Below are 68,666 nucleotides of genomic sequence, written 5' to 3'. Positions count from 1 at the left end.
TAGATCCTTCCAACTTCCTCTCCAGAAAACTCCCCAACCTGTCCCTTTCTCTGAATGCTACTGGGTGAAAATATGGTGGAAGAATTCATCAAACAACTCACTTAAAATATACACGTTCCCGGGGGTGCCTGCGTGGCTCAGTCGGCTGAGCATCTGACTTCAGCTCAGGTCATGATCTTGCAGTTTGTGGGTTCCAGCCCCGCATCACGCTCTGTGCTGACAGCTCAGAGCCCGGAGCCTGTTTCAGATTCTGTGTCTCCCTCTCTCTCTCTGTCCCCTCCCACACTCATGCTCTGTCTCTCTCTCAAAAATAAATAAACATTAAAACAATGTTTTTAATAAATAAAGAAAAGACAAGAAATATATAAATGTCCGAGGGCACCTGAGTGGCTCAGTCTGTTAAGCGTCTGACCCTTGGTTTCAGCTCAGGTCATCATCTTGCAGGTTCATGGGTTTGAGCCCTAGGTTCATGGCTGTCGGGCTCTGTGCTGACAGCTCATGAGGGCCACAGGGTTTGAATATCCCTCTAAAGGATGCTGGGTGAGAGGTCAGCTGTCCCCAGCATCAGAAAATGAGGCAGAATAGGGACAGAAACCCCCTGTCTTCATCTGCTGGATCCAGAGCTTGGGGGCCACGGCCAAGGGTGACCCCACCACCTTTCCCATCCTGACCCATCTCGGGATCCAGTGGCAAAACCCACCGTCAGGAAAGATCAGCCGCATTTCAACCTCGGTGTGCATTTGTCAACGTGCTCCCTCACCTGGGAGAGCAAGGTGAACGTGACATTTCGCGCAAGGTGGCCTCACGCCTCATTTCAGCCTCACCGAGTAAGGGGGCACAATGCCATTGTGGAGGGACCATTCTCCAGTGTTGCAGATAAAACTGAGGCCCCAAGACGTTAACCCGCTTGCCCAGGATGACATCTAGCAAGCGGCAGAGTATGATTTTGTTGAGGTCTTTGGGGGGGGGGGGGGGGGGCCGGAGCTGAGGGCCAAGAAAGAATTCTTGAGATATCTTTGGTGCAAAAAAAAAAAAAAGGTGATTTTATTAAAGCACGGGGACAGGCACCCGGGGGCAGGGAGAGATGCACGGGCCTTGGGCAAAGTGACTGCATATAGACTGCGGAGTTGGGGGAGGTACAGTCAAGAGGAAGTTTCTTAAAGGGATTTCCATATGCTAAAGAAGGTTCACAGATTACCAGAGGCCCAACTAAGGTCAAGTTTTTCCCTCTGGCAAAGCATTGTCATTAAAACCACAGGGAGTTCCTGGAGATTAGGCTATTGATACGATTATCTTTTTTCTTGTAATTTACTAGGAACTTATTTGTAAACTGACAGAGACTCCTGCCCCCAGGACTGTGACCTCTACCATTTACCCACTGGTCATCTTTCCCTTTCCTTTGTGTTTGGGCACCAGGAGTGCCTGAGGACTGTCACACACATGCCACCTCAGGGGAGGGGGTAGTTTGTGGGGTGTCAGCCTGCCTTATGCTCCCTTAAGAGTTTGAAGCCAGGTTTGCCTGTCCGAGTCCCCTCAACCGCGTGGTGGTGAACGGGGGCTTCAAACCCTCCGTTCTGACCTCAGTCTGTACTCTCTCATTAAGTCCTCCTTTCTAGCTCAGGCAAAATTTCTTACTCAGGCAAAAGACCCTGCCGGCAAAGCTTCCCACGTGGGAACCGAAACTACCCACCCCGAGGGGTGCCTGGGTGGCTCCGTCGGTTAGGACTCTGGGTTTCAGCTCAGGTCATGATCTCACGGTTCGTGAGTTCGAGCCTCTACATCGGGCTGATGGCACAGAGCCTGCTTGGGATTCTCTCTCCCTCTCTCAAAATAAATAAACTTAAAAAAAAAAACCAAAAACAACTACCCACCCCAAGCATAAGGACTAGCCTGAGCCAGCAAGACCCTCCCCACGACTGACTCCCAGACAGTGATCGATTTGACCTTCCTTCCTTCCGGATGCCCCACCGCGGCCTGCAGGTCCCCAACCTGCCCTCCCCCTTAATAAAACCAATCCCAGTCCTACAAAGCGAGAAGTTAGAGACAGACCATATCCACAGGGAGGGTGAATCTTAGAATCTTGGGTAACAAAGGTCAGTGCCAGGTCAGGGCCCCTTATGCCCCTCCCCCACAAGCACCGACACTCGATTGTGTTCAGGGAGTGACGGGGAAGAAAGATACTTCCAGGCGCCTTCACCCTTCCCACGGGGAGCTCCCCGGGGAAACTTGCGAGACCAGGGGGAGGGTGGTAAGCCTCCCAAGACCCGCACCTGGGCCTTTTCAATCCCCTCCATGCAGGCCTGTCATTTTCCACCCGGAGGAGGCATCTCAGAGAAGAAGGGATTCCGGTTGGCTCAGAGATCAGCCCCAGGTCAGAGCGGAAGAGGCAGGGAAGTGTCTCCTCCCGAGAGGGGCTCACCCTCTGGGGTGCTGCCAGAGGACCCCGGGCAGCACCCTCTTGCGATGAAACTACACTGGCCATCTTCTCCCACGGGGGGAATTAGGAGCTCCCAGCCTCTCTCCCTAACAGTCCGGGACCAAGCAATTAGCGAAAGCTGAGAAGTTATCAAAAGAAAAAGTCAATTCTCCCGGCGCCTGGGCGGCTCAGTGGGTTAAGCGTCCTGACTCTTGGTTTCGGCTCAGGGCATGATCTCCTGGTTTGTGAGTTTGAGCCCCACATCGGGCTGACAGCACAGAGCCTGCTTGGGATTCTTTCTCTCTCCCTCTCTCTCTACCCCTCCCCCTCTCGCTTGCTCTCTCTCACTCTCTCTCTCTCTCTCTCCAAATAAATAAACAAATCTCAGAGAACCGAGGACCAGGTAGGAGGAAACAACATGGACCCACCCCAGTGAAGGGGAGAAAGGCACCCCCTGGGCCCCGGAGCAGACACCAGAGCAAAGCCTGTGGGCAGGCCCCACTGTAAGGGTTTGGGGTTGGGCGGGGAGGTGTAATAATCTCGCCGTTTATGTTACATTTATGGTAACAAAATGCCTTATACCAGGGGGCTTAAAACAGAAATGTGTTCTCACACGGTTCTGGAGGCCAGAAGTCTGAGATCGAAGTGTCACCAGGCCCGGTTTCTCTGGAAGCTCCGAGGGAGAACCTGTTCCAGGCCTCTCTGCTGGATCCTGGGGAACGTGGGCCATCCTTGGCGTCCGGTGGCTTGTAGATACATCGCTCCTGGTCCTGCCTCTGTCTTCACATGCCTTCCCCTCTGGGTCTCTGGGTCTCAGACTCCCCTTCTTTTCTCTTACAAGGAACCAGCCATTGGATTTGGGGCTCTAAATCCAAGGGGACTTCATCCCGAGATCCACAGTTCCGTCTACCAGGACAGTCCATGCAAGGTCACGTCCACAGCTATCAGGGGCCAAGACACAGAATATCTTGGGTGGGGGACACTATTCAACCCACTACAGAAGGGTAACTGGCTCGGGGCGCCCAGCGGCTCAATCGGTTGGGCGTCCGACTTCAGCTCAGGTCACGATCTCACGGTTCGTGGGGTCAACCCCCGCGTGGGACTTTGTGCTGACAGCTAGGAACCTGGAGCCTGCTTCGGATTCTGGGTCTCCCTCTCTCTCTCTGCCCCTCTCCCACTCAGTCTCTGCGTCTCTCAAAAACAAATAAACATTAAAAAAAAAAAAAAACGGGGGGCACCTGGGTGGCTCAGTCAGTTAAGCATCCGACTTCGGCTCAGGGCATGATCTCGTGGTCCGTGAGTTCGAGCCCCACGTTGGGCTCTGTGCTGCCAGCTCAGAGACTGGAGCCTGCCTCGGATTCTGTGTCTCCTTCTCTCTCTGCCCCTCCCCCACCCACGCTCTGTCTCTGAAAAATGAATAAACCTCAAACAAAAAAAATGTTTTAGTTAAAACAAAAAAGGATTACTGGCTCATCCTGAAAAAAAAAGGCTCGGGAAAGTCACCTAATTCCCAGTAAGGGCAGCTCAAGGTGAATGGCAGCCGAGTCTTTCTTCTGGCAAGTGTTGAGGGTTGATGTCACCGCGATGTCAATGTCCGGGAGGGACAAACGACCCCTGGGGCCAGCCTAAGGGCTCCCCATGCTGTGTTCACATAAGAAAGCTCAGAGCACCTCAGAGAGCACAGGGGGCTAGGAAAAGACACTGGATTTCTCCTTGGGTGTGAGTGCTCTGCCATAAAGAAGGTGACAGTGGATTAGGGCCTCTCCTTGAGCCCACATTTAGTGCTCTAGCCCCCACCGTGGCGATGAGAAGCAATGTTAAACATTCCGAAGCAAAATATACACATTCTCGTTCTGTACTTTCTAGGATCTCTAGAGCTGGGCGACAAAAACAGGCCCTTGGTTTAAAACGAGTTTATATATTGGCTTCAAACGTTACTGTCCAGCTTTTCTGTTCGGGTTTTCTTCTTAGGCCAAGGGCAACAAGAGTGAAATGAGTCACCCTGCCCGGCCGCTGGCGCATTAACTATGTTCTCAGGCAAGACCGCTTTCGAAAGAGTGATACCTGTTAAGGTTTTCACTTTCCCCCAAATTGAGTTATCGGTGCCTTTCGAGGAGGGGATGAAAGCTGGGCACAATCTGGGAACTCGGGGATTTAAACAGGAAGGTCAGAAAGCGGCCACGAGCCACAGGCTAACGACGGATGCCCCGGCACCGACCCGGGGGAGACGGTGCAGAGGGAGACAGAACCACACAAGCGGAGGCTTCGCGGAGGGGAGGGCCGAGCGGAGGTTGCCAGCGCATGGGCACCTCCTGTGTCTGGTCCCCTCCCCTTCCACCCTGGCCCCCAGCGTTAGCCACACGGAAGGAGGCACCGACCTCCGGGCACGCAGAAGCCCACGGCAAGAGCGAGATGTCCGGCCCAGGGCATCAAAGGGCAGGCGCCCCATGTCTGCACCCGCAGATTTCTTTCCTGCAAGACTGCAAACCGGCACAGTCATCCCTACGGACCCCCTGGCTGGAAAGAGACCAGGGCCAACCACACTTGTTCGTTTTGGACGTGGTGCGGGATTTGAGGGCAGGGGGCCTTGGCTGAAACTTTGCCCCAACCTTGGGAATTAATCTGAAGCTACCTCCTAAGGGCCGGTGGTATTAGGTAACCAGGGACATGGAAACAGAGGCGGACCTGGGCCAGAGGGGCCTCCACTGGCGTCCAATCAGAGTCCGTCCTGGCTCACAGAAGCCCTCCACGCCTTGCCTTCGCGTTCACACCACGTTTTCAGATGAGGCAGTTTGGTCTCAGAGAGCCCCGTGACCTGCTTCCAGGTCCCCGGGCCGGACCAGAGCCCAGGTTTCTCATGGGCCCATAAGACTAAGCAACGATCCCAGGAGGAAAGAAGGGACATGGGGAGGGAGCACCTGGCCCACGCTCCGGCATCTGGAGCTTTGCCTGGCCTTGTGCTAGGTAGGACCTGCACCCCACCTCTATCCTCTCCTAAGCCCTGGCGGGCTATGCAGGCACATGCCGCCTTACTCCAGCTGAGCAGACCTCATTTGTGTCTGACATTCGCCAAGCTCCCTAAAGCTCTGGGACGGCAGAGCTCTGCGACCTTTCCTCCCTAACGTATGGCAGCTGCGGGGCACTTGGGTGGCTCAGTTGGTTGAGTGGCCGACTGACTCTTGCTTTTGGCTCAGGTCATGATGTCACAGTTCATGAGATCAAGCCCCTCGTTGGGCTCTGCGCTGATAATGTGGAGCCCGCTTGGGATTCTCTCTCTCCCTCTCTCTCTGCACCACCACCCCCCAAAAATAAATAAATGAAAGAAAGAAAGAAAGAAAGAAAGAAAGAAAGAAAGAAAGAAAGAAGAAAGAAAGAGAAAGAAAGAAAGAAAGAAAGAAAGAAAGAAAGAAAGAAAAAAGAAGGAGGGAAGGAAGGAAGGAAGGGGGAGAGAGGAAGGAAGGAAGGAAGGAAGGAAGGAAGGAAGGAAGGAAGGAAGGAAGAGAGAGGAAGGAAGGAAGGAAGGAAGGAAGGAAGGAAGGAAGGGGGAAGAAAGGAAGGAAGGAAGGAAGGAAGGAAGGAAGGAAGGAAGGAAGAATGTATGGCAGCTGCTTCGTATTTGCTGAATTCATCCCAATAAGTGAACATGCCTTAAACATATTTTCGTAAAGTTGGATTTTCCACTGACCTGGTTGCACTCTCTCTCCTGTTCCTCCTTATAACAAAAAATATACATTTAATAGCTAACGCCCCCAAGCTGCAGGTGCCGGGGAGGCTCCATGACACCAAATATCTACTGAGCAAACCGATCCTGACGTGTAACAGGTCAGGTCTACGGTCTGCCCCAAGAAGGAACTGGGTGATACCCGGTGATGGATACGCGCCGTTGGGCGTTTGTCCGGACCCACGGATTCTGCAGCGCCGAGAGAGCCCTAATGTCAACTGTGGGCTTCGGGCAGTGATGATGTGTCAGCGCAGGCTCATCGACTGTAACAAATGCACCCTCTGGTGGGGATGTCGATAGTGAGGAAGGTGGGGGAGGGGGGCAAGGGATATAAAAGAACTCTCTAGTACTTTCCACTCTAGTTTGCTGTCAACCTAAAATTGCTCTAAAAGTTTAAGTCTATCAAACTATGTTTTTTTAATTTCAAAGTAAAACTTAATGAATTTATGACATCGGCAAGTCTTCGCACAGTCTGACCCCCACGCTAGAGAGGGGAAGGACCCCACAATTACACCACCCAACCTGCATTTGAGATCCCGGAGTGCTGATTCTCCGGAAGCAAAGTCCAAGGGGCTCCAGGAGAGATTCTGGCCGCTGGATACTTGTGGCCAAGGCACCGGGGAGGGGACGAGGGCACAGGGCGGAGTCGTAGGACCCAGGCGAGCCTTGCAGAATTCGGCAGCCTGACTTCCACACCGCAATCGTGCCAGCCAAGGGGGTAGCATTTACGTCAAAATCCAGGCCACAGCTTTAGGCGGGCCCCGCCGGGAAAGAGTTTCTGGAAAGCTGCTGCTGTCAGGATGGAAGTAAGCCCACCAGCAAACACCGGTGCAGAAAGCCAGGGTGTGCTCCCGCCCTCAGAAGCTATGGCCCAGCAGGACCACAAGGGAGGGACACCCACTGCATTCATTTCTAGGGCCGCTGTATCAAATCGCCACGAACACAGTGGCTTCAAAGGACACGAATCTATCCTCTTAGAGCTCTGGTGGTCAGAGGTCCAAAATGGGTCTCACTGGGCTAACATCAAGGTGTGCGCCGGGCTGTGGTTCCTTCCAGAGGCTCTGCAGAGAGGGTCTGTTTCCTTGCCTTTTCCAGCTTCTAGAGCTGTTTCTGTTTCGTGGCTCACGACCCCCTTCTTGAATGTTTAGGATGAGCAGTGCAGAATCTTACCCCTCTCCCCTTCTCCCCCCCTTCTCTCCCCCTCCCTCACCTCTGTTTCTAACACCCTTCTACTTTCTTGTCTCTGAGCCTCCTGCCTCCCTCTTACAAGGACCCTGGGATTACACGGGGCCCATCCGCATCCCCTAGGACAGTCTTCTGATCTCAAGATCCTTAACTTCATCCCAGCTGCGGGATCTCTTTTGCAGCGTGGACTGACGTCTTCACGGATTCTGGGGCTTCAGCCCATGGACGTCTTTGGATGGCCGTTATTCTGTGTGCCACAGCCACCAAACCCTTAAGTGACAGATCATATGGAGAGGATTTTACTCAACGAGATTAACTTGGCCCCTTCTCAGCAAGGCAGCCCCTTTCAACACCAAAATGCATTCAGCCTCGGCCAATTTTTGCCACCTCGTAGAGCAGAGGTGTTAGTGCAAAGGGGAAGGGACCACTTTGCCACACAGGGGACATTTGGCAATGTCTGGACGTATTTTGGGATGTCACACTTTGGGGGAGGGGGTGGCGGTGCTGCTGGCACCCAGTGGGTGGAGGCCAGGGATGTCCCACGTCCTGTACTGAATGACCCCAGAACACAGAACGATCCAGCCCAGATGTCAAAGGGGCCAGGGCTGAGAAACCGTGTTCTAGAAGTCCAGAAAAGGACACGTCCGAGAGCAGGTCTCTGGGCCACAAGAGGGAAAAGGTGCTTCACACTGCTCTGGGTGAGTGGGATGGGAGACATGTGAACTCAGATCCGCCAGTAGGCTGAAGACACGGGGACAAGGACAGCCCGGGCCGGCTCCCAGCACTCCCTGACCCGGAAGGCACACTGCCATTTCTGTGACTGGCACCTCACGAGCGCCCCGGGGCCCTGAGGCCCCCCCCAGGCTGCAAAGACCCTGCTGCGCCCTCTCATTTTCCTCCCGACACCTGTCACTGCTGCTTTACATGCCCGGGGCAGACACGGGAAGGTACTTTGTTACCTTGAAATCTTTTTAATCTCGTTTTTTTTTTTTTTCTTTGCCGGAAATGAAATCTCCTCTGCAGCACCCCCCCCCCACCACACACACACCCACCCCCGCCACCCCCGAGGTCATTTGTCATCCTTCGCCCACCCACCCCCACCCCCCACCGGCGACACTGGCAAAGAGCGCAATGAGAGCTTTCTTCAGCAGCCTTTGCCATTTTTCCTATTTTCAAGACCGAGTGTTAATACTTGCAGGCTTGACTGGGTTTAAATTGGCTTTACTGTGGATAGCTTGCAGTTTCCAATAACACAGAGAGACAAGTGGTAAAAAAAAAAAAAAGGAATCTGCACAGAAGCACATAATTTGGGAGACGAAGCGAAGACTGAGTCAGCAAACGGCGAGCCCGCAGAACCCCTGCACCTGCTCAGCGCCTCAGCCCCAAGCTTCATTTCAGAGGCACCTGGGAAGGTGACCCAATTGACTCCTTCCTAAATTGCTTCGGAAGCCTTCCTGACCCACTCTCCTCGCGTGGTGATTAGTATCAATCCCCAGCTCTACCGGACCTTCCATAAAACCAGGCCCAGACTCCCCACATCCTGGTAAGGCAATGTTTCCACAAGCTTCTCTGAGGGGCTAAGTAACTAAATTCCCTTGGACTGGATCAAAGAAGAGAAATGTCATATGCTCCGGACTCAACGTCTAGTAGTCCAACAGCTGAGTGGACACCCGGGCAAAGGTTGCGTCTAGAAGCAACCGGTCGGGCCTAGCGGAGACAAGCCTGTGCTGAGCTAGGGGTACACCCAACCTCCTGCCCTCCTAGGCAAACCCCCTCGGCGCTCAGTTCCGAGCCATAAGATGGGAATGCTGATCCCTCTCTCCGAACTTCTGTGCCGGGTTCTGGGGAGGCTCACGTGGGAATGGACCCGAAAGGGCTCTGCAGAGTCAGGTGTAGATGTGACGTCTCGTTCCACAGAGAAGGCACCGGAGGGGGCCTCGGGGCCTGCACCCCCCCCCCCCCGAATGCTAAGGAGAAAATGCAGTCCAAACCTGAACGTGACAAGTCCTAGCTGCAATTCTGTGACTTGCTCTTGCCTCGGTATACAATTCCATCCGGCCGTTTTGCATCTTTGGGGATAAAAGGAGTTAAGATTTGCTCCTTGGAAGGCACGTGGGTTTTAGCCAGGATAAAGCACGATGCTGACGTAAGCAGGAATGTCCCTCACAGCCGAGTCAGAACCAAAGTCCTGCTACCCTACCCTGCGGGTGTAGGCCTTCATGATGGCCTCTGGTAGATCGTTCTACACAAATACTCATCTGTCTTTTTTGTTAGCTATAAAGGTGCCCACGCTATAAAGGTGCCCACGCTATAAAGGGAGCGATGCCTCACTGTCCCTTCATCACCAATATCTGCACGAGGCAGAGCCGATGTCCAAATTTTCCCCAGGCTACTTTTTTTTTTTTTTTTTTAACATTTATTTACTTTTGAGACAGAGAGAGACAGAGCATGAATGGGGGAGGGGCAGAGAGAGAGGGAGACACAGAATCAGAAGCAGGCTCCAGGCTCTGAGCCATCAGCCCAGAGCCCGACGCGGGGCTCGAACTCACGGACCTCGAGATCGTGACCTGAGCCGAAGTCGGACGCTTAACCGACTGAGCCACCCAGGCGCCCCTCCCCAGGCTACTTTTGGTTTGGGTCAGGAATCAATGCATGTTGACAGGTCTGGGTTTAGACGGGCCAAAGGAAAGAAAACGGGGCCGCCTGAGGGGCTCAGTCAGTTAAGCGTCTGACTCTTGATTTCGGCTCAGGTCACGATCTCACGGTTCACGGGATCCAGCCCCACGCTGGGCTCTGCACTGAGCATGTAGCCTGCTTGGGGTTCTGTCTCTCCCTCTCTCTCTGCCCCTGCACCCCCCGAAAAAAAATCTATAAACATTTACAAAGAAAAGAAAACTAACCCGAAGATATGAACAAAGGCTGGAGAGGCCCAATATCTTGAAATCAAGTCACCTGTGTGTTCATAGATAAATACTTAATGGCCCAGCATGAATTCCATCAATAAATGCGGTGTTCATCCACCCCTCACTGTGCTCTAGGGAATAGATCTTTCCTTGGTGTCCTGAATTCCATTTTCCATAAATATGCTAACAAAAAAGACAGATGAGTATTTGTGTAGAACGATCTACCAGAGGCCATCATGAAAGTATCTCAAATATCTAAGTTCATCTCTTTTTTTTTTTTTTTTTTCATTTTTTATTTTTGAGAGAGAGAGAAAGCACAAACAGGGGAGAGGAGGCAGAAGGAGAGAGAGACAGTCTTGAGCAGGGTCCATGCGCAGCACAGAGCCCAACCAGGGCTCAATCCCATGACTCTGGGATCAGGACCTGAGCTGAAATCAAGTGTCAGACCCTCAACCGAGTGAGCCACGCAGGTGCCCCCTAAGTTCATCTCTTTTGTACGCGGCTATCCAACCGTCCCATCACCGCTTGTGCGAAAGGCTATCTTTTCCCACTTGAATTGTCTTGGTACCTTTGTCAATTGCCCGTAAACGTAAGGATTTCTGGACTCGCGATTATCTCCCATTGATCTATCCTTAATCCAGCACTGTATTGTCTAGATGATAGTTTCTTCACAGTAAGTCTGAAATAAAAAGCAAGAGCACTTTCAAATTTGTTCTTCTTTTTTAAAATCGTTTTGCCAATGGCTCTTTGTATTCCCCCACAAATCTTAAAGTCAACTTGTTGATTTCCTCAAAAAAAAAAAAAAAAATACCCAGCTGGGATTTTAAGAGTGATTGCATTGAATTTACAGATCGATGTGGCAACAACTGCCTTCTTGACAATACTGTTTTCCAACCCATGAATATGGAAATTTGCTCCGTTTATTTATATATATCTATATTTTGAATTTTTTTTTAACGTTTATTTATTTTTGAGACAGAGAGAGACAGAGCATGAATGGGGGAGGGTCAGAGAGAGGGAGACACAGAATCTGAAACAGGCTCCAGGCTCTGAATTGTCAGCACAGAGCCCGACGCGGGGCTCGAACCCACGGACCGCGAGATCATGACCTGAGCCGAAGTCGGACGCTTAACCGACTGAGCCACCCAGGCGCCCCTATATTTTTAATTTCTCTCAACAATGCTTTGTAGTTTTCAGCAAATAAGAATTCTACTTTTTGTCACATTCATTACTAAGAATTTTATTCCTTCCGATGCTGTGGTGAATGAAATTGTATTAGCTTCACTTGTAGATTGCCCAGTATTACCATACAGAAGTACAATTGGTTTCTGTATAGTGATCTTGTATCCTGACCTTGCTAAATTCATTAGTTCTAGTAGCTAGTAGGTTTATGCGTGTCTGCGTGTGTTCTTGGGATTATTTACATATAAGATTATGTTACCTGGGGCGTCTGGGTGGCTCAGTCGGTAAAGCGTCTGACTTTGGCTCAGGTCACGATCTCACGGCTCGTGAGTTCCAGACCCACGTTGGGCTCTGTGCTGACCGCTCAGAGCCTGGAGCCTGCTTCCGATTGTGTCCCTCTCTCGCTCTGCCCCTCCCCCACTCGTGCTCTAAGAATAAATGAAACATTAAAAAAAAAATTTAAGATTATGTTACCTGTGATTGACAGTTTTCTCTGATAATCTGGATGTCTTTTTTTTTTTTGGGGGGGGGGGCCTAATTGCACAAATGGCAAAAATGTACATTTTACCCTGATCCTGATTTAGAAAAAGAATGTTAAGCATGATGTTAGCTGTGGGTTTTTGCATAGATGCCTCTATTAGGCTGAAGAAACTCTCTTTTCCTACTTTAATGAAAGCTGCTTAGTTTTTCTTTGTTTTTGATCATGGCGTTGGAATTTCTCAAGTGCTTTTTCTGCAATGTGAATGATCATGCGGTTTCTGTCCTTTATTTATATGGTGTATTACTGTGGTGAAATAAAAAATATATACTTGGGGGAGGTGCCTCTCTGGCTCAATGAAGCTTATGACTCTTGATCCTGGAGTTGTGAGTTCGAGCCCCACATTGGGTGTAGAGGTTACTTTAAAAACGAAGTATTTAATATATACGTTAATATATGTTAATAGAAATATATTAACATATATTAATACAAATATCTATCAATATATATTTATGCAAATATATTTATATTCATATGTATACAAATACATATTTATATTTAATATGCATATTTATACAAATATACCTATATTTGGTCTTTGTCCCTCATTCCTGACACAGAGCTCCTAAAACCCTTGGGATTTCCTGAGTGCTAGGAATGTCTTTCGTTATCTTAATGGGCCTCTTGGGATCAAGCCTGAGTTTATGCTAATGAGGTGACTCGGGGTGGGCCCTCCTAGCCTCAGGACAGGGGGCTCCTTGCCAGAAGAACCAACTACACGATTAGACGATTGGAACTTCAGTTCTGCCTCCTCCACCTACAAGGTCGGGGGAGAGGAGCCGGAGGCCGCATTAATCCCGAACGCCAGAGACTTAACCAGTCGTGCCTACCTAATAACATCTTGCCAAAAACTCTTGAACAAAGTTCAGGGAGCTTCCAGATCGGCGAACACGTGAAGCCCCATGCCTCCCACCCCACCTCACCCTTGTTCATTTCTTCCATTTGGTGCCGAGTTGCAGCCTATAAAATAAAACTGTGATATCAAGTATATGCTTCCCTGATTTTGTGAATTCTCAACTCTGAGGGAAGGGTCGTAGGAATCCCTGAATTTGTGCCCAGCCAGGCAGAAGGGTGGGAGCCTTGGGGACAGCCAAGACTGGCGGCTGGGCCCTGAAGTGGGGGCTGCTTGGGGCTGAGCCATCAAGTTATGGGGTCTCTACTCCCTCTGAATAGTTGGTGTCAGAACTGAAATGACTTGTCTGCGACACCCGGCTGATGTTGGAAAATTATCGGTGCTGGAAAATGACACCATTATTTTGACTTTTGGACGTTAAACTAATCTTGGCATTCCTGGGATAAATCCCAGCGGGGTTTATCTTTCTTATAGATTTGTTTTATCTGGATTCAGTTTGTTAATATTTTGGCCTCTATGTTCATGAGGAATATTTGATGGTAGCTTTTCTTGTGATGTCTTTGGCTTTGGTGTCAGGGACATACTGGCCTCATGGAACCAGTAGGATTCCGCTCCCCCTCTATTTTCTGAAATAATCAGTGAAGGATAGGCATTATTTATTCTTTAAATATCTGATAAAATTCACAAATGAGGCCATCTGGGCCTGGAGATTTCTTTGTGGGAAGATTTTTAATTATTAATTAAGTTTCTTTATTTGTTATAGGTCTTTTCAGATTTCCTAATTCTTCTTCAGTCAGTTACGGTGTCTTTCTAGGAGTCTGTCCATTTCACCCGAGGGGTCAAATTCTCCTTCTCCTTCTAAGGTTAACTTTCATTAATATGCAATGTATTTCATGTTGGAAGTTGCCATATTTACTCATTTACTCTTGCTTACTACTAAATGTAAACCCACAATTATCACTGCAGAACCTGACCATGCCCATGTTGGGGAGGAAGAAATTTGTCTGCCCTTCAAGGTCCTTCTGGCTAGACTGAAAATCAAATTGACACAAGACAGATTAACAGGAGAAAATCAAATCTAGTTTGGTACACGTGGGGAATCCACACAGACAGGAGATTCCAAAGGCAGTCAGGCAACATGAGGCTTCTACGAACTAAGGAGAGGGATAAGGCCTGGGGATGCAAAGGGGAGTTATACTATAGAGATATTTGGAAAACAAAGATTGCCCTGTTATACAGATAAATTTCTTAGGTAAAGAGGAATCTCTATTAATAGCTCTCTTTCTGATACAGCCTCTCTTTCCCAATGTGAATTTAGGCAGCTGAGGGGGAGGTAGAGAGCTTTTCCTGAATCTGCTGGGTTTTGATTGCTTTTAACTCAAAACAATCATGCCAAAGTGCCCATCTTGGGGAGTCTTGCCCTTGGCCACTCCATCCATCACCCTATCATACAGCTGGGAGGGGTATGGTATCTACAAAGGTACAAATACAGAAAATTCCAAGCATGCACACCTGCTCCACTGGAACACAGAACATATTTCAGGTTACTTCACTGCAGCTGATCAGCTCTGTGGCAACAAGAAAACTTTATAGGCGGCTATACGCTGCACTCGTTCTGCAGCCAGGAAACAAATAATGATGTACAACTAAGGGGCTTTTTCAAACAGGTTACCATGTGTGTAATTTTCTTTCTTAAAAAAAAAAAAAAAAAAAAAGATTGGGTGCCTGATGGCTCAGTCAGTAAAGCATGCCACTCTTGCTCTCGGGGTTGTGAGTTCAAGCCCCACGTTGGATATAGAGCTTACACACACACACACACACACACACACACATTAATAGTGTGAAAATTTATAAAGGAAAACCTCACTAAAACAGAGTTGGGTTGTCCATGGCAGACGAAGGGGAAGAGATGGACAGCGCAAGTCTGCACTCATGTTAGCTACTACTTGGAAGGAAGGTTTCCTCTCCTCCCAGCAACAACCCAGCCAATGAGAGATAGACACAGTCCAGCCAATGAGAAGCCACCATTCTTCCAACTCCCAGTTTACTCCAATGGACTTTCTGTTTACAACAGCCCTCCCAGCATGCCCCTTTCCTCTATAGAAGAGTCTCCCCTGCTTTGTTCTGTGCACTTGCCTGTGGTTCTGCCATAGCTTGGGTGTCCTGGAGGGCAGTTCTTTGCTCTTCCCAAATAAATCCCTCTTTTGCTGGTAAAATGACCGATTTTATTTATTTTCAAGGCTAACGATAGCAGCAACAATCCTTTGTGAGCCGGCCACTACCCGCAGATGAATGAATGGCCCAGCCACCCAGAGACCGCAATATGGAGGAGGAGGCCGTTTAGAGAGGATTTCATAGGTGACCATTATCAAGGTAATTAATTCTTCCTTCTCTGTTGCAGGATTAGCAGTTTCTCCTTGGACACCTAAGCAAGCTTTTGGACTTTTTACCTCCTTTAAGGACCCGGCTTCAGTCCTTTAACTCCAAGAAAATCCTTTTAGCCAGAAATTTGGCAAAAAAGAGAGAACAATAAAACTTAAGGCTGAGGAGTGGCCGGAACAGGAAGGCAGGCAAGAGAAATCACGGGCCAGGTAATGTGAAAGGATGCATCTGATCAGAACAAGAAAATGGACTGGGGTCCTGCGCCCCAACAGATTTAGGTGACTTTTAAGCTATGGGCAGGGTTGTGATGGGGATCAGTTTGCACCAAGATTTAGGACACAGAGGTGTGGTTCTGTGCTATCACTGGGAATTATGAAGACTTTCCCATAACTGAGTCCTAAGTTTTAAATGTTCTCTGAGGTTCCTTCCATGTCTGCACCTTATGATTCCAGGGCTGCCCCCTGAATGTATTACATTTCCGGATTTTCAAAATCATACTAGAGAAATAGCTATTCAATTGCTAATTACTTACCAAGAGTCACCTTATAGCTCAGATCTATACTAGTTGCAATATAATAAGAAATATATTTGGCCTTTGTCCCCGGTTGTGGCACAGAGCTCCTAAAAACCATCCTGGGATTTCCTGAGTGGTAGGAGTATCTTTTGTTATTCATAGGAGCTCCTGTGAGCACCTCTGAGTTTATGGTAATGAGGATCAGTGAGATGGGACCCCTAGATAGCCTCAGGATGGGGCCAAGTTCTGTGCCCGGTATTGTTAAGGGCTCAGTATATACCTGTATATAACAATACCTGTGCCCGGTATTGTTAAGGGCTCAGTATATAATAGTGAAGTCTGCAAACAAAATTAGTCTTGGGAAATCCAGCCTTGGAGGGCATGATGGCACTGTGTGCATATCAGGATTTGACATGAATAGACACAAATAATCATGCCCTGCATTGGCCTATTTACCTGTCACTATTTACACTTTCACTTTTAATGATTACGCTGATCCAGAAAGACATTAAATGACAAGGCTGAGCTCTCTGGAAAGGAAACAGACTGCATACCAAACACCGTGCACCCTATCCTGCAAAGTAACAAGACAGGCCAAAATGGTGCCTATGTCAGAGGGTTTGTTGGTGCTAAGGTGATGACTGTAGAGGCCACTTTTAGGCAACAGGCTTGAGCACTGAAAACCTGAGTGAGGCAAAAGGCCCCACAGTGACAACGGAGCTGATGCAAAAAGGCTCATTAAGCCATAGGCTGCAACTGACCAATGGGCTATCAAGCCATAGGCTGTAACTGACCAATGGGCTACCAAGCCATAGGCTGTAACTGACCACTGGGCTATTTACAACCAGGCACAGTGCCTAAGATCACCAAAAAAGGGGAAATTCCATACATTTCCCCCCACCCTGCCCCCTACCTTACTCCCTCACTCTGCCCTGTAACTATAGCCCCTCACCACCACCTCATAGCAGACAATCTCTGCTGTCCTGCCCTGCCACTCCCTTGCAGTGTATTCAGTAAACTTCTATCTCTTTTGTTCTGCCTCGGGGGAATTCTTTCACCACTGGCAAATGCCAACTGGGATGCCCCACGATGACCTCAAGTCTAAAGCAAGTTCTGGATGCAAAACAAATCATTACCCACAGAACAGAACACACACCGTGTAGGGGCGCCTGGGTGGCTCAGTCGGTTGGAGGTCCGACTCAGCTCAGGTCATGATCTCACGGTTGGTGGGTTTGAGCCCTGTGTCGGGTTCTGTGCGGACAGCTCAGAGCCCGGGGCCTGCTTCGATTCTGTGTCTCCCTCTCTCTCTGTGCCCCTCCCCCGCTTGCACTTTGTCTCTCTCTCAAAAATAAACAAACATTAAATACTTAAAAAAAAAAAAAAAAAAAAGAACACACATAGTGTAGCTTTGGGTCCAGCCACCTTCAGGAGGAGAGTGAGCCCAGATGCCCTCGCATGGCTCCCTCCGAGAGTCACATCAGTTCGACAGACTACTTACCCAACATGCCAGCTGACAACATTTGCTGTAGTCTTCTGTTATTTGAATGGTTGTAACAACATAAAAGGAGTAGAGAAAAAATCATCTGCTTTTTTCTCAATATGCTCTCACAGTGTCTACAAGATGAGTCATCAAAAGACTTTGCTTTCAGTTCATGTGACAATTATCCCAAAAGATCCCTTTTAAAATGTAAAATAGAAAGAAAAAAAAAAAGTCAAACAAGCTTAGAATATAAACAAAGAAGATAGAAGAATTGAGAATATCTGACAACATTTTAAGGGAGAAAATAAAAGGACCTATGAATTGAAATACAGTTAAAAAAAAAAAAAATCCCAAATGAGTCTCTTTTGGATTTGATGTCTCTAAAACGGCGATCAGTTTTTTTCTTTAAATTATCCATCTCCGTTCACACAGGATTAGGGCAGAACTACTCCTGATAAAAACATCAAACCTTCCAGATTTAACAGCAGCTCAGAAATCAGCAGCCACAACCAGATGAGCACTAATGCTCACAGAGCATTCAGACTATTTGTATACAAAATTGAAAATCAAAGTTTGAAAGGACTGTGAAACATCATAGTTTCTTGGCCTACCAAATTAACAGAAACATACTTCCTGGTATTAAAAGGTAATATATCAGAGGCGCCTGGGTGGCTCAGTCGGTTGAGCGTCTGATTTTGCCTCCGGTCATGATCTCCCAGTTTGTGAGTTCGAGCCCCGCATTGGCCTCCGTGCTGACAGCTCAGAGCCTGGAGCCTGCTTCGGATTCTGTGTCTCCTTCCCTCTCTGCCCCTCCCCCACTTGTGCTCTCTCTCTCTCTCTCTCTCTCTCAAAAATAAATGTAATTAAAAAAATTTTTTAATATATCATGAATCAACAAGAAGAAATCACACTCAAGAGAATCATAAGATAAGCCACAGACATTGGGAGAAAATATTTGCAAAAGATACATCTGATAAAGGACGGTATTCAAAATATACAACAAAGACCTTAACAGACACTTCACCAAAGAAGGGGACAGATGGGTGCTCCACATACCATGTCATCGGGGAAATGTAAATTAAAGCAACGAGATATTGGTACACGCCTAATAAAATGGCCAAAACCCACAACACCGACAACATCCAATGCTGGTGAGGATGTTAGAGCAACAGGAAGTTTCCTTCATTGCTGGGGGGAATGCAAAATGGTGCAGCCACTTGGGAAGACAGTTTGTCAGTTTCTTACAAAACTCACATACCCTCTACTGTGCACCCCAGCAATTTTGCTTGTTGGTGTTGAAGGGTTGAAGGGTTGAAAGGGTTGAAGGGTTATATCCATACAAAGGGTTGAAGACTTATATCCATACAAAAACCTATACAAAGATATTCACAGAAGCTTTATTCCTCATTGTCAAAACCTAGAATTAACTGAAATGGATAAGGCGTGTACACCCTGTTGAAAGATACACAGAGATATATTAAACTTGTGAAGAGTTCAACAAAAATCTGTTTGAACCCAGCAGCATCCAATCTAACAGATAAAAAGGAGCACTGAGGAGCCGTACAAAATGAAAGACATAGACAGAAGGAAGCAGGAACAAGGGACTTACACCAGGCAAAAAAAAAAAAAATCGGGTTGGTTATTGCAAGGTTATTTTCCTTTAGGGGATGGAAGGGGTCCATCAGGCAATTCCTGATCAACTAGCTTCAGATTCCATTTCCGGGAAAGTCGAACCAGTAATGGTGAAGGGAACTGGGGACTTAGCATAAACGAATTCATTTGGGCCCTAGCCTTGTCTTGTTTTTAACAATCTAGACAAGGGAATATTATTCAGCGCTAAGAAGAAGTGAGCTATCAAGCCATGAAAAGACATGGAGAGACTTTCAGCGCATCTCACTAAACCAAAGAAGCCAATAATGAAAAGGCTACAGACTGTATGATTCCAGACTGTATGAGATTCTGGAAAAGGCAGAACTATGGAAATGTGAAAAAGATCAGTGGTTGGCGGGCACGGCAGGATGAACAGGAGGAACACGGTGGGTTTTTAGGGCAGTGAAACTACTCTGTGACACTATACCGGTGGATCCATGTTATACGTTCGTCCAAATCCACAGAACGTGCACCAAAGTGAACCCTGATGTAAACAACAGACTCTGGGTAATGACGTGTCACTGGTGGTTCATGGATTATAGGTAACGTACCGCTCCCAGGGGAATGTTCATAGTGGGAAAGACTACGCGGGAGTGGGGGTGGGGTGTCTGGGAAATCTCTGTACCTTCCCGTCAATTTTGCTCCGGAACGCAAACTGCGCTAACAATTAAAGTCTATTTTTTTTTTTAGGGGCACCTGGGTGGCTCAGTCGGTTAAGCATCGGACTCTTGGTTTTGGCTCAGGTCACGAACTGACCTGTGAGGCTCGAGTTGGGCTCTGTGCTGACAGTGCAGAGCCTGCTTGGAATTCTCTCTCTCCCTCTCTCGCTCTCTCAAAATAAATATACTTTAAAAAGTATATTTTTTGAATATGTAAAAATAAGTCTATTTTTTTAATTCAATAAAGTAATTTAGTTCTGTTTAAAGAAACGAACAAAAAAGAAAACACACAAAACTTTAAGAGTCAGAGTATTTCCATGGAATGTGTTTCCATATTTCTTAATATAGACAATTCTCTTCTTAAGGAATAGGAGTTGTAGAGAGGCGTTGTCTGTATTTTCCTTGCTCCGAACTAAACCAAAAGAACCCAACCAAACAAGCCAAACAAAGCCATATTTTAATGAGGCATTAGCTTTTCAAACCTAATTATCTCTTTGGTATTACATCTGTCCCACTATTTGGCTGGAATTTGAGCCACTTTGCCCAAGACATCCATTTTCTTGGAAGACCAAAAGTAAGGCAAGTGGACACTTATGCCATATGACAAAGAATATTTTTTTCAGTTACAAAATCAGTGTCTCAGGGGCACCTGGCTGGCTCAGTCAGTAGAGTATGCGGCTCTTGATCTCGGGGTTGTGAGTTCAAGCCCCAGGCTGGAGTCTGCTTAAAAAAAAAAAGCGTAAAAAATAAAACATCCTTGAGGACAATTCGAAGGTCATCTGGGACAAAACCCTCCAGGGAAATCTCAGAATGGGGGAAATTGGAGATGCCCCCCTTTTAGAGTCAGGCATAGATACGGTTCTCAAGTACAAGCAAGGCACAATAGTTCTGAGTATCGTGGCCCCCAAAGAAATGTCTGACGTTAAGCCCAGGGCTAGTTCATCTCAAGACCTTTCTCTCTGTAGGCTTTTCATCGGTGATGAAGAACGATTCCAACCTTGTATTTTTTTATTTAGAACTTTATTTTTGAGAGAGAGAGCACACGAGGGAGGGAGGGAGAGAGAGAATCCTAAGCAGGCTCCACAACTGTCAGTGCAGAGCCCAACACAGGGCCCATGAACCGTGAGATCAAGACCTGAGCTGGACCCAAGAGTCAGATGCTCAATGAACTGGGCCACCCAGGTACCCCGTCCAACCTGATTTCTAAGACCCTACTTCACACTGCCTTGGGCTTGCCCTACAGGGTTAACACAGCGGGCCTGAGACCACCATCTTTGAAAGGCTATTGGACAGATTTGGTCCTTGACTGGCATGCGGGCTCTCAGAGCATTTCTAGCCAACAGTTAATGGTAAGGGTGGCTCAGTGTATCTGGACTGTTGGGGCAAATATTGTGGCTTATGCTATTAGATGAATGCCAGTTTTCTCTCCGGGGGTCTGGGATCTCCATACGAGCCAGGCAGAGAGAGCCTGTGTGACCGGTGCCCAGTCAAATCCTTGGGTGCTGTGTCTCTAGAGGCCTTCCCTGGGCAGAAACTTTGCACATGGGCCACCACATTTTCCACGCTGGGGAAAGTGTGAGCTCTGAGTGACCCCTCAGGGTGAAAGAGGAAGTCAACCACCTCCATCCTGACTTCAGGCGTACTTTCTAAGTAAGATCTCCTTTCTAGTGTATCCTCCTACACAGGCAAAAGGTCCTGCAGACAAAGCATCCCAGGTGGAAACAGAAAACTAGCCCCTCAAGCATGAGGACGGCCCTAAGCCAGCAAGACCCCACGTGATTAGCCACAATGATCAACCTGACCTTCGCTGCCAACCTGCACGTACCCACTGACCTCCGTTCCACATTTTCCTTATACAAACCTGGAAGAGTTTTCAGCACTTTGGAGACACTGTCTTAAGAGATGCTATCTTCCTGCGGTGCTGGCCTCACTGAAATAAATTCCTTGTTTCCCCACAACTCATTCCTCTGGCTCTGGATTTTGTCAGCAGCAAGCGATCAAGCCTGGTCTGTTTGGGACCCCCAGAGCCCCAGCTACAAGGGGAGGGAAAGCGGAAGGAAGCCTGTGCCTGGATTCCTCCAGACTCTGCCTGGGGCTTTGTCCCCTGTGACCCATCCTTACCACAGCACCATGATAAACCTTAGCCATGGGATGCTGATAAGCTAAATCCCATGATTCTTTCTAGTAAATCTTCCAATTTAGGGGTGGTCCTGGGGTTCCGTGAAACACACTTAGGTAGCTCCCCTTAGTTTTTTATTATTTTTTAAAAGGGGCGCCTGGGTGGCTCAGTTGGTTAAGCATCCGACTTCGGCTTGGATCATGATCTTGCGGTTCATGGGTTCGAGCCCCGTGTCAGGCTCCATGCTGATAGCTCGGAGCCTGGAGCCTGCTTCCGATTCTGTGTCTCCCTCTCTCTCTCTGTCCCCCCCGCCTGTTTGCGCTCTGTCTCTCTCTCAAAAATAAATGAACGTGAAAAATTTTATTTATTTTGAGAGAGAAAGAGCAGGGAAGAGAAAATCCCCACCATTCGTGGGGCTCAAATTCACAAACCATCAGATCACGACCCGAGCCAAAATCAAGAATCTACAGATTACTAGAGATCAGGCTATTGATGGGATTGCCTTTTTCCGGGAAATTGGTGGAGACTCTTATCAGTTTAACCCTTTCTCTGTCCTTTCCTTTGTCCTTGGGCAGCCAGAAGTGCCCGAGGAATATTTTGCCCTCAGGCTGCTTCACGCTGCCTCATCAAGTAGCATTAAGTACATTCATGTTGTGCAAAAAGCAAAATTCTTGACTGAGTACATTTGAAGATCTACTTGGCTTTATCAAGAGATTCACAAACCAGGCAGGATCCCGTCCAGCAAGCAGAGGATTGTACAAAAAGAAAAGGTTTTTATGGGAGGGAGGGTGGGGCAAGAAAGTTGTTAGCAAAAGAAAAGGATTGTTTCAGGCAAGATCACCTTCTTTAGCTGGAAGGGCAAGCGGTCTCACCCTCGCTCCCTTCCGGGGTTTGGAAGAGGCCCACGTGACAGATGACCTCACTGATGCTGATCAGAAAATTCCTTACTGACGGCTAAGACAGCACTTGTGGGGAAGGTGGTTAGGTATTAAGTCCAGACTTGGTTCACGTGATGCCATTTTGGGCCTCTTGTTTTCTACCGCCGTTAAACACAGCTCCCCATTCCTTCAACCCGCCTGGGCCCTGGCAACGACTCTTCTATTTTCGGTCTCTATGGATTTGACTGTTGTAGGTATTTCCCATACGTGAAATTGCGCGATATTTGTCCTTGGGTGACACACACATTTCACCTGACATTCTGTTCTCCAGGCTCATCCGTGCTGATACTTCTCACCCTCTAATATCTGAATAATACCCCGCCACGTGGACACATCAGTTTTGTTTATTCACTTATCTGTCGATGGAGGCTTGGGTTGTTTCCACCTCTTGGCCACTGTAAATAATGCTGCTATGAACATGCTACAAGTCTCTTCAAGTTCCTAGTTCCTGCTTTCAGTGGTTTGGGGTACGTACCCAGAAACAGAATTGCTGGGTCATACGGTAATCCTAGTTTTAGTTTCTTCTGGAACCACTAGTCCATAGAGGCTGTACCATTTTATATTCCCACCAAGGGTTCTCAAGCATTTGGGTAGGGGACAACTCTGAGGAGGGAGGAGGAGGGGGCGTTCTTCATACTAAGGGCGAAGACATCTGTGACTCAAGAAAGGTTGCTCAAGGTCTGACCCAATTTCAATATACACCGTATGAAATGTTCGATAAAACACCAGCACATCCAAATTTACGCGCACACACCCCGCCAGGAGAAACCGAGCTAAGATTTTTTCTGCCCACAGATATGAAGATAAAATTATTTAACAGACTATATGGGACACGTATAAAAGTTAAATTCTTTATTTCATTCACATTTCCTTTTTAGCTCAAATAATGAAAAAAATTTTAAAGAGGAGCTTCATGTTACCCATCGTCTAGAGAGACCACCAAGATCGACACTATGTATAAACATAAAAAAAAAAAAAAAAAAAGAAGAAGAAGAAGAAGAAGAAACGGAGTAAAAGCCAAACCCCAAGAAACTGAACGCGAGTACAGAATTTCAAGCAGGTACTACCACACAGATCCATGGGACCCAGCCCGGAAGTCACATTTCTGGCCACGCACCTCCCTCCGTTTCATTTCCTTCTTGAGTTCCCAGGAATCCTCCTAGTGGGGATGAGACATAACGGCTTTCTCGGATGAGGGCAGTCTGTGTCGCTCACAGAAGCTACTTAACCTCCGCCAGCCTCATCGTGCAGACCCATTAGGAACAAATGGGGCAAGGGACGTGGGAACGTAGGGCCCAGTGTGAGCCTAACTGTAATAAGAGTCTAAGCCGGGTGCGATAAGCAGCCTTGGACGATGGCGATGGTCCCGGGGGGTCCCTGACTCGTGGTACTCCCTCCCTGAGTAATACTCCCCTCCAGAGCTGGTGACTTGCGGCTAACAAAGAGAGAAGCGGCGGAACTGTCTCTTTAGAGATGCAATTACAAAAGACTGACTTCTGTCTCGCTAGCATTCCCTGGCTTTTCTCGTTTGCTTTCTTTGATGAAGACAGCGCCCTAACGAGGAGCAAGAGGGGTGGCCTTCGACCAACAGCCAGTGAGAAATGAAGACCCTTATCCAGCGGCCTGCGAGGCGCGGACTCTTGCCAACAACTGCAACAGTGAGCTGAGAAGAGGGTCCTTCCCCAGCTGAGCCCAACCCAGCCCCGTGACAGACCCTGAGCCCAGGACCCAGCCTAGCCACGCAGATCCCTGACCCACGGAAACCGTGAGATGGCAAGCGTGCGTGGTTTTAAGTGGCCAAGTTTTCGGGTCATTTGTTACACCACGATAGAAAACTCATACACCTGGGTCAGCGGTCATGTGCGTAAGGAGACCGCAAAATCATTTGTATGAATTCTGAAATAGCACTTACAAACTATTTATGTAGCATCAACGAACGATGGAATTTATCTCAACTTGGAGAAAGAAAACCAAAACTTTATACAACCAGGAACAAAGGAGCGCAGTGCTCCACATGAATTAAATTTCTCTAAGGATTCTGGCGAACTCCAAGGGTTTCTGACTCCCTGCAGTCTGAAAATCATACTCCCATCGAATTTCTTCGGGTTTGTATGCCAACTACAAACATCTCTAAATTTCTAGCAGGTTTTTAAAAAACAAGAGGAAACCAGGAATCATCTGTCCTCTTGGCTGAACGGACCTTGCCGTAAAACTTCATTTGTACAGTAAACCATCACAGTTAAAAGTGAGCTCTCCCGTTCGTAAGAAATGTCCAAACAGGCAAATCTAGAGAGACGGAAAGCACAGGAAGGTTTGCTAGTGCTAACCCAGGCAACGGGGAATGACTGCGAAAAGGCGTGGGGTTTCTTTTTGGGGTGATGAGAACGTTCTAGGATTAGATCGTGGTGATAGCTGTACAACTTTGTGAATAGACTTAAAAAAAAAAAAAACCCAGGAAACTACACTTTCAAATGGTGAATTCCATGGTTTCTGAATCATATGTCGATTAGAAAGAAGCCGCAAGCAATCTCTCACGGAGGAAAGTTAACGTTTCCATGTAAGCGTCTCCCCAAATAGCCGTACGGCGTTAGTCGTGGTGTCTGCTCTCTGTGACGGGAGCCCTGCTACCACAGAACTGCTGTCGCTTTTTTTTTTTTTTTTTGCATTGCATCTTCTAGGACAATACTAGCCAAAATCCTCCTCTGGTAAATGTGTGTGTGTGTGTGTTTTCAATGCATTTTTGTTCATCTACACGTTAGATTCATTTTTAAGACTTTCGACGATTCTTACCTCATTTTATAATAACTAGCCAGTCCTTGCTATGAATGACAAGGTAGGACAACTTACCAAAACAAAACATTTAGGGAGGAAGAAAGTGCAAATCTTGTCAAAGATCCCACGCCAGCATCTCACGATTTATTTAAATGTCATTCCCAGACGCACATGTGGGGTGAGCATACGCTCCTATTATTACATAGTAGCACATACTCCATACCCAGCAAGGATCTTCATATGACATATGGCCTCGTATCCTGAATCGGGGCAGGATCTCTCAAAGAGAACAGGAGGGAGAAGAAAACATTTACATTCTCTAACATGATTATAAGGAACTTGAGACAGATGAATGGAAAAACAACATCTTTGAACAATTATAATGAACAGAACGAGTCCCCTTCGTTCTGCTCGCTTTAAATAGCTGATCTCTGTAAACTTGAATACCAACCCTGGCAGATCGAGCAGTCTTAATTCCTTGATTTTCCGTACTGAATACCGTCCAACGCTCGGCGACGACGACAGGTGGCTACGTCAGCCGGGCCGTCGTCCAGCTGTGCCGCCCGGAGGGGCCCCGGATCAGATACTTCGGTAGTCAGAGCCCCGGGCTACGATGGCAGCGGCATCCCACTCCACGGAGAAGAACGAGATAGTTCCAAAAAACCCAAATATCACCATGACCAGGAGTTGCCAGTGAAGGAAAAGGTAGTTACTGTAGAAAAATGCCACGGCTGCGCAAATGGACTGAGACAGAACAAGACGAGTCAGAAAATGCACACAGATGGCCCCACGGCGCCACAAGGAGCCCACCACCCTCCGCCCCCTGGCTTTCTTTCTGTGACCGGCGGCGCACCTGCCCTTCCCGCATCCAGATAGGACTTCATCGGTCACTAGCTCGCAAACACACACCACATACTCCCGCTGAGAGCTGCTACCAACCACGTAAGCTGCAACCTGTCATTTAACGTAGTGTTTTGGGAGGCGCCTGGGTGGCTGCGTCGGTTAAGTGTCTGACTCTTGATTTTGGCTCAGGTCATGACACCAGGGCCGTGAGATCAAGCCCTGGGTCAGGCTTTGCGCTGAGTGTGGAGCCTGCCTAAGATTTTCTTTCTCTCCCTCTGCTCCCCTCTCTTGCTTGTGCCTTCCCTCTCTCTCTCTCAAAAAACAAAAAACAAAAAAGTATCTTGTGAGAAACTGAGTAATAAAATAATGTACATATGCAGCAGAAATATGCTTGTCTGTATTACAAAGGAATTCGGGTATCGAAGGCAGGAAGCCTCTCATCTGAGAGGTTAAGACCAGAGCGTAAAATGGGGCACCTGGGTGGCTCAGTCAGTTAAGCATTCGAGTTTGGCTCAGGTCATGATCTCGCGGTCTGTGAGTTCGAACCCTGCGTCGGGCTGTATGCAGACAGCTCAGAGCCTGGGGCCCGTTTTGGATTCTGTGTCTTCCTCCCTCTCTCTCTGCCACTCCCCTGCTCGTGCTCTCTCTCTTGCTCTCAAGATCAAACAAACAAGCAAACAAAACTTTAAAGACCAGAGTGTAAACTCTCTTAAATCACACTCCTCTCTGCCTCCTAATTCCAATCAGAAATACCTGACAGGCTGTCCCTGGCTGTCATTTAAGAACCATTAGAAAAACAAGGTTAAAAGCACTAAACAAAAAAGGGGAGTCCACTTAAGGCCAGTCTGGAGAAGAGCTTACCTGAACAAACTTGAAGATCGCGAAGGCTGGAGCGCTGTCTTCCGAATAGAGAAACCCTAAGATACTGAGCAGCTGGGTATTGAAGCAGCTGTCCCCCAGACCCAACAGGAAACTGCAGAAGATGGCGACCTCTTTGCTGCATAAAAGGAAAACGGATTCAGAATGAGCGTTCTGACCATACTTGCTGGAGCCATTTCAAGTGGAAAAGCCACTACCCCACAAGAGCATCTCACTTTCAAGTTTTACGCACTATGGGACAAGAAGTAAATACCGGAGTCCCCAAAGTAAGAATTTATGCTCAGACACGCTCAACTTCAGGGTCTGGCCAACGCTGGTCAATTAACTCTTTGGGAGCAAACACTGTGTTTGGGCAGGGCCGGCCTTGGATGGTGGATCTGGACCCAAATGTCTACATCTACAATGAATCTGAGTTGATGGCAATACAGTAAGATCCTCAAAACGGACAAAACCGACTATGCACGGACTGGACGGCCCACCCGGCTGGCCGATTACCCCTCTCCTCACCACTCTTCACCACTCAGAAAGCAGACACATAAAATCACATCAGGTACTTATACGCTCTTTCACAGATCAAGAAAAACATTTAGGTGCGTTGAAAGGTTAAAACCGACCGTTTCAAAAAGAACTTGGGATTCTTCCTATGAGCTCCTATTTAAACTAATTCTGGTTCGACATTTGACAGGTCACCTTATAAAGATAACAGATTTTCAGATCATGATTAACTTCTCCATTTTATAAAGATCTAGCCACCCGTTACCTGCCACCCTTCCTTGAATTACCAGAAAAACGACAGTCATCGCGTGCCTGGGTGGCTCAGCTGGTTCAGCGGCTGACTTTGGCTCAGGTCATGATCTCACTGTTCGTGAGTTCAAGCCCCTCGTCGGGCTCTGTGCTGAGGGCTCAGAGCCCGGAGCCTGCCTCGACTTCTGTGTCTCCCTCTCTTTCTCTGCCCCTCCCCCACTTGCCCTCTGTCTCTCTCTCTCTCTCTCAGAAGTAAACATTAAAAAATAAAATAAAATGACAGTCACCATACCTGGATCTGATGTAAGCAGTACTATCCGTTCCTTCGACAGGAGCAATAGGGGCGTCCCCAGGCATGTTGAGAAATATCAAATAAAAAGCTATAAAATGCACCAGGATGCCCAACAACACAACTGGATTTCTACCAAAGCGATTATTCTTGCTCAGCAGGCCAAAGAGGCTTCCACCTACGGAGCCAATGATGTAGAGGACAGAAAAATTTAGTAAGTCAAATTTTTGATTCTTTGAAAAAAATAAACTGATAAACCAACAGCCCATTTAATGAAGGGGTAAAGAAAGCACGGATACTAAAAGTAAAAAAATAACTGTTGAAACAGAAGAAATTTTAAACGTCAGAACCGACTTCTAGGTCAGTGGGGTAACAGGGAGTAGATTTACCACCTGCCTAAAAAAAATCCAAAGTAATAATTTTGAAGACACAAGCTATGAGGTGACAAAGGGGCAGTGATCTCTGAGGTGGGGGAGGAAGCAAAGGAGGTGAACCTGGCTACTGCCCACCGGCTGGTCGAGAGAGAGGTTTAAGCTGGGCTGCAGGGAGGGGTGGGGAAGGCAGGTGGATCCCACAGCCTCCCTGAGAGGAGGAGACCAGAGCTCAGGGTCTGGGGATACATGGGTGGCTATAGAGTTCCAGAACAGGCTATCATTAGGGAAAGCTGCCCAGAGGGACAACTCCAGAGACCTACAGAGGGTCCCCCCTGAGTCTTCCCTAAGTGCCGATCGGCACATAATGTGAGTAAATTAGCAGAGGCCCGCAAGAGAACCATCCAGGAGGGTTAGATGTATTAGCGCCCCGCCCTGGGCCAGGAATAGTGCCTCGTCCCCCCAGCCAGACAGGAAATCTTATGACTCACAGGCACTGGGTGTGCACAGAAAGGTCTTCCCTCAGGAGCGAGGAATAATTAGCCCTCGTCTGAGCCCTGCTCTGGTCCTGTCCAACAAACCTTAAAAGCAAGCCCTGAAAAAGTCATACTGTTTCCAAGTACACGAACTGTAGCCAAGAACAAAGCTTGAGAATATTCACGAGAATAAAAAAACAGGCAGCACCCCACAAGGTTAAGTTCACAGAGTCTGGTGTCCCCACTGTTCCCAAGCAAAGAGGCATGAAAACAGGACCCATCATGAGGAGAAAAAGCAGTCGGACGTGGAGTTGTTATACGACCCAGCAATTCCAGTCCTAGTTACATACCCCAGAGAATTGAAAACGTTATGTTCACACAAAAAGTATACATACATGTTCACGGCGGTATTATTTAGAATGGCCAAAAATGTGGAAACCCAAATGTCCATCGAATGATGAATGGATAAGTAAAATGTGATCTACCTATGCAATGAAATATTATCTAGTGAGAAAAAAAGAATGGAATACTTATATGTGCTAGAATATGGAAGAACCTTGGAAACGTCCTGCGAAATGAAAGAAGCCAGACCCAAAACACCATACGTTTTATGATTCCATTTCCATGAAGCGTCCCGAATAAGCAAATGTATAGAGAAAGGGGATTAGTGGTTGCCTGGAGAAGGGCAATAAAAATGTTCTAAAGTTAGAGGGTAGTGATGACTGTAAACCCCTGTGAACATGCTAGAAAATACTGCCCTGGACGCCTTAAGTGGGGGACATATATGGCATGTGAGTTATATCTCAAGAAAGTTGTGTAAAAAACAAAACAAAACCAAAAAAACAAACAAAACACCCCAGAACCGCCACAGATACTAGGATGAGCAGAAACATGAAAATCCATAGAACTGTATTCCACATGTTCAAATACATCTAAATACCTGGTACTGTTCTAGGTGTGGGCAGCAAAGCAGGACACAAAAAAACACTCAAGTCTGCTCTCTCCATAGTGTGATCCCCGTTGGCCATTCTAAGGGTCCTGTGTTTTTTTATGGTCTGGGTCTTTCCCCAAGGCCCTAAGTTTCACGTGGACAGGAAGTCTTTTATGTGGATGCACAGTTATCTGATGAATCTGGGAAGTTCCTCGTACGTGACAATGTCCGATACACGGGTGAAGGTCTCAAACGACCTTTGCCCGATACAGAATAGCCGCACTTGTGACGGGCACCGGGGAGCTGAGGGGAAGTGTTCAGCCCCTACACTGTACTCCTGAAACGAGTAGGACGCTGGATGTTAACTAACGGGAGTTTGAGAATATATATAAAAAGAGGAATCCCTAGTGTGGCCCACTAAAAACACACACCGGTCTTTGCCTTGTTCCCCCTTCCTCCCCGCTTCCTGGCACAGAGCTCCTAGAACCCTGTGGCTTGCCTCGGTGTCAGGCATGTTTTTCGTTTGTGCTCCCTCGTACCTCCCTTTTGACCGGACCAGAGCTTATGCGAATGAGTTGGTTCTGCAGGGGGTTTAGGGGTGGTGTAGCTAGCCGGCTTCAGGATGCCCGCTGATTGCCAGAAGGACCAAGACTTGATCTGAGGGTTGGAATTTTCAGGGCCAGCCCCCAGGCTCAGGGCAGGTGAGGGGGGGTTGGAGATCCAGTTCGATCGCCATTGGCCAATGAGATCATCAACCCTGCCTCGCTGATGAAAAGTCATAAAGACCCCTCAACGACGGGTTTGGGAAAGCTAGCCTGGCTGGCTGGTGGACGCATCCACGTACCGAGAGGGTAAGGTACCCTGACTCCATGGGGACCGAGGTTCCCACGCTCAGGACCCTCCTGGACTTTGCCCATGTGCCTCCTCATCTGGCTGTTCATTTGTATCTTTTATAAAAAGCTTTAACAGTAAGTACAGCATTTTCCTGGGGGCTCAAGGGAACCTCCCAACTCATAGCCAAGGCAGACAGAAGTGCAGGTAGGTAGCCTGGGGACCTGGGACTTACAAGTGGCGTCTGAAGTGAGGGCGTCTTTGTGGGACTGAGCCCTCGGACCTGGGGAGTCGGACGCAAACTCCAGTACTTAAGAGTTAGAAGCGAATGATCGTGCCGGACATCCAGCTGGTGTCAGATTCAGAAGGACAAGAAAGTCAGGGATTCCGAGACATTTTCCCGAAGTGTCTTAAGAGAAGAAGCTGGGAGAGACTGGATGTGTTTTCCTATTTACGGTTCTGTCTGTGAATCACATGGCAACTGCCTCATTTTAGAACGATGATAATAAAAAAACAAGGACATACCGATGTGAGTAGAACTAAGCAAGGAAACTAAAACACGAAGACAAGGAAGTGAATGAAGTACACTTACAGTATCTCTGATGACTACGAGCAACGGGTTTAATGTGAAAACCCACGGTTTTAAACCAACCTAAAATTTCTCCAATGCCAATGAAAATGCCAGAAAGTCCAATGAGGCTTTTCTCTTCTGTCCCAAATTTATTTACAGCACCAATACACGTTCCGTAGACACCAGAGAAGAAAGTCAATTCCAGACCTTTGGAGGAAACAAATCAGATTTAGTTACACATCCACAACCTCCGTTTCCTGGTTTTCTCCGTGGCTGGTGGCATTTGAGCTATATATGTATACGGTCAAGTTCCCTCGGGGGACCGGTTACTCCCCCGTAGATGCCACAGAGCTGATGCAACGGAATTAGATGTTTAACATTTATTCTATTTCTCCGAAAAAGCTGTTTATACGTACAATGCATATAAAGGCAAAAGTAATCACTGGCACATTGCAGCGTCTTTTTTTTTTTTTAAAAAACACGACAGCCCTTCAAAAAAAATTTTTTTTTAATGTTTTATGTTTGAGAGAGCGCGCGAGCGAGTGGGGGGAGGGGGAGAGAGAGAGAGAGGGAGACAGAAGATCCAAAGCAGGCTCCGCGCTGACAGCGGCAAGTCTGAGGCAGGGCTCAGACCCATGAACTGCAAGACCACGACCTGAACCGAAGTCAGATGCTCAACCGACGGAGCCACCCAAGCGCCCCGATGGCATTTTTTTTAAAAGGAAACCGATTTCCTCATTCTTAAGACCTCAGAGCGCTCCATCTACTCTCAGCGTTAAGCCGCGGAGCTCGTTCCATTTCATTAGAAAGTATATGGGATCTATAGAAAGTTACAAGGATTTACCCATGGTTGTTTTCCGGACGGCTCCATTTTGCCCTAAAATCACTGGTTGGGATGAACCGGTTTTCAACCCCTGTGCAGAATTCTCCCACACTGAATTTGGGCCGACCCTGTGAGATGCTTTCACCAATGAAACGCAGTGAAAGTGGCACTGGGCTCGTGCCAGGCCGAAGCATTAAGAAAAGCCTGGTCCTGGGGTGCCTGGGTGGCTCAGTCCGTTAAGCGTCTGACTTCGGCTCAGGTCACGATCTCGCGGTTCTGTTCATGAGTTCAAGTCCTGCACTGGGCTCTGTGCTAATAGCTCAGAGCCTGGAGCCTGCTTCAGATTCTGTGTCTCCCTTTCTCTCTGCCCCTTTCTCTCTCTCTCTCTCTCTCTCTCAAAAATAAAAACATTTGGGGCGCCTGGGTGGCTCAGTCGGGTAAGCGGCCGACTTCGGCTCAGGTCACGATCTCGCGGTCCGTGAGTTCGAGCCCCGCGTCGGGCTCTGTGCTGACAGCTCAGAGCCTGGAGCCTGTTTCAGATTCTGTGTCTCCCTCTCTCTGACCCTCCCCTGTTCATGCTCTGTCTCTGTCTCAAAAAAATAAATAAACGTTAAAAAAAAAATTTTTTTTAAATAAAAACATTAAAAAAAAAAAAAAAAAAAGACCATCAGTAGAACTATTCAGCTGAGCCCCGTCAGTGCACAGAACTGTGAGAATGAATAACACAGTGGTTATTTTCGGTCCTCACTGGCATTATGCAGCAACAGAAAACCCAAACCCCGTCATGAAGCCCGTTACCTGTATAAGCAGTTGTAATACTAAGAAGGAGCATCTCCCTGGTGACACATAACTTAAGAGACTTTCCTGTAAGAAAGAAAACAATTTAGGAGTACTTAACTAGATTTTACTTACTCAAACAAAAATTCTAAACCATTTACTCAACCCAAACACCCCTCATCGATAATGCCAGGAGACAAAAAACAGTGGGACAGGGGCGCCTGGGTGGCTCAGTCGGTTAAGCATCCGATTTTGGCTCAGGTCTGATCTCACCATTTGTGGGTTCGAGCCCCGTCTCGGGCTCTGTGCTGACAGCTCAGAGCCTGGAGCCTGCTTCAGATTCTGTGTCTCCCTCTCTCTCTGACCCTCCCCCACTCGCACTCTGTCTCTCTCTCTCTCTCTAAGATAAACAAACACTAAAAAAAAAAAAGTGGGACAGAGGTTAATGATTCAGATGCTTAAGGGATGAACTACATCTGCCCTCTAAATAAAATGTTTATTTCAGCTGCGTAAATACATTCTAGAGTTGTGTTTTCCCCCACACACTCTCCAGCTCAGATTTCAAAAAACAACACAAAACGGAGAAAGCAAATAGAATCAAACAAAACGAGACTTATTTCAACGGACTTGACTGAAGGTTAGGCTGAGTCCACGGCTGGCAAAGTGCTAATGTACCCGAGGAATTATTGCAGAGTGGCTTGAAGACTGGACTAGATCAGGGAGGGAGCTTTCTGAGCAGACAGAGGCTGCGACACCACTTCCTGTGATTCTCAGTTCTCTAGATCTGAGGACTGAAACTTTAGTTCTTGGTGTTTGTTTACGACCACTTTAATGTCTGTTTTTATGCTGTTCAACGCAGTTGAAATCTGCAACGGAAAATGCATGTCTACAAACTATTTTTTTTTAATTTATTTATTGACAGAGAGGGAGAGAGAGAGAGAGACAGAGAGAGAAAACGACCAAGCAGGGGAGGGGCACAGAGACAGACAGAGAATCCCAAGCAGGCTCCACACTGCCAGCACGGAGCCCAACGCAGGGCTCAAACTCACGAACCGTGAGATCATGACCTGAGACGACACCGAGAGTCAGACCCTGAAGTGACTGAGCCACCCACCCCGGTGCCCCACACAAACTGTATTTTAGCTGTATTTTTGAACCTGCTCACATTTCATAATTTAAGGCCAATGACCTAGTGTCTTCAATGAACAGTCAATCCAGATTTTAAGTTCTCGCCCAACAGCTGACTACAAACGTTACACAAGACACGTACGCACGGTCCCGAATGTCACCGCCTGCAGAAGAGGATACCCTGTTCTCTAATTTCACTAAAATATGGTGAGACTAATACAGTGAGACATTTCACCACTTGCTTGTATCTCCAGGAAAACTACACCATCAGTATGACGTTTAAAACAATTGTTTTCCTTTTTTTTAATGTTTTTCCTTTTTTGAGAGAAAGAGACAGAGAGTGAGTGGGGGAGGGGCAGAGAGAGAGGGAGACACAGAATCCGAAGCGGGCTCCAGGCTCCTGGCTGTCAGCACAGAGCCCGACGTGGGGCTCGACCCCACGAACTGTGAGATCACGACCTGAGCTGAAGTCAGACACTTAACCAACTGAGCCTCCCAGGTACCCCTAAAACAATTATTTTTTCTAAGTTTATTCATTTATTTTGAGAGAGACAGCACGAGCAGGGGAGGGGCAGAGAGAGGGGGGGAGAGAGAGAGAATCCCAAGCAGGTTCCACGCTGTCAGCACAGGACCTGACATGGGACTTGAATTCACAAACTGTGGGATCATGACCTGAGCCACAACAGAGAGCTTGACGCTTAATCGACTGAGCCACCCGGGTGCCCCAAAACAATCACTTTTAATAAAAAATAATTATATTAGCAAAGCACGTTCGTTTCTGAAAGATCGGAAGATTTAACAAGAAGAAATTTTAAAACATAATCCAGAATAATACTATAACAGCAGCTACATGTCATTACGCATTTGTCCCAACCTGTGAGAGGTACAACCTCCAAAAGCGCGCCCCCATGTGAGCTGTGGATTCAGGAGGATGACTGTGTGTGATCGCAGGTTCACCAACTATGCCACTCGGGTGGGGGAGGCTGCGCACAAGGCGGGGGGGGGGGCCTAGGGGAACTTTCCTCAGTTTTGCTGTGAACCTAAAACGGCTCTGAAAAATGAAGTCTACGAACAATAACAACAACAACACATCATCTATCTACAGAAATAGACACACCGATCCTAAAATTCACATGGCAATTCCAGGGGCTCACAACAGCCAACACAATATTGAAACGGAACAAAGTTGGAGGGCTCACGCTTCCCAACTTCAAGGCTTGGCAGTAATCAGTGGACTACTGGCGACAGGTCAGACACGTACGTCTAGAAATAAACCCTGCCGTATACAGTCAATTGGTTTTCAACACGGGCGCCGATACGATTCAATGCGGAAGAACCGTCTTGTCAGCAGGACAACCACGCGGCCCCATGCGGAATGAAGCTGGACTCCTCCCTCACAACGCACACGACAATGAACCCAGAATGGACCCTCCACCTGAAGGTAAGAGCTACAAGTATAAAACCCTTAGAAGAAAACACAGGAGCAAGTCTTTGTGACCCAGGGGTCAGGCAAAACCTTCTGAGGACACCAAAGACACATGCAAAAGGTAACACAGATAAGTCGGCCTACGTCAAAAATGTAGGGCTCTTGTGGTTTAAGAGACACCATCAGAAAACGAAAAATCAATCGAAGGAATGGGAGAAAATACTTGCAAATCACATATATATGAGATTTTTTATACGGAATATATACAGAGTTCTTACAACTCAATAATAAGAAAGAGACACTCCAATTAAAAGCTGGGAAAAGGACCCGAGTAGACGGTTCTCCAGAGACGCGATGCAAATGACCCGCAAGCATGTGAAAATATGCTCCACGTCCTTAGCCACTAGGGAAATGCAAATCAAAACCACAGGATGACACTTCGCACCCACCTGGACAGCTGTCAACAGAAAGACAGTAACTCAAGGACACCGGAAGCCTCAGACACTGCCGGTGGGAACGTAGAATGGTGCAGCCGCGCGAAAAAACATCTGCTGGTTCCTCAGAAGGCTGAACACAGCGACCACGGGGCGGGCAACCCAGCTACTACCAAGTGCGTGCACGGAGATGTGCAGACGAACGTCCGTGTGAAAACCTGGACACGAATGTTCACAGCAGCGTGACTCGTGCCACCTACAAAGTACAAACGGCCCGTTGTCTATAACGCTCTAGAACACGGGGCGAGCCTCGACACCATGACGCTGAGGGCCAGGTCACGAAAGAGCGCACACAGCATGATCCTATTCGTACGAGGTAATGTCCAGGAGAGGCGAAGCTCGAGACAGAAAGTGGATTAATGGATGCCTAGGGGAAGGGACGGGGGGAGTGGGGAGGAAAAGGAAGTGACTGCTAATGGGTACAGAAATTCCTTCTGGGGTGGACAGGTTCTATAACCGTCTGTGGTTAGAGGTGCACAACTCTAGAAAGATACTAAATAGGACTGAATTGTACCCTTTAAGTGGCCGATCATATAGTGTGTGAATTATAGCTCAATAAAGCTATTCTATTAAGGAAGAAACCCCACAATCTAAACAATGGGTCTCCGTCCGGACTTAAAAGTTTTTTTTAATAAAAACAAATTTTACGGGGCGCCTGGGTGGCTCAGTCGGTTGAGCGTCCGAGTTCGGCTCAGGTCATGATCTCACGGTTTGTGAGTCTGAGCCCCACATCGGGCTCTGTGCTGACAGTTCAGAGCCTGGAGCCTGCTTTGGATTTTGCGTCTCTCTCTCTCTGCTCCTCCCCCACTCATGCTCGCTCTCTCTCTCTTAAAACTAAATAAAGCTTAAAAAAAATAATTTAAAAAAACACAAATTTTACTGTATATAAGTATATATATATAATACGTATATAGTATGTAGTATATATATATATACACACATACACTATTTCTAAGTTTGTTTTCACATAAGAGAGCAAATATTTCCTAACATGCATCAAGATCATTTTTATGGCTAGGATAATCCGTCGTAGAGATGTACAAAATGACGCCTTGTAGTTGAACATTTAAATCACTTACATAAACATCTTAGTAATTACATCTTGACAAAAATGCTTAGTTATTTCCTGAGGATAATCTTATTCGTGGAATTGCTGGGGTAAAGGTACAAACATTTCTAAGGCTTCTGACACTTGCAGACAAATTGCTCTTCAGAAAATAATACGAACGGGGGCGGCTGGGTGGCTCAGTTGGTTAGGCAACCGACTTCGGCTCAGGTCATGAGTTTGAGCCCCGCGCCGGGCTCTGCGCTGTCAGCTCGGAGCCTGGAGCCTGCTTCGGATTGTCTCCCCCTCTCTCTACCCCTCCCCTGCTCATGCTCTGTGTCTCTCTGTCTCTCGATAAGAAATAAATGTTAAAGAAAAAAAATTTTTTTTTAATTTTTTTTTTTCAACGTTTTTTATTTATTTTTGGGACAGAGAGAGACAGAGCATGAACAGGGGAGGGGCAGAGAGAGAGGGAGACACAGAATCGGAAACAGGCTCCAGGCTCCGAGCCATCAGCCCAGAGCCTGACGCGGGGCTCGAACTCACGGACCGCGAGATCGTGACCTGGCTGAAGTCGGACACTTAACCGACTGCGCCACCCAGGCGCCCCTAAAGAAAAAAAAATTTAAAGAAAATAATACGAATGTGTATTCCCATCAGCAGCATGGTCTTATGCGTGTTAAGTACTCACCATCCATAATACAGACGATTATTTTTTTTATCTTTTGAAATCTGATGGAAAACTTTTTTTTGATGGAACACTTTTAAATTTGTATTTCTTATACTTAAACAAATATTTTCCCTACCATTTTAATTCCATTAGGTTGTTCTGATACACTGAAGTTTTACACTTTAAGCAACTTGAAAAGGGCATTCTTTTCCCTTATTGTCTGAATGACCTGTTTAAAAGGCATTGCTCTACCCAATTAGTCTCTTCAATTACTTTTGTAGTTTCATTTTTTTTTTTTTCAACGTTTTTTATTTATTTTTGGGACAGAGAGAGACAGAGCATGAATGGGGGAGGGGCAGAGAGAGAGAGACACAGAATCGGAAACAGGCTCCAGGCTCCGAGCCATCAGCCCAGAGCCTGACGCGGGGCTCGAACTCACGGACCGCGAGATCGTGACCTGGCTGAAGTCGGACGCTTAACCGACTGCGCCACCCAGGCGCCCCTGTAGTTTCATTTTTACATCGAATCCACCTGGAACGTTAGGATATATAAAGTTCGAGTCTATATTTTTCTACACTGTCTGCTCCCTAACTTCGCTTAAGAGTTTCTTTTATCGTATTTATTGTATTGCGGACATGGGCCTCATTCTAGACTTTAGTTCTACTGCTCCTTCTCCTCCAAAGTCTTCAAATGAATTCACAGAATTTAACATTTATTAGGGAAAGTCCTTTTTATTTATTTATTTATTTTTTTACTTTTAGAGAGCGAGCAAGCATGAGTGGGGAAGAGGGGAGAAGAAGGAGGGGAGAGGAAGGAGGAGGGAGAGAGAGAGAGACAGAGAGAGAGACAGAGAGAGAGACAGAGACAGAGAGAGACAGAGACAGAGAGAGAGAGACAGAGAGAGAGAGACAGAGAGAGAGAGAGAGAGAGAATCTTTAACAGGCTCCACGCTCAGCACAGAGCCCAACGCGGGGCTCGATCCCACCAACCCTGGGATCACGGCCTGAGCCCAAATCAAGAGTTGGGACGCTCACCCAGGCGCCCGTTAAATCCTTTTCAAAAATTCTCTTGGCTATTCTCAGACATTTATGCTTCCAGAGGGACTTCAGGATTGTTTCCTCAAGACCAAGAAATAAATTTTTAAAAATTTCAATGAAGTGTTCCAGAATCCCATTAAACATACACGTCCAGCTGAGGAATGGAGTGCTTTTTAGATGAACAGAAACCGTTTCTGCCCCCCATTCATCACAGCATCAACTGAAGGCATCTGATGAGTAAACAATGGATGACAGATGACTTAAAGCTTGGACACTCTTCTTTCTGTGCTCTCTCTGGCTTCCATGCCACCTCGTTGCCTCCCGCCGCTCCCCACGGCCCAGGAACCGGCTCCTCAAACCGCCTGCCCTGTAGCACCTTTCTGGCTGCCCCTCCTTTCTCCCCAAACTAGACGGCACAACATCCCATCAGTCCTGAACCCTGCTCAGCAACCAACTAGTTCCATGACGAAACCATGTGGTCCTAATCGTGTTAGCGCTTCATTTCACAGACAGGCTGAGGCAAAGTCTGTACATCCGGGAGAGACATCTTGAATCTGGTGTCAACAGGCAGCCAGGGAGAAGGGGGCTGCATCGAGCCTCACCCAAGGCTGGACGGAACATCCCATAAGCCTGAAGATCACCCAGGCAAGCCCCTTTCCCTCGACTCCGTGGCTTGCCAAGTTAGCCACAGGAGGCTTTCTGGGCCCCGGATCACAAGAAGGGAGTATCTATGAAGGGGCTCGCTAAAACATATTAAATGCCGTCATCAATGGTTCAGTTGTGACTTCTGTGGGTTTACCTTGAGTCCTTTCCCCTCCGGCCCCTCTGATCAATGGTGGCGCTCGTGACAGACAAGTTTCTAGGTCTGCAAAGCTGAGAGTCAGACCTCTGACTGCAGTGACCTCCCATCTTGCTGGGGGACAGGCAAGCTACATCCTTTCTAATTATAATGGGTAGCCCGAGTTGTAATTACGAACGCATTCCCGAGACGTAAGAAATACGTACAATAAAAGCCTGATTAAACAGCCTTAACAATAATATGCCATATATTCAAAGCTCAGAATACCACACCCCACAAGCCCTTTCTAGAAAAGGAGACTACAGGAATTGCTGGCTAAAAGCTGGGTGCTTTCGGTCATCTGACTTAGGCCATGGCCGATTCGACCAAGAATTTGCACCCTGGCCCAAGGCAACCTGTCGGCTGGCCACAAGCACAGAAGAGCCTAAGGCCCAGGGTCCTAACTGAAACAACGTGGCCCCAAAAGGCTGCTCCCTTCTAGACAGCGTCAGAGTCTCTCCTTGGGAGACAAAGAGGCTGCGAGGGCTCCAGGCAGAAGCAAAGGACTGGCCCACATCAGGCCTTGTTAGAATCGGAAGCCGCGTCTGCCGCTTTCTGAAGGAGGCACAAGATGACCGTTATGGGAATCACTGGCTTTGCCGGTCACACCTTCTGGGCTCCGATCCCAGCTCGGCAGCGTCCTAGCTACTTGACCTTGGGTAAATCATTTCTCTGAGCCTCGGTTTCCTCTTCCATAAAATGGAGAGAATGACAGGCGTGCGCTGTATGACACAGAACCGTCGTGAGGAAGAACACGACGTGAACACGGAGGGAGGCCTGGCCGGGAAGAGCCCTCCGTGGAGGAGCACGACCGCGCCGACACACTCGGTTGAGGGGACGGCCCGTGCGTCCTCGCCTCCTGGCGTCGAGCTCCGGCCCCCAAGCGCTCTGGCCCTCCCCGCGCCACCCCTGCAGGGCCCCGTCCACCCCGCACGCCCCCCCCAGTTCCAGAGGTACTGGCTGAGAAGACTAGCACGCTCCGGGGCGGCATACCTGGAGACACGGAAACACTGGGGGATCGTCAATCCAAAGTTAGCGGGGGGAGGGGGAAAGGCAAATGTCGCAGTTGTCCCCGAACAGCTCTGGCATTTCAGACCCAGTGTTTTCTAATACTTACTAAACGCGTCTACTGCCTTTGCCATGGTGTTCTGGGCAGACCTGAAAACATAAAAACAAGAGATCAAAGTGATTTCCCCTGAAAGCTGTAAAGGGAACAAAACAGCGATCGCGTTTTCACCGACGTTTGTCACAACACCGTCCTCTACGAGGTCTGGCAGATATTTCCGTTGCCGCACAATATGAGACCCTGTCCTCGCTGCAGAGGACGAGGGGAGAGCGTCCAAACCCGATTCTCTCATGCTAAATTTGTGGCTCACATCCACACACGTCCTGTTCAGAAAGGATACTTCAGGCGGGACAGAAGTCTCCCCACCCTGCTATTTTCATACTGTAAAAACAACTAGTAAAAAATTCAATTTCCCTCCACTCTCCTTTGTTATTTTTTTAATGTTTATTTTTGAGAGAGAGAGAGAGGGGGACAGGGAGGGAGAGAAAGAGCACAAGCAGGGGAGGAGCAGAGAGAGAGGGAGACACAGAATCTGAAGCAGGTTCCAGGCTCTGAGCTGTCAGCACAGAGCCCGACACGGGGCTCGAACTCACAAACCGCAAGATCATGACCTGAAGCGTCCAAAGTCGGAAGCTTAACCGACTGAGCCACCCGGGTGCCCCCACTCTGACTACTTTAAATTTTTTTTTTTTTTACGTTTATTTTTGATAGAGAGAGACAGAGCACAAGTGGGGGAGGGGCAGAGAGAGGAGACAACAGAATCCAAAGCAGGTTCCAGGCTCTGAGCTGTCAGCACAGGGCCCAACATAGGGCTGGAACCCACAAACCCTGAGATCATGACCTGAAGCGTCCGAAGTCAGAAGCTTAACCGACTGAGCCACCCGGGTGCCCCCATTCTGACTACTTTAAATTTTTTTTTTTTTACGTTTACTTATTTTTGATAGAGAGAGAGCACAAGTGGGGGAGGGGCAGAGAGAGAAGGAGACAACAGAATCCGAAGCAGGCTCCAGGCTCCGAGCTGTCAGCACAGAGCTCAACACCGAGTTCCAACTCAGGAGCCATGAGATCACGACCTGAGCCGAAGTCAGACGCTTAACTGAGTCGCCCAGGTGCCCCATACTTCTCTGGCACCTTCAAATAATAATATATTTTTAAAGTTTTTATTTATTCATTTTGAGACAAAGTGCGAGCAGAGGAGGGGCAGAGAGAGAGGGAGAGAGCGAGAATCCCAAGCAGGCTGCTCCACGCTGTCAGTGCAGAGCCCGATCGACGTAGGGCTCAAACCCACGAGCCGTGAGACCATGACCTGAGCCAAAGTCGGCCACTTAACCGACTGAGCCACCAGGCACCCCTTTAAATAACGTTACTTACAAAAAAGAAAAAAAAAAGAAACCTCATGGAGATCCAGTTGACTTATATGAGTGAATTAACTGACACAAAAAAGGTAGTCTGTTCTAACGGACAGGAAAACCTCTTTTCACCACAAAAACGCATGCCTTGCCTGGAGGCAAATACTCTTCAGATTCCAAATAACTGATAGGACGCTTGTAGATGGATAGGCTCGGATGTAGGATTTTAGTATTTTACATTTCAGTACCCAAGTAAGTAGGAACTGATTTACATACTCTCTAGCCTGTTACAATACAAGCGAGCCAGCCAGCACTCGGGTGCAAATCAATGACCTATTAAAGGAAGCCATTTCTAGTAGAATTCTGAAATAAGACGAACCCCAGGTCCCGCGAGGAACGGAGCGGGCAAGAGTACCATCACTGCTAACCCCTCTCAAACCCTTCGACACCTTCCCATCTCATGCCCAGCCTACCTCTTTAAGGTCCTGACTTTGAAGAGTAGCAGAACGGGTCACCCCAAAACATGCCGCTTTGGTACACTGATTATGTCGAGCGGTAGGCACTAGAAAAACAGCACACGTGGGGACAGGCTTTCTCGGAACTTCCCTCATCTGCCTAAAGACAGATCCTCTAGAAGGAACCCAAATGTTATAAATCACCTCCGGAAGTTTCATCACATAGGGATGATGGACTCTTGTCACCAGAGGGGAGACCAGACATGGACAGCTTGTCACAAACTATGTCTCCCATCTATTCTTGCAAGGGTCCGCTCATCCTTCCGAGAAATCATTTACTCTCCCCTAAGACGCCCCTATCCTCCTCCGCTTTCCCGATTTAGACGGGTATTTAATGCCTAAATTCTGAGCCATCCAGGGAAATCACTCATTTTCCCCTGGGGTTTCTTCACGTATACACGAACCATACGTGTTAATAAGCTTCCAATTGGTTTTTTTCCCTCGTTCATCTTTTATTACAGGGGTCTCGGCTAAGAACACGAAAGAGTGGAGGGAAAATGATTTTTCGTCCCTGCGTCTTAAATGTTACCTTCTCAGCCTTCTCTGGCAACTCCACCTACAATTTTACGTGTATGTCGTATAAATTACATACACGTAACTACTATATCCTAGAATTGCGAGGCATCCCCACCCCCCCCCCCACCTCAAGCCCATACTTCTATATCCTGCTCTGTTTTAGAGTTCTATTTTCTAATACTGGATTGCTAAGAGGTACAGGATTCTCTGGGAGGAGGGTGATAAAAACATTCTAACATTGGTCGTGAACCTCGAGATCATGACCTGAGCCGAAGTCAGACATTTAACCGATGGAGCCCCCCAGGCGCCCCTCCTTCAGTGGCTTCCAATCACACCCAGAAAAGAACCCGCACTCCTGTCGCAGCTTCCCAGACGGAATCCCTGCCTGCTGCAGACACTCCTACCTCCACTCCCTCCCCGGGCTGACTCCCACGGGCCTCCCTGCAGCCCTGGCACCCACCACACACACCCCTGTCTACCACCTGGTCTTGGCAATCAGCGGCCATCAGCTGATCGTCCCTCCTCCCCAGTCAGGGAGCCACCCAGCTCCCCACCCCCAATCCCCTTTCACTGCCTTCTTAGCATTTCCTTTGCGGTTTTACACACATGGAGTCTACACCCCCTCTAAAATGAAGTCCCTCCAGACCGGGGACTTCTCGGTCTTGTTCGCTGCTGTATCCCTCAGGTTGAGAGGGGGGCTGGCAGAGAGTCGGTGCTGTTTATAGACTAGAGACAAGGAAGCTTCAAGTTGGGGAGACCCTTCAGGAAGAGAAAATGCTAAAAAGGCTGATCGGCACTCCTCAGTACTGTGCCTTATCAGTTACACGATCCTCCATCGGGGAAGTTCCCTAGAAAAAGGGAGGGGATTCTTTTTGTCTGCACAGCACACACAGCTGACATTTGCTAAAAGAACAGGTGTTCAATTTTCACTGAATCTGTGGTGTTCACGTTCATAGAATCTCCAACATCTATCAGTTTATGCTTGGTATATACGTATACGGTTTACGCTATACGTACATGTTATATATGTACGTATACGTATGTACACATACACACGCGTAAATACAGGTGTTCAAACCAAGGTCACGCCTCTCTTTTGCTTTAAACAAACAGTGAAATTTTGAGTGCTTAATGAACCGATGACTGGAGAGGTTTAGGCCTTTTGGGGATTAACAAGGCGGCACAGAACGCCCCGTGCAAAGGTTCTAACAATACAGGAAGAGCGATAAGGCAATCTTCACAATTTACTGACTCACACACAAAGCAAAACGAGCCTGGCAAAGATTTCTCATTTCCTTCTCCTCCAACCTGGATGGTACCTGCAGAGAAATTGTCTGTGATGTTTTAGTTTTACTTATAACTGAAATATGCTCAAGTTAATTTACAGTTTGTAGAAAAACACAAGGCCATTTACTTGTTTCCCCACTGGGACCACCCTGGGGAAGACCACCTACCTGTATAGGTTAGCACAAAACCAGGCACCTCACGTAAGAGACTGGGTGTGACCAACTGTTGATGGCCCTGCCACTCACATGTGCCACAGGAATGGGGGAATTTTAGGGGTTGGACCACGCAAACCGTAACTGAGGGCAAAAACTGTCTCCAATGTAACTTGATAAGGCTGTATCTTTGCACATTAAAACACACAGGACACCGGCTGAACTGAAGGAGGAAACTGAGACCCAGAGGAACTAAGGGGATTATTGCTACTGTCCAGGGTCATATAACTTGTCAGCTGCAACCTGGGATTGGGCTCAAATCCCCTGTAGGCTCTCCCCCTCCCTCTTCTGCCTCTCCCTTCCTTCTCCTCTTCCCTTCCTCCTCCCCAGAGCTACCCTTTATCTTCATTCTCTTGGCTTTAAAACTCTTTCCTCAGGGCACCTGGCTGGCTCAGTCAGTACAGCCTGCAACTCTTGATCTCAGGATCTCAGGGTCATGAGTTCAAGCCCCACACTGGGCATGAAGCCTACTTAAAAAAATAAATAAATACAAATAAAACTTTTTCCTCATGTCTGCCCAATGTTGGATTATCAGTTAGGATTATGAAAAGGTTACTAATCCCAAAACTAGCTCTACTCAAAATATATTTTTGGGGCACCTGGGTGGCTCAGTCAGTTAAGTGCCTGACTTTGGCTCAGGTCCCGATCTCACGGTTTGTGAGTTCGAGCCCCATGTGGGGCTCTGTGCTGACAGCTCGGAGCCTGGAGCCTGCTTCAGATTCTGTGTCTCCCCCTCTCTCTGCCCCTCCCCCACTCACGCTCTGTCTCTCTGTCTCTCTCAAAAATAAATAAATATTGGGGCGCCTGGGTGGCTCAGTTGGTTAAGTGTCCGACTTCGGCCCAGGTCATGATCTCACGGTTTGTGAGCTTGAACCCCACATCGGGCTCTGTGCTGACAGCTTGGAGCCAGGGGCCTGCTTTGGATTCTGTGTCTCCTTCTCTCTCTGCCCCTTCCCTGCTTGCACTCTGTCTCTCTCTCTCTCTCTCTTAAACATTAACAGGGGTGCCTGGGTGGCTCAGTCGGTTAAGCGTCCGACTTCGGCTCAGGTCATGATCCCGCGGTTTGTGAGTTTGAGCCCCATGTCGGGCTCTGTGCTGACAGCTCGGAGCCTGGAGCCTGCTTCGGATTACGTGTCTCCCTCTCTCTCTCTGCCCCTCCCCCGCTTGTGCTCTGTCTCTCAAAAATGAGTGTTAAAAAAAAAATTAAAAAAATAAACATTTATATATACACGTATACGTATACATGTTTTTGTTTTTTTCTAGATAGAAAGAAAGGAACATGCCAACTTCTTACTCGTTGACTTCCAGGTCCTGCTCATCAGAAGACTCATCTTCTCCCAGGACATTTTCAGACTCTGGTTGCCGAATGAGAAAGAAAAGAACTGTCCCCACCAGGCTAATCACTGTCAGGGCAATAAACACTGTTCTTCGGTCACTCTCTGGAGAAAAAAAAAGAAGAAAGCAGATAGCACCAACCGCGCACAATTTCAGACAATTTCAGAGTCCGTATTGTGTTCAGAGGCTGTTTATGACCGTCCAAACATTTCCTCGTTAAATGTTTACTGCGTTAGTGAAAATCTCAAATAAAGAACGAAATAGAATACCTCCACCTTTGTCTTTCGGTTAAAGGAATACCAATAAGCCAAAAGAAAAACAGCACAAGAATTTTAATCATACTCTGTAGCCAAAGAAGCGTACAAAAGTCTAACATTATGGTCATACACAGCATAACCTTCTGTACCTTGAGATGCTGCTTGAGGCACAGGCCATGCACTAAAATCCTGGCTTAATACAAGGAAGAAAAGTTACTAACAGGTAAAATCTGAGAGGACTTCAGGCAGCACGGTTCACTGCCACCATAGGAACAAAGCAATAATGGATACTTTGTGCATCTATCATCCTTGGAACATGTCTAAATAAAGCAAAGTGAATAAACAAACCTGATATGTGAGTTTTCCCTTGCCAAGCAAAATATATGTAGAGATTTCCAAAGAACAAGCTGGGGGAAGAAAAGGGAGAAGAGGATGTTGAGGACTTATTTCCATATTTACAGTTTTTAAAGCAATGTTTCCGTTATTTGTTAAAAGGGGGGGGGGGGGGCGGGATATATAATTTTAAAAGTAGCTACCTGCCTGGATCATTATCGACTCCACCTTGACCCTTTTCTGAAAACTGTCACTGACCCAGATGGAATTCAGTCTCCTCCCACGTGACAGTAACCTGATTCAGAACCACCCTACAAAGACTTGACTCGCTCTGAAACATGTGATTTATTGGCACTCTGGAAATGACTATGTGGAAGCAGGCTTATGCTACTTCTGAAATCCTGTATTTTAAAGAATCTCCGAAAAAAAAAAAAAAATCCATGATTTAGTCACCTGCATCTAATCAGATGCTTTACTTAACATACTTTCCTGGAGAAAGAACCTCTCGCTTACACTCCGGTTTCTTAACATACACCCCTTACACTAAAACATCTGCATTCGTGAAACCTTACCAACACCCCAATTTTGGGTGATATCCATGAGGGTAAATCCTCAGGACAGATTCCATGATAGAATGACTTTTTTATGCTTTCTACTTAGGAAATCTATAACATGCTGCATGTTGCTCAGTGTTGATATAATCAGACTCACTTTTGAATTTTTTTAAATAAAACGTATTTATTTTTCAGTAACTCTACACCCAACGTGGGACTCGAACTCACAACCCTGAGATCAAGAGTTGCATGCTCTACTGACTGAGCCAGCCAGGGGCCCCTCACTTTTGAACTTGTTAATAGCTATCAGGTGCAGCTCAGTGGGAAGGCCATGGTCTTTGGAATCCAGATAAGGATGGCTTAAATCACATCAGTTACTGCACTTTTAAGCCTCTGTTTTCTCATCTGTAGAACAGAGATAATACTTTCTGGTGTCATGAGGTGGTGAGGATTACTGAAATTTAGTCATGAAGCCAACAGTCCCTGCCTGAAATATAGCAGGCGCTAAACACGTTATGGTTAGTATTATTTTCTATTTACTCGTCATGAATTACAATGAGGTAGGTCCATGCGTTTTACGTAATTCCGTAAAATTTTAAATTTGAATCATATGCAGCTACAAACTCAAGTCATGTAACACGGACGATCTGAATTTTCAATACAACAAAGATCTAAAAAACGGTGTGGCAAAATAATTAAAGGAAAGATTAAGCTCCGGAAGGATTATTACCTAGATTGTAAGAGTGCCCAGAAAATTCCACTGTTTCTCCCAATAGTGTGCTCATCTGAATTGATTGTCAGGCAATTTCCTTGTGCCGTCCAAAGCACTAAAATTCAAACCGAAAGGTTATCAAGAGAATGTAATCACTTAGCTTTACATACTAAACACACGATACTCTTGGATAAATCCCAGAAGACAGAGAAAATAAGCATCAAGTAGCTTACCAGCAGCTGCGATCCCAATGAAGACAGAGGCTGTGTAGAAGGACCATGGGAAAGGCTGGATAAAAACGGCAATGTACATGCTAAAATATAACAGGTCAATGTATTACAGTCAAACAATACCTTAAATAGAATGCCAATTTTGCCTTCTAGGAATCAATTTTGAGGATTCTCTCTCTCTCTCTTTTAATTCAACCTGTAAAGGACTTCTCCAGTGGTGGGGAAAAAGGGACAAACGTGACCTACTCATTTATTTATTTATTTATTTTGTCTTTTAATTTTTGAGAAAGAGACAGAATGTGAGCAGGGGAAGGGCAGAGAGAGAGAGGGAGACACAGACTCTGAAGCAGGCTCCAGGCTCTGAGCTGTCAGCACAGAGCCCGATGTGGGGCTAGAACCCACGAACCGTGAGATCATGACCCAAGCCGAAGTCAGACACAACCGACTGAGCCACCCAGGCGCCCCGTGACCTACTCATTCTTAATTTACTGTTTCAAGTTTGTAAGATCAGACACTTGAACGAAGGTTTGCAATCGGCCTCTGCCAATTGCTTAGCTCATGCTGGGACTGTAGTTCTACAACCCAGAAAAAAAGCTTAGTTCTTTCATTTGAACGAGTCTCTTTCGCAGAAAGAGATTTTTGGATACTATTTTTATTAACAGTAAAACAAAAGGAAATACGCACACGTCCCAGGACATTTAAACAACATGGTATCCCAGGGCATCAAGGAGAGAACCAAATCCCTAAAATACTGCCTGTATTCTATGTAATCCAAGTGGGCAGATTCTTTTTTTTTTTCTTTAGGATCTTTTTTTTTAATTTAAGTAATCTCTACACCCAGAGCGGGGCCTGAACTCACAACCCCGAGATCAAGAGTCGCACGTCCACCGACTGAGCCAGTCAGGCGCCCCCGATTTGGCACATTCGTGTCAAATATTTCCTACGTGTGTTTGAAAGGTGCTGAAGGTGTTTGGGTGATATGAAAGAAAATCATACTACTCACCTGTAAAATAAACCACTTGCAAACATAGAGAGCTGAGGTCCTACAATGGCAACCACTGATGGTGTAATCAAATTTGAAGCTGAGAACACTCCATAAATAATTGCCATGCTGTGCACATAACACATAAAAGGAAAAAACAAAACCCTTGAATCACTGTCTCAAAAGTGCACTTTTTCAAATCTACTTAAAGCGTATGGGGTTTTTTTTTGACATAAGCATTCATTTCTTTAGTTAGAGTTCATAATAATTCTCTCATTAAGCTGCATCTCATAATACAGTTTTCACTTATGCAAAATCTTGGGAGTCTCATCAAATTTCTCCTGGAATCAGCGTGCCCTGGACAGTAGTTTTTAATGCCCTGGTAAATTGTAATAAGAGCTAGCAGCGTGCCAAGTGTTTTCCATGTTTTCTTTATTAAACCTGACAGCTCTGTGAAGACAGTATTATTATTACCCTCATTTTACAGAAAAGAAGACCGGAACACAAGGGGGTTAAGTTACTTGCCAAAAGTCCAGCTGGATAGCTGGTGAATGGTTGGAGCCAAGACACCATCCCTGGTAAGCTCATTCCAGAAGCCCTGGTCAACAGTCTGCTCTACACACTTAGCTTACAACTCCTGGCAACAGCATAAAATTTCGCTGTTATATAAATAACAAGCACCGAGTTATCACTTGCTTAAACTGGAACTTATTTAACTCAACCTAATGGCCTCACTTGAACATCATTCAGCTACCGGAGACCCAGCCCTAGTACGTGTGTCTTGGAGCAAAGTACGACTGAAACCATTTTGAGGGTCCTCAACTCATTTACTAGCCTCTATTCATAAACCCAAAGTAAATTACTCTTTGGCTTCCATGAACCTGAAACAGCAAGCGTTCTTTGAAATGTACATGAAGACAGAGCGCTACAAAAAAACTAGGGTATTGTCAACCACTGAGAAAAATGGACATTAACATTGCTTTATTCTCAAACATCATACAGAAGATCCGTTTAGGAATAGATAATAAAGAACCAAATAATAAGAGTTATGGGGGAAGGGGGTGTTGGTCATCACCTGAGAATTACAGAGAAATTAAGAAACCCGTATGCGTTTATATCCACGTATGCGTTACATTCCCCGCTCGGATCACAATGAAGGTCTTTTCATTTTTTTGTAAAATTGGGACTAAACACCTTAATAGAAATCTAAAAGCTCCTGATGGCAGCATGTTAATCATTATGAAATTACAAAAACAGGAGGACCAAATGTTTCAAGAGTCGTATAAAACATCCTCCGTTTAGGATTGAGAAGACATAATTAACGACAATACTTGAGTGTTTATTAAGTGCCAGGCACCGTGCCAAGAGCTTTACACGCGTCATCTGAGCAAGGAGATTGGGCTCACAGACAGAAGTAACTTGCCTAACATAACGCAGTGATTAAGTCATGAAACCAGGATCTCAGACCTAGTACGAAATTCTACGTGAAACCTGGACTCATCAACTTTATCCTACTATGTTCTCCCAAACAGCCCAGGGGCAGAGAAAAGGCAATCACTACCAATTCAATCACAACGTAACTGCCGTCGTATATAAAATAGAGCCGATCGCACGTACAGTACCTGGTATATCCACTGCCGTGAAAATCTGTGCTATTTAAGCTCCTGATGACAGTTTGCTGTGTGGAAGATAAAGCTAATCAATGAAAACACTTTGCAGTCTCCCTCCCCATCCCCACCAAAGTTCGTCTCCAAGAACTGAGAACGAGGTACTCAGTAAAATAAAATTCGGGATGCACCATGCCTGAATACTGAAAGCCAACTATGAGAGATGAAAAGGACTGCAAAACAGGAAAAGGCAAACCGGTGACAGGGAAGGGGGCAAAGAGCAGCTGTAACTACGCCTTAGTACTAGTACCCGTAGTAGTACCAAGTACTCTCCCAGTACTAATGCAAACCTTAATACAGACAAGAAATGACAGGTCAACACATACAGACCCCAAGTCAGATCAGAGGAAGACCATACTGTTTAACACCCCGTCCCGATACCCTATTATGAGCAAGAAATGTCTGACACATCAAATTAAACTTAAGCATAAAAACGAGGAAGGGTAGGGCAGAAAAATAAAAGGTGCCGTTTAAGCGCGCTGTCCGATGTAATTAACGTTTATCACCATCTTTGGAACGCGTTTATGGTAGGCACTTCAAAGGAGGGAGAGCAGATCCCGACTCACCGCCACATTTCCACAAGTTTGAAAGGCGGTGAACATAAACATAAAGGCAATTCCTAAAATAATAATGTTGAAAAGCTTTTTGGATTCCGGGGACATTTTGGCTCAACTCTGCCAGAGGTCAGCAGCGGCCCAGGGCGGTCGGCTCTCCTCGGGGCGAACCCACTGACGATCCTGGGGAAGGAAATGAGGCGATGAGAAGAGCGGACGGATCCGGGAGCAAGGCTGCCGAGCTGTCAACTTCAGTTCTCGGATCAGAATCCCCGGCCGAGGGTGAAGTTGTCCCCACGGGCAATTAGGACATTCCTAGAGTCCGATCCGAGTATGGACGAGCCCAACACTCGGAGAAGTGCCAATAACGTCGCTGCTCCAGGTTGAGGGGCCCGCGAGGGGGATTAGGGGGCCACGGCCGAGGTGCAGCGGCCGGCGCGGCCCCGCCCGCCCGGCCCTGACTCACCTCGGGCCACGCGACCCGGTCACCTGACCGCAGCCTCGGCGCCGGCCGCTCGGCCCGCTGGGAAATGTAGTCCTGCGCGCCCCGAGACGGGTAGGGCGCTCAGGGAGGGGAGCGGGGCCGAGTCCGCGCGCCCCAGCGGAGGAGGGGCTACAAAGCGGAACCCGGCGGAGGAGTCGGGAAGTGCGGGAGGGCGCCCGAAGGGCGACGGGGCCGGGTCTGAGAAGGCTGGAGGCAGCGGGGCAAACGGGGGCGGGGGGAGACTCCCCCCCTCTCCGAGAGAGGCGAGAACGTTCCGCGGGGGCCGGGGCAGAAAAGCTGCGCGGAGCCCGGATACGGGCATGAAAAGGAGGCGGAGCCTACAAGGGGAGCGCTTCCTGCCCCGACTGCGGGAGAGCGCCCGTCCGGCCTCGCTGCCGGAAGGAGCGTTTCGCGGGCTTTCCAACCGCTCGCCAATTCCGCTCCCCCCTCCCAGCAACAGTGACTCCGCGCTTTTCGGCCCGCCCGCCGGGCTCTGCGCAGGCGCGCCGGACAGGGGCGGGGCGCGTGGCCGCGGCGCGGCGGGGCGGGGCGGGGCGAGCCAATCAGGGGATTCATTTCCGGGTGGCGCGGGCGCCATTTTGTGAGGAGGGCTATAAACGGGCGCTGGGGCCGACCGCCCGCCCAGTTGTTTCTCTGGTGGAGTCGGCTCCGTGGGTGGCTCGCTCGCGTCGCCCCGTCCGGCCTCTCCCAGCGTCCCCACGCGGGAGCCGACTGCCAGAGGCGCGGCGTCGAGCCGGGCTAGTCCGAGGAAACCGCCGTCTCCGCCGCGCGCGCGGGCCCGCCCGGGGCGTTCGTTTGTCGGCGCGCAGTCGCGGCCCCCGGCCGACTCTCCAGGGCCATGAGTTACGGTCGCCCGCCTCCCGATGTGGAGGGCATGACCTCCCTCAAGGTGGACAACCTGACCTACCGCACGTCGCCCGACACCCTGAGGCGCGTGTTCGAGAAGTACGGGCGCGTGGGCGACGTGTACATCCCGCGGGACCGCTACACCAAGGAGTCCCGCGGCTTCGCCTTCGTCCGCTTCCACGACAAGCGCGACGCCGAGGACGCCATGGACGCCATGGACGGGGCCGTGCTGGACGGCCGTGAGCTGCGGGTGCAGATGGCGCGCTACGGCCGCCCCCCGGACTCGCACCACAGCCGCCGGGGCCCGCCGCCCCGCCGGTACGGGGGCGGCGGCTACGGGCGCCGGAGCCGCAGGTGAGCGGGCCGGGGGAGGGGGGGGCGGCGGCGGCGGCGGCGGCGGCGGGCGGGGTCACAAAGGTCCGCGGGACACGTGGCGGCGGGCGGGCGGGCGCGCGGGCGGCCGCGGCGGGGAAATGGCGTCCGGGCGGCGCGGTAATGGCGGCCGGGGCGGGCGGGGCGCGCGGCCCGAGGCCCCGCCGGCCGCCCTGACGCCCCGCCCGCCCGCAGCCCTCGGCGGCGCCGCCGCAGCCGCTCCCGGAGTCGGAGTCGCTCCCGGTCCCGCAGCCGCTCCCGCTACAGCCGCTCCAAGTCCCGGTCCCGCACCCGCTCGAGGTCGCGGTCCACGTCCAAGTCCAGGTCGGCGCGAAGATCCAAGTCCAAGTCGTCGTCGGTGTCCCGGTCCCGTTCGCGCTCCCGGTCCCGGTCCCGGTCCCGGAGCCCGCCGCCCGTGTCCAAGAGGGAGTCCAAGTCCAGGTCGCGCTCCAAGAGCCCCCCCAAGTCTCCCGAGGAGGAAGGAGCGGTGTCCTCTTAAGCAAATGGTAATGTCCGTGGGCGTCCGAGGCGCACGCACCTCCCGAGCGCAGAGATGGGGTTTGCGGTAGCCGTTTGTGGTCCGTGTTGGTAGAAGAGCGACTCCCGACGTCGGGGGCGCGGCCGTGAGCTAACTCGGCTTTGGGAGTGATTCTGAAGAGAGGGGTCTGCAGAGAGGATGTGCGTGAAGCGTAGATAATAATGGCTGTGTCGTGAACTGTTTGAGACCTACTAATGAAAATGACTATTTCTTGCTGTTTTTATCCAACGTCTGCATTTTCCCCCTTTAAAGCTGCGGTCTCCTGTTTGATAAAAGAATATTGGCCAGTATTGCAGATTTTAACTGATTTGGCTGATCCTCCAGGGACCAGTTTCTGTGGGCGTGTATTGGAGCAGGTTTGTCTTTAAATGTTAAAGATGCACTATCCTCTTAGAGAAAACGATCAGTTCAACTATTGTTGTACTGACTGGGACCTCGTATTCTAACGGATGTGGCAAACGAATTGCAAAGCGGAGCAATGAACTTTTGGAACCCCAAAAAAGTTTACAGGTATCGCGCTGGGTGGGGAAAGGATAGTGTGTCTTTAACTCTTAAATTGTTTGGTCCTATTTTTTAAAAGGAAAGGGCCCTAAGTAGCTCGAGATATTTAAAGCCTTTATTCTCAATTGCCAAACGTTTCATTTGAAAGCTAAACATTTATCGTAAGATAGACTGTCTGATTTCAAGTTTTGGTTTGGATACGGTCCTTTTTTTTTCTTTTTTTTCTTTTTTTTCCCCCCCTGCCCCTCTCTCTTCCTTTTTTTTTCCCCCCTGCCCCCTCCTTTTTCTTTTTCCCTCCCTTATTTCTCACCTTGGTTATTTGGCCAAGATTGCATAAAACACAAATTTGTAAAAGCGGATGGTTAGTCTTTGTGAAAATTTCCCAATTGGGCCTTTCTTTAAAAACACTGATAATGGCTGGGTGGAACCTTTCCGTAACCTACTTGTTTCACCAGAGCCTTAGTCAGTACATGCCTGAAACTGAAACCATGTGCACTTTGGGTAACTTCATAGCGATGGAAGGTAAACTGAACTTTTTTCTTTTCAAACCTAGATGTGTCGACGAGCAGCGTAACTAAAGGAAGACTTGGGGGAAAAGGACCACATACTCAGTCCATCGAAGAGTCCTTGGAACAAGCAACTGGCTATTGAAAAGGTTATTTTGTAACATTTTGTCTAACTTTTTACTTGTTTTAAAGCTTTGCCTCAGGTGGCAAACTTCATTTTATGTGCCATTTTGTTGCTGTTATTCAAATTTCTTGTAATTTAGTGAGGTGAACGACTTCAGATTTCATTATTGGCTTGGATATTTGAGGTAAATTTTCCTTTTTGTTTATATAGTGCTGACTTTTTTTGTTTGAAATTAAACAGATTGGTAACCTAATTTGTGGCCTCCTGACTTTTAAGGAAACGTGTGCAGCCATTACGCACAGCCTAAAGCTGTCGAGAGATTGACTCAACATTGCCTTCATTCCTTAAAATTAAAAAGCTACAAAAGTTGGTGTCAGTTTGTTTGTATATGTTATTTACCTTCAGATCTAAGTGGTGATCTGAACCCAAATTTGTGTAAAGACTTTTCAGGTGAAAAGACTTGATTTTTTGAAAGGATTGTTTACCAAACACAATTCTAATCTCTTCTCTTGTGTATTTTTGTGCACTAGGCGCAGTTGTGTAGCAGTTGAGTAATGCTGGTTAGCTGTTAAGGTGGCGTGTTGCAGTGCAGAGTGCTTGGCTGTTTCCTGTTTTCTCCCGGTTGCTCCTGTGTAAAGATGCCTTGTCGTGCAGAAACAAATGGCTGTCCAGTTTATTAAAATGCCTGACAACTGCACTTCCAGTCACCCGGGCCTTGCATATAAATAACGGAGCATACAGTGAGCACATCTAGCTGATGATAAATACACCTTTTTTTTTCTCCCCTTCCCCCCAAAATGGTAAATCGGATCGTCTTCATGTATGAACTTAAAATGCGGAAAATGTTAAGGAAGCAAATGGTTTGTAACTTTGTAAGTACTTATGACATGGTGTATCTTTTTGCTCATGAATATTCTGTACTATAACCGTTGTTTCTGTAGTTTAATTAAAACATTTTCTTGGTGTTAGCTTTTCTCAGAATATGTCTTGGTCTTTTTTTCCCGTTTATTTGAAAGACCTGTGCAATTATCTTGTGAATTGTTACCGACTGTTGTAGTATGAAAGCGAAATGTTTAGTACTTGACCTTTTTTCCCCTAAGTTAAAAAGTGGAAACCCCGTTTCAGCACCCACTACCCCTAAAATCCATGCTCTAAGGTAGCACTTTTGTGGAGGTTGTGGGTTACCCCCCTTCTGTCATAGTCTAATTTATGTCGTATTTTTAATGATTTTTAAAGAACAGTCCAAGTCCTTTTTCTTACAGGTGTGTTTATTTTTGTTTTCATGGCTTTGTAACCCCCGAGTGTTGTCCAGGTGACCCACCACAAATCTTTTCAGGCCGACAGATCTGACCATCTTCAAAGCCAGTGCTTGTACTCACTCCCAAGAAGCTAAAATGGTCTGAGTTCTAATTGGCACGATAGGTTGCAAATCAGTGTTGACATTGCCCCAGAACAGCCTGTATGTAGGTATGATTCAGAGACTGTCCTTTTTTGCAAAGGAGATGACCAGCATTTCAACAGTATGTCTTCCTGGGAGGGCAGATTCTGCTATATCTTCCTTGTCTGCACCAAAAGACTCCAGAGGAATGTGGACACATTTCATATCCCACTTGTAGAGCAAAGCTTCAAGTGACCAGTCAGCACTGAAAAAGAAATAAATTGTTTTTTGGAAATTCTGCTTTTCCTGTTGTGCTTCAGATATATATATATATTTTTTTTTTTTTTTTTTTAAGGTTTTTGTTTGTTTGAGACACAGAGTATGAGCAGGGGAGGGGCAGAGGGAGAGCGAATCCAAGCAGGACCTGAACGTGGGGCTCGATCTCATGGGCCCCGGGAGATCGTGACCCGCACGGGGAATCCAATTCAATCTTTAACCCAGAGTACAATTTAGAGTAAAGCCAGGATTACGCAGGCTTACCTTCTTACCTGGTAAGTAGACCACAGTTGGACCTTGGGGTTCTTTTGCATCAAAAAGTATACTGTAGTTAAGATGTCTTCAAAGTCTGGGAAGAAAGGACTTTCCTTAAAAGAACTTAAATCACCTTCGGCCAAATTTATGACTGAAGAGCAAAAACACGTTTACCTTCTGGTTCAAAGAACACATCAGATGCAAGAATGATGTCTTGTGGTGGCAGAGCCAGGAGATTGGGACATACGTGGCCCCACGTTAGTCCTACGACACGCACCTGTGGCAGGTTGTTCATTTCCCGGCTCTGACGGCATATTTCTAGGCAGTGAGGCAGCTCCGAACTGTCAGACAGTATTACCTCGGCGCCACATTTTGCAGCCACGATTCCTGGAAGGCTCACTCCGGCCCCAATCTGATGAATATAAAAGATCGCATTTCAAAGTTTTCCTTAGCATCGCAGGGAATTTGGGGTTTTAGTTTCCCTGAGTACAGGGTCAGGGAGTTCAGTATATTCTTGAGCTCATGTATGCACAGTGTGCCATAGACATTGCCTTTGTATGTGAAGCTTAGGTTTTTGGGTTTGTAGAAATCAAGTGGTGTCTCTTAATTGGATCGAAAGGTTAACTCCCATACGGGGCCCTAAATTCTGCAACTGACAATATTGCTTCCAAATTCCCATGGGCATCTCTGGCAGTTTATTGCTGAATATGCCCCAGGCAGTTTGGACACTAGCAGCATTTAGTTCTCTCACAGTCCATAAAAGAGCTCCTAATTATATGGGACACTGGGTCTCCAGAAGCTTGATGGGTGACTTCCATGCATACAGCCATTTTGGCTGTTACTACCAATTGTAACCTCTTTTATGTGGCTCTAGCCTGACCGATCTTCAACAGGGTTCATACTAAAGGGGATTTTCCAGTTGGGACTTCAAAGTGCTGAAGTCTTAAGCATACTAAGGAATAACTAGAATGCCTTTAGTGTCTATTTGGTTGAAGCACAAGTTCCCCATTTTCCAGTTTTAAGGCCAGGTGGGGAGATTCTCAATCCGAATGTCTACAAATTGCCAGATACAGCATGCCAAGTGCCTTCACGCCATTCATTTACGTGGTTCTGCAAAAGTTCAGAGGGGTGACAAGTTTTGGATTTGTCTTCAGCCTTAGGGTTTAAGCATTGTACCATCTGCAAACTTGACAAAAGTTTTTTTCTCTAAGCCGTCAGTGGTCTCAAGTGGAGTGATAAGGAAAAGTAGAGGACACTCAAGATTTCCAAAAATGGAAAGGGCCGTTTTTTGAGAAACTGCGCATGTCACAGTAGACCCCAAATGACCCAGTTGGGACACCCTGGAAAGAGGGCCTTAGGGATTGCTTCCATACCAAGATTCTAGAACTGAAATTAGTCAATCAATGGGCTTCACTTAGAGTAAGGGTCGGCAAACTGTAATGGGCCAGATGATAAGTATTTTAGTCTTGGTGGGTCTCCTGTGGTCTCTGGTATACGTTCTTTTTTTACACAACTTAAAATGTAAAAAGCGTTCTTAGCTCATAGAACTTACAAGCGGGCCAAGTCATCCGATTTTAAAATATTAAACAAAAGCCAGTAACCAGCACATAGACTTAGATCTGAACATAGGATTCTTGGAAACCTCAGGGGCACTGGTACCTCTAAGACAGCCTTGCCTGGCAGAGATCTTCTGTGAAACCACAGGTACTGAGCCAGGACCACCGCACAGGGCCACACATACATTCCGTACTGGAGGTGCAGGACCTGAAAAGAATTTTTTGTAAGCCAAAAATAACTCATCTGCTGGAAGTTGGAATATTTATTTTTACAGCAATTACTGAGTGCCTGACACTGGCATCTATTACAAAAACGACGATTCCCTGCTGTAAAGTTCACATCCTATGGGGCATAGAACACTGCAATACCACAGGACAGCCACTCTCTTTCACTCAACAAGCATTTATTTCAGGGACTGGGGGTGATTTAGTGGGCTATGGATGTAAAGCTCATGGAATACACATGTACATACCCTACTAGGAAGAGACAAGCCACAAGTAAGCGAATATGTTTTTGGCTGGTGTGGATGCTAACACAACAAAACCGGGTGATGGGAGTGGTGGGGGCAGGGAACAATGGGGGGGGGGGACAGTGATCACAAGGTGGCTGTCCTAGATTGGGAGAACGATTCAGACAGCACCCACAGCAAGCGCATGGGGGCTGGAGGCAGGGTTGTGGTAGTACAAGCAGAGGTCAGAGGGAAGGCAGGGACCAGACCTGTGTGGTCTTCTGGGCCACAGGAAGTTTAGCTTTTACTGTAAGTGCAGTAAGAATGTATCCGAGGATTATAATCACAGGCACAATTTGGTATGGTCCTGGGAAACAGGCTAGGGAGACATTCCAGAAGAGGTTTGAGTGCAGCTCAGTTCTGGAGTTAGGAAGGCAGGCAGCATACAGAGCCTTTGCAAAGACACAGAATTGCGAGAGAGGCAAATTAAACGGCTCACGCCTTTGGAACGAGCCTGCCTGAGTTCAAACTCCAGATATGTAACTGACTACCTGTGGGACCTCACCTGCCATTCAGCCTGTCCGTGCTTCAGTTTCCGCCACCGCAAAACACTATCCCATAGGGTGATTGATGGTGGAAGATTCGACGCAAACTTAGTACAGCACCAGGCACAAAATGAGCGCACACCTTGAGCGGTTATTAAAAGACTGCAAAACCGCAAGTCTGTTTTCTAGAGCAAAGGGTGCTGCTAGTGGTTGGAAAGGGCGCTCAAGTTTTCAAAGTACCAAAGGTGAAGGAACTGGAAGTTTGAACTCAAATCATTCAATTCACTCTCCAAAATTTTAGTGCCTAAAATATGCTAGGCACTGGTTCTTAAGTGTAGGGAGTGCATGGTGAATAAAATGCCTGCCCTGGTAGATTTCACCCAAGATACATTAAAGGGTTTCTGATCACAGCAGTTGAGTTTGCCGATTTGGGTGTAAAGAGGTCTTTCTTCTCACACGGAGTATCTTCACCTCCTAAATGCGGGAAGAAATCAAGTGGGTATTTCAACGGGAAGGCATTTAAAAACTATTAGAAACGGTTTCACTCGAGGCTTTACCTCCTCTTAGCCATTTATCATCTTTAAAATATTTATTTATTTTGAAACAGAGAGACGGCAAGTGTGAGTGGGGGAGGAGCAGAGAGCGGGAGAGAGAACCCCAAGCAGGCTCTGAGCTGACGACCCGAGCCCAAATCAAGAGTCGGACGCCCCTTTGAATTGTTTTGCTAATACCTACCTCACACACTGCTGTTAAAATCTAAACACGGCCACGTCAAAAATGCTTCGAAAAACCGGACGCATAAAGTATTACTATTATTACTGAGAGTTTGGGGCAGCTGTAAACCGGAAGGAACGGGTGCCAACCCACGGAACTTTATTCGGATAGTGAGGGTAGAATTCCCGATCCTAGATAAAGCTGAATTAAGAAGCCCTTCTACTAGGTCAAAGGAAGTGGTCGGTGTCCAAAATGTCACTTTTCGGGCAGGAAATATTTGATGCGGAGGGCTCTCTTCCTGGCAGGACCCCCAAGTTTCTTACTTCAAGACTGTCAGAGGGCTTCCCACCGCGATCCTTCCCGCTCGGAAGCCCTTCCTCAGGCAGGGTAGCCGCCAGAGCCCGTCCCCCACCCCCTCCCAACACCCCCCCTGCCCACCCCCCCACCCCCCCAGGCCGCTGAGAACAGCTCCTGCCCCGGGCGCCACCGCAAGGGGCCGGAGGCGCCCCCCGGCGGGTGCCGCTGCACGCACCTGCGGGACGCTGACCTCCAGCACCGTCCCCTCAGCCCCCAGGCCCGGCTCCTCTGAGAACCGAAAGCGCTGGGCCCGAACCACATGCCCTCGAAGGCCACGCTCGCCCGTGGGGGAGTCGGTGGCCCCCCGGCGGGCCGCGAGCAGCGGAGGGCGCCAGGTTGCCAGGCTGCGCACGCGGGGGACCCCGGGGCCGGCTGGAGCCGCCTCACCGGCGCCACGTGGCCCTTCGCGGGCCCCGTCGGGTCGCCGCAACGGGACAGCAAGGGCGGGGAACACACCCCTCGGGGGACGATGTGGCCGTGCGGCAAGAGACCAAAGACCTGGCAGGGAAGACAGGAAAGACAGGTGGCCTCGGCTGCTCGCACGCCGGAAACGGGCGGCGGAGTGAGCGCTCGCTTCCGGAAGTGACGTACACAGCGGAAGCGGGCGCGGGAGAGGCGGGACCGCAGTGAGGAGGCGCCTCCATCGGCCTGACCTTCCCAACATGGCGGCGAGCCGGGGAGTGTGAGGGCGGACCCCGGAGGCGCCCGAGCCAATGGCTCACCGCGAGAGGCCCGGGGGCGGGGAAGACGGCAGCCGCGTGCCCAACCCGAGGCCCGGGAGGTGGTTGCGGAGTGAATCTTCTGGAAGGCGACTTTAAAGGCGCCGGGCCAGAGCGAAGGGCGTTTCGGTGCCGCCGCCGCCGCCGTCGCCGCCGCCCGGGCCGGGGAGGGGGCGCGTTGGAAGCAGAAAGCGAGCTGCGCCGAGGTGGTCGCGGGAGCAGCTGGTGACCCGCGCAAGATGAACCACAAGAGCAAGAAGCGGATCCGCGAGGCCAAGCGGAGTGCGCGGCCGGAGCTCAAGGACTCGCTGGACTGGACCCGTCACAACTACTACGAGAGCTTCTCGCTGAACCCGGCGGCCGTGGCGGTGAGCGGGTCGGGGTCGCGGGCCGGGCACGGGCGTCTCCGGGCGGCCGCGGACCCCTCCGGGCGCGTCTCCCCCGAGTTCCGATGGGCTCACCCGCACCCCGCGGAGGTCGGGGTCATCGGGGGCCGGATTCCAGGGCCGACCTCCTTCCGCCCGCGCCGTGGCCGCCGCCTGTCCCGGGGCAGCTGGAGGCTGATGCCTTTGGCGCCCTCAACAAGAGCTGTCGCCCCTAGACCCCTTTGGGCGGCGGCGCCCTCTGGGACCTGGCTGTCAAGGCCCACGAGTGGGAGCTGCGTAGCCCCCTTCCCCTGGTGGGGCGGCGCTGGGTGCGACGTGTCAGTCCGCACGCAGGTCCTTATCCCTTCTCCTCCGTCCCACCCCCCGCAAGATAAGCCGGAACAAGAATCTGGCTTCTTAGGTATGTCATAGCTAACCGGACCTGGGGGACGGCGTCTGCTACCGCTGGACTTTTTGTTTTGTTGCTTTTGTCTTTTCCTAACTGGATCGGCCTTTTCTGATTCCCCCAGGATAACGTGGAAAGGGCAGACGCGTTACAGCTGTCCGTGGAAGAATTTGTCGAGCGCTACGAAAGACCTTACAAACCCGTGGTTCTGCTCAATGCCCAAGAGGGCTGGTCTGCTCAGGAGAAATGGACCCTGGAGCGCCTCAAAAGGAAATACCGGAACCAGAAGTTCAAGTGCGGTGAGGATAACGACGGTTACTCCGTGAAGATGAAGATGAAATACTACATCGAGTACATGGAGAGCACTCGAGATGACAGCCCCCTTTACATCTTTGACAGCAGCTATGGTGAACACCCCAAAAGAAGGAAACTTCTGGAAGACTACAAGGTGCCCAAGTTTTTCACTGATGACCTTTTCCAGTATGCCGGGGAGAAACGCAGGCCCCCTTACAGGTAAAGTACTTGGGGGTGAAGCCCTTAGGCTCTTCTGTACGACAGGATGTGTCACCTGAGCGCGGTCCGCCAACCTTTTCCCAGAACACTGAGTGGTTCTCCTTGGCTGCACATGGAACTTAGGGGGTTACTGCTGCCTGACCAGGCCCTGCCGCCACAGACAGGGTTCATTGGTTTGGGTTGCCACCTAGGCATCGAGATTTCAGAAGGCTCCCCAGGTGACTCGAACATTCAAGCCGAGTTGAACCACTGATCTTTAAGGGTGGCTTCTAATTTTTTTTTTTTTTTAACGTTTCTTTATTTCTGACACAGAGAGTGAGCAGGGGAGGGGCAGAGAGCTGGAGAGACAGACTCCCTTGCAGTCTCCAGGCTCCGAGCTGTCAGTTCAGGGACTTAAATCCACAAACCGTGAGATCATGACCTGAGCCGAAGTCGGATGCTTAACCGACTGAGCCACCCAGGCGCCCCAAGGAAAGTTTTAATAGTTAAAGCCCAGTAGTAAGCCACGTCAGTGATTTTTATTTTTTCTGTTATGGAGCACTCCAGGCACGATTCGTTCAGCGTTCCCTCGTGGCAGGGTCTGCGTGATCTCTGAAATAGAGGTCACGTAACGTGTTTTACGAGACCAAGAACTCACGGTTTTGTAGCATGTGTGCGCAGAGTCAGTTTATCCTTCACATCTTGGACGTTTCTGTCCTTCAGGTGGTTTGTGATGGGGCCGCCACGCTCTGGAACCGGAATTCACATCGACCCTCTGGGAACCAGTGCCTGGAACGCCTTAGTTCAGGGCCACAAGCGCTGGTGCCTGTTTCCTACCAGCACGCCCAGGGAACTCATCAAGGTGACCCGTGAAGAAGGAGGGAACCAGCAAGACGAGGCCATTACCTGGTTTAGTATCATCCATCCCCGGACGCAGCTTCCCACCTGGCCGCCCGAATTCAAACCCCTGGAGATCTTACAAAAACCAGGAGAGACTGTCTTCGTACCAGGTATAGAGGAACTGAGAGAAAGCACATTGTTTGGTTTGTTTTATTTGTCATTTCGGAGCAGAAGTAAATGCAGAAGGAGTCAAAGAGATCCCCCTGCATGCTGACTCTAAATGAACGGACTGGGGCCCGCCTCAGACAGTGAGGTCTGTCGCTGTGCCATCAAGCACTTAGGGGGCTGCTGTCCACATTTCTTGTAACCTGAATCTATAGTGGCTGTCGGGAAATTTCCTGTATGTAAAGAGTGTGTCCATCTCTGTCCCTGGTAGTTCCCTAGTGTCTTTGTGACTTGTGTGTATTTCTGCAAATTGGGTTTTTAATACAGTGTAGCACTGGCTGGGTTGAGTCAGGAAATAGGAGCTTGGGGCCAAGATGCAGGAAGTCCCATACCTGAAAACTACACTTCGGAAAAAAACAAAAAAACGACATTTTGTTATGATAGGTTAAGTGTCGAGGGCAAGGGTGTTTAATATTTAAGATAGGTCTTATGGGGTGCCTGGGTTGTTCAGTCGGTTGAGCGTCTGACTTTGGCTCAGGTCATGACCTCACAGTTCGTGGGTTCGAGCTCCGCGTCGGGCTCTGTGCTGACAGCTCAGAGCCTGGAGCCTGCTTTGGATTCTGTGTCTCCCTCTCTCTCTGCCCCTCCCCCGCTCATGCTCTGTCTCTCTCTGCCAAAAAAAAAAACATTAAAAAATAAATTTAAGACAGGTCTGAATAGGTGTTGAGATAGAAACTGAAGAAGTTACTGCTTTTATAGTTTTGATCACAGTTTTGGATCAGCAGGGGTCCACACGCTTTTTCTGTAAAGGGCAGAGAGTAAATATTTTAAGCACAGGGGTTGGGGGGCAGACAGTGTTTACTCCAACTGCTTAATTCTGCCCTTGGAGCAGGAAAGCAGCCACGGACAGTCTGGAAATGAGCAGGCACAGTCTGTGCTCCAGGAGAAGTTTGCACGGATTAGTTGTGATTCCTGGATCAGGAGAAGCATTTACCACTCTGGGTCTTCTGTCCCTGAGTCCCTCCCCGTAGATTGGAACCTGCCGTTGGCAGGGTTTTTGTCGTTCGTGATTTTGTACGGAACCCAGCCCTGTTTAACTGCTTATTTGTTGGATTTCAGGAGGCTGGTGGCACGTCGTCCTTAATCTTGACACCACCATTGCCATCACCCAGAATTTTGCCAGCAGCACCAACTTCCCTGTCGTATGGCACAAGACGGTAAGAGGAAGACCAAAGTTATCGCGGAAATGGTATAGGTGAGAGACGTTTCCTTCTTCTTTTGCTTTGTTCCAACTCCGACCCCAGAGGCGAAGTAAAAAAAGTCCACCGCTGCAGTAACGTGTGCTGGTCTGAGGCCTGGGAGAGCTGGGGCTGCAAAACCTCATGGGCAGAGGCCAGGGGGTCCAAGGTCAGGGCTAGTTCTCAGGATGCTTGCCAGCCTCGAGGCGACAGGGTAAGACTCTGCATGTTTGATCAAAGTCAGTCCGTCAAAACATGGCCATGATTGGGGTGTTTCTTTTGTTTTCTGTTTTGTTTTGTTTTCGATTTTTGTCCCCCCCCCCCCCCCCCCCAAGGCTAGCACTTAGCAAAGGAAGCCATGTTGTTCGGGTTTTATTTTGGTTCTTTCTTTTTCTTACTCAGAAGCATTATGCCCCTTTGAACTTACTACCTTCAGTTCTTGTGAGCGAGGTGACTGCCCTGGAGACTTAGCTCCTCTGTTTATCCACAGAACAGATACAGCACGGGCAGCGGCAGTGCAAGCCACCCCCAGCCACCCCGTGCCACTGTGTCCCAACCCTGACCTGGAGGGACCAGCTCTCGGGGTAAGAGAGGGATCCTGGCTTGGTCAGTGCTCAGCTTCCCTGCTGAGAGGGCCAGCAAGGGTGGTGGCTTTGTTCTCCCCGGACCCTCGGGCACCTGCGGCCCACTTACTTTGTCCCACCGGCCGCTGTATGCCGTGACTCGGTCGTTCTAAAGGCCTTAACCGCACAGCAGGTGCTTTGTCCCTGGTTAGTGCGGACGCCAGATTAGGTCCCTGAGGGGAGGGTTCCCGCCTCTGAAAGTCCGGTTCAGGTTTATCTTCGAGCGAGGGGAACCCTCTCTGTTACTCGACGCTTCTTATTTCTTACAAATCTGATTGTTTCTCCGCTTACGAAGGGAACTTAACCGAGCCCGACTGCAGTCACTAAACGCTGTGTTGTGGAAAGGAAGGGTTTAGAAAATCCACTAGGGAAGGTTCAGGAGGAAACAAACAGAAAAAAAACACAAGGAAGAGAGACTTTTTCTCCCAGGTGGACGAAAGCGCAGCCTGACTCAGGGCATCTGTGCCTCACACGTTGGCACTACGGCCGGCTCCTTCGCGAAGGTCAGAGTGAGCCGCGAGCAGCCAGTTCGCCTTTCCGGAGAGCCTGGGCGGCAGGCACGCGGGGGCTTCTGCTCCCGGCCTGCGGGTGCGTGTGTCCTCACCGCGTCCCCGTCCGGCACTCCCGGGCGCTCCCGAGAGAGGCAGGCCTCAGCTCCGGGTTCGGGGTTAAATGTGCTCGGTGTGCTCGCCGGTCCCAGCGCTGGGAACGACGTTTCTTGTCTCTCAGGATCTTGAAGCAAGAGCACCCCGAGTTGGCGGTCCTGGCCGACTCGGTTGACCTTCAGGAGTCCACGGGGATCGCATCCGACAGCTCCAGTGACTCCTCCAGTTCCTCCAGCTCCAGCTCGTCCGACTCGGACTCGGAGGTGAGGCCCTGCTCCCTCCCCAGGCCTCCCGGGAGGTCACTGGCAGGGGGACTCGGCGGCAGCCTTCCCTCCTCCTGGCCCGGAGGGAGAGAGCGCCGATTCCGCCAAGAGCTCCGGCTGCCACCCTCCCTGCTGTGTGGTGAATTCCGCCCAGTTTGTAGCCTCGCGCGTGCGTGGGGGGTCATCGCAAGAACTTTGGGAGGCGAAAGGAGCGTTGGGGGATCTGGCTAAGTGAGCGGCCCAGGATCACACGGCTAGCAAACGGCAGCGTGGGCGTTCGGACGCAGAGCCGCGCGAGCTCAAAGCCCGTGCTGAGAATTTTCCCTGCGGATGTAACCCGTGAGCCTGGGATCCGCGCAAGCTCAGCGGCTTGTTAAAAGCTAACGGGATACCGGGGAAGAGGGACCTGTGCCCTCAGCGGGTGAAATTGCCGTCCTGCCGCTTCGCAGAATCTGTCGATTCGGTGTTCCCCAGGGGGCGGGGGAGCGAGACTGTGAAGGGCCCTATGTCCCCTCTCTCCCGCCTCGGGGTCTGTGTCCGCGCAGCGGGATCGCATAATACGGCGTCAGAGCGCCGGCTGTAGACCGTCCTTAGAGCCGCGTCTCGATTCTAAACCCGTAAGCCCCCCCATCAGAGAACGCTGGCGGGCCCCCCGGCGTCTGGGGGCAGCCGCGGCGTTTCCGGGGCTGGGGAGCGGGCCGTGTTGCGGAGCCGGCAGAAGCGGCTGCTTCGCTTCTGGGAGAACCCGGACATTTGTGCCGTTTCTGGAGGGCGGAGGTTGGTTGACAGACCGGGTTGCATCCGGTCGAATTCCTGCTTTTCTCCTTCCGTGTCCAGTGTGAGTCCGGGTCTGAAGGGGACGGGACGACGCACCGCAGGAAGAAGCGGAGGACGTGCAGCATGATGGGAAACGGGGACACCACCTCCCAGGACGACTGTGTGAGCAAAGAGCGCAGCTCCTCCAGGTGACCACGCACGGCCGCCGACTGCGGAGGAGGGACGTGGCCACGAGGGGCGGGGCCCTGGGGAGGTCAGCCTTTCGGGTCCGCGGTCAAGGGGAGGCCGGACAAAGGCAGAGAATGAGGGCGCTCTCGGAACACGAGTCCGTTCGCTCGGCCTTTGCTGCAGTGGCTTTTTTCACCGCTACCGGTGCAGGTTAACGTGGCTTCTTTTACGCGGAAAGGCAAGAATCTGTGCGGATGGTGCCAAGGACACCCTTAATGTTATTTAATAAAAATTAAATCCGTTTTCTATCCTTGCCATTTGTTCCCCTCGAGAATACCAGAACCCCCCCCCCCCTTGTTATTCTTGCGGCCTTGGGGGACAGCAGGGACTCCGCTGGCGTGCGCGCTCGGCGGGGAGGCGATGGTTACAGCTGTACGGGCGGCAGCGCGGGAGAAGTTCCCCGTGCCTCCTGAGGGCCTGAGGTGTGGCCTCCTGGCGTTGTCCCCCACTGCCGTCGTCCCTTTGGGCGCTCACACCGAGGGAGATGGCGGCGCAGAACTCGGGTGTTTTGTGAGGTCTCTGGCCCGTCTCCCACGCTCGTTCAAACCAGAGTGGATCTCGATAAGCGAACGCTTAAAGTCACTAAGGTCATTTCTGCCGGTAGTGGCCCTGTGCTGGGCACCTGACGGGCTTACGGGGAGGGGGGTTGGTGGCTGCCGTGCGCCCCGGGGCCCGGATCCCAGAGCCCCTTGCCACGGAGCGAGTTGCAGCGCGTCTGCAACGGGGAGACGGGGAGACGTTTCGGGAAGGTAGTCAGATACTGAAGCTCCCGCGACTTTTTAAGTGTCTGAGGCCCCGGCAGTGCCGCGGACGACGTCCCTGTCGCGTCCTTTGTATCTCTGAGCAGAGTGTTGTCTTCGGTGTGTTAGGAAAGTTTAGGACCCGTGTTCCTTTCTGTCTGTTTCCCTCGTCCTCTGCAGTCACACTGGAATCCCACGAGAAGTTCAGGTGTCCTGTTCACCTGAACTTGTGGGACTAGAACGTGCATTCCTCAACCCAGTTGCCCTCTTCAGGCCGCTCTTAGATTTCACTTCTTGCCTTTTTAAGGCGTCTGTGTTGTCGCGGACTCACTCCTACCTGCCCGCCATGTGTGACTTTGTAACTTGGAAGGGAAGGTCGTAGGGACAGCCCTGCCCTTAATGCCACGTGGGGTCCTGGGGTTCGGCTTTAACGTTTCCTTCCAGCTTTGCACCCGCTGTGCCGTCTACATGCTGATTACAGGCAGTTGTACTTTCCTTGGCAGGATTAGGGACACTTGTGGAGGCCGGGCTCACCCCTGAGCAAAGAGAGAGACTGTCCCTGAGGTGGTTCCTGCGTACGTGGTTGGCGGCCACCTGACTCAGTTTTCACGTCTTCTGCTCCCTCCTTCTCCTCTGTCTTCTTTGAATTTGGATCATCCTTCTCTGGTCCAGGCTTCTGTCTTCGGTCAAATGCTGTTTTCACTGCTTCCTAAGAATAGATGGCCAAGAAGTTTAAAAGCTCACGACCCTCAGTGAAACCCCGAAAGGCTGCAGGCCCGTGGGCCCCTGGGTGACAAGGCCTGTGCTGTCTCTGAACCACGCTGCTCCGCCCCGAGGCCGGAGGGCCGCCATCCCGGGAGCGGCCGGCTGCATCTGACTCCTCACCGACCGTTGGTGCGGAACCTCTGCCGTCCGAGAGCCGGCTGCCCACCAGCGGGCCCTGAGGGGCGAGCGGACTCGGATTTGCGTGCGAGCCGGTTACGCGTACGAAGTGCCGCGTGTGCGCCACCTCCCCGTGTCACCCTTTGTCCGAAGCCGCGTGGCGGTGACCCAGCCGGCACGTGCGGCACCGCTCACCACCGCGAGCACTGTCTTGTGACGCGTTCCCTTCTCTCCACCGTCGGAGGGCCTCGTGCGTCCCGGCGGTGTGTGTGTGCCGAGCGTCCTGGGGGGAAGGACGACGCGTCGGGGTTTGGGTTGGGGACAGAGAGGAAAGGTGTTCAGTGCAT

General features: G+C 49.0%; 4 protein-coding genes across 23 annotated transcripts; 2 read left to right on the top strand and 2 right to left on the bottom strand.

Moving 5' to 3' along the window:
• Positions 1–25,434: 25,434 nt before the first annotated feature.
• Positions 25,435–52,554, bottom strand: MFSD11 (major facilitator superfamily domain containing 11). Of its 7 annotated transcripts, none has more exons than XR_006211484.1 (14): positions 51,067–51,510; positions 50,456–50,511; positions 48,855–48,962; positions 47,855–47,934; positions 47,640–47,736; positions 46,371–46,429; positions 45,725–45,869; positions 40,603–40,643; positions 32,869–32,934; positions 31,329–31,454; positions 28,071–28,245; positions 27,017–27,152; positions 25,764–26,056; positions 25,435–25,589 (listed from the first exon to the last, which is right to left on the bottom strand). XR_006211484.1 is itself a non-coding variant. In XM_042967797.1 (14 exons), exons 2-14 carry the CDS (start codon positions 51,160–51,162, stop codon positions 25,892–25,894), a joined length of 1,350 nt encoding a protein of 449 aa, XP_042823731.1. In that variant the 5' UTR covers positions 51,163–51,237; positions 52,467–52,554; the 3' UTR covers positions 25,435–25,891. The 7 variants fall into 7 exon arrangements, 6 of the variants coding, with proteins under 6 accessions (XP_042823731.1, XP_042823732.1, XP_007091350.2 ...); XM_042967797.1 differs by adding an exon at positions 52,467–52,554 and having other exon boundaries at positions 25,435–26,056; positions 51,067–51,237; XM_042967798.1 differs by adding an exon at positions 51,521–51,903 and having other exon boundaries at positions 25,435–26,056; positions 51,067–51,237.
• Positions 52,119–55,427, top strand: SRSF2 (serine and arginine rich splicing factor 2). Of its 5 annotated transcripts, none has more exons than XR_006211488.1 (4): positions 52,119–52,759; positions 52,973–53,283; positions 53,568–53,671; positions 54,370–55,427. XR_006211488.1 is itself a non-coding variant. In XM_042967813.1 (3 exons), exons 1-2 carry the CDS (start codon positions 52,398–52,400, stop codon positions 53,274–53,276), a joined length of 666 nt encoding a protein of 221 aa, XP_042823747.1. In that variant the 5' UTR covers positions 52,121–52,397; the 3' UTR covers positions 53,277–53,283; positions 54,370–55,427. The 5 variants fall into 5 exon arrangements, 1 of the variants encoding a protein (XP_042823747.1); XR_006211487.1 differs by having other exon boundaries at positions 53,568–53,825; XR_006211486.1 differs by lacking the exon at positions 53,568–53,671 and having other exon boundaries at positions 52,121–52,759; positions 54,370–54,471; positions 54,977–55,427.
• Positions 55,428–55,696: 269 nt separating this feature from the next.
• On the bottom strand, positions 55,697–60,838 carry METTL23 (methyltransferase like 23). 7 transcript variants are annotated; one of them, XM_042967809.1, is made up of 6 exons: positions 60,699–60,838; positions 60,152–60,474; positions 58,015–58,119; positions 56,530–56,767; positions 56,365–56,449; positions 55,697–56,089 (listed from the first exon to the last, which is right to left on the bottom strand). In XM_042967809.1, the coding sequence occupies exons 3-6, from the start codon at positions 58,096–58,098 to the stop codon at positions 55,921–55,923; spliced, it is 576 nt and encodes a 191-aa protein (XP_042823743.1). In that variant the 5' UTR covers positions 58,099–58,119; positions 60,152–60,474; positions 60,699–60,838; the 3' UTR covers positions 55,697–55,920. The 7 variants fall into 7 exon arrangements, 6 of the variants coding, with proteins under 6 accessions (XP_042823743.1, XP_042823744.1, XP_042823746.1 ...); XM_042967810.1 differs by lacking the exon at positions 60,152–60,474 and having other exon boundaries at positions 60,699–60,772; XM_042967812.1 differs by lacking the exon at positions 60,152–60,474 and having other exon boundaries at positions 58,032–58,119; positions 60,699–60,763.
• Positions 60,598–68,056, top strand: JMJD6 (jumonji domain containing 6, arginine demethylase and lysine hydroxylase). 4 transcript variants are annotated; one of them, XM_042967802.1, is made up of 7 exons: positions 60,598–61,063; positions 61,591–61,979; positions 62,682–62,968; positions 64,083–64,218; positions 65,554–65,692; positions 66,530–66,657; positions 67,941–68,056. In XM_042967802.1, exons 1-7 carry the CDS (start codon positions 60,935–60,937, stop codon positions 67,975–67,977), a joined length of 1,245 nt encoding a protein of 414 aa, XP_042823736.1. In that variant the 5' UTR covers positions 60,598–60,934; the 3' UTR covers positions 67,978–68,056. The 4 variants fall into 4 exon arrangements, with proteins under 4 accessions (XP_042823736.1, XP_042823737.1, XP_042823738.1 ...); XM_042967803.1 differs by lacking the exon at positions 67,941–68,056 and having other exon boundaries at positions 66,530–66,943; XM_042967804.1 differs by lacking the exons at positions 66,530–66,657; positions 67,941–68,056 and adding an exon at positions 64,692–64,785 and having other exon boundaries at positions 65,554–65,686.
• The last annotated feature ends 610 nt before the right edge of the window (positions 68,057–68,666 follow it).

This window comes from Panthera tigris, chromosome E1, assembly GCF_018350195.1.
Source record: "Panthera tigris isolate Pti1 chromosome E1, P.tigris_Pti1_mat1.1, whole genome shotgun sequence".
Lineage (NCBI taxonomy): Eukaryota > Metazoa > Chordata > Mammalia > Carnivora > Felidae > Panthera > Panthera tigris.
Note: the sequence above shows the minus strand (reverse complement) of the source record. Positions and strands in the feature narration are given on the sequence as shown.

Excerpts from the sequence above, each read along its gene's own strand:
- METTL23 (XM_042967807.1), bottom strand. The coding sequence starts at position 60,640 with ATGTTGGGAAGGTCAGGCCGATGGAGGCGCCTCCTCACTGCGGTCCCG. Across the intron at positions 58,120-60,151 it reads TGGAGGTCAGCGTCCCGCAG|GTCCTGCACCTCCAGTACGG; the intron begins GTGCGTGCAGCG and ends AATTCTTTTCAG. Across the intron at positions 56,450-56,529 it reads TGTGTTCTTTGAACCAGAAG|ACTTTGAAGACATCTTAACT; the intron begins GTAAACGTGTTT and ends CTTTCTTCCCAG.
- JMJD6 (XM_042967802.1), top strand. The coding sequence starts at position 60,935 with ATGAACCACAAGAGCAAGAAGCGGATCCGCGAGGCCAAGCGGAGTGCG. Across the intron at positions 61,064-61,590 it reads TGAACCCGGCGGCCGTGGCG|GATAACGTGGAAAGGGCAGA; the intron begins GTGAGCGGGTCG and ends TGATTCCCCCAG. Across the intron at positions 64,219-65,553 it reads TTATCGCGGAAATGGTATAG|GATCTTGAAGCAAGAGCACC; the intron begins GTGAGAGACGTT and ends CTTGTCTCTCAG.
- SRSF2 (XM_042967813.1), top strand. The coding sequence starts at position 52,398 with ATGAGTTACGGTCGCCCGCCTCCCGATGTGGAGGGCATGACCTCCCTC. Across the intron at positions 52,760-52,972 it reads TACGGGCGCCGGAGCCGCAG|CCCTCGGCGGCGCCGCCGCA; the intron begins GTGAGCGGGCCG and ends GCCCGCCCGCAG.
- MFSD11 (XM_042967797.1), bottom strand. The coding sequence starts at position 51,162 with ATGTCCCCGGAATCCAAAAAGCTTTTCAACATTATTATTTTAGGAATT. Across the intron at positions 48,963-50,455 it reads CACGGCAGTGGATATACCAG|CATGGCAATTATTTATGGAG; the intron begins GTACTGTACGTG and ends TTATGTGCACAG. Across the intron at positions 47,935-48,854 it reads GCAAGTGGTTTATTTTACAG|CATGTACATTGCCGTTTTTA; the intron begins GTGAGTAGTATG and ends GTTATATTTTAG.